Here is a 53548-nt window from a genome sequence, read left to right on the forward strand (position 1 = left end):
TAAAAATGGTTTCTTTTTTTTTCTAAAAAATAAGAATGAAACAGGTTCCTGAACATGCCAAGACTTTAACTCCTTATTTAGCTATGAATCTAAAAATTTTTGTTGTCTTCTGAGGAACATGGAAAGCAATAAGTCATTCTTTATGCCTATTTTCAAAAATAGGGCTTCTTTAAACTAGTTGCTTACTTATTATAACAAATGGAAAGGTAGGCTTTGCTTTTAACACCCAAGAAATGAAAAACAAAAGATGTTGATTAGTTCTTCTTTTTTCTATCAATAGGCTATTTATAGAAATGAGGATTTCCCTTTAGTTAAGTTTCTTGTTTAGGGTATTTAAGGAAATGATAGGAAGTTTTCTATTCTAAGGAACAAGCAAAGGTAAAAAGGATTTCAAGTTGGCTTTCTTTGTTCTTTCATGCGGCATGATTTCATTTTTTTTAGCTGCTACAATGTTTTCATTTATATAGCTCATTTTTTATATAAATGTTTCAGTGTTAATTGAATTGGCTTCCCTTTTCTTTATATGCCATGTGCATTTTCAACTTGACATCATGGAAGTTATGGTCAATACATTTCCAAGTTGATTTATTTTATGCTATGTTGTATTGGGTTATTGATCTTTAAGTATTCATTGGGTTTATTGTTCCTGATGGCTATGATGGACACTTATGAGAAAGCTAGAGTTTTTTCTATTTTGGTTTTTTATTTGTTAATAGTACTATCCCACATAGTTCAAAGTCATGTTTTATTCTTTTTTTTTTTTGGGTTGTTCACAACTTTACAAAGGTTTGAAAAGATGCCGAAATTTTTTACAATAAGGCTTATTTACATGCATGTTTTATATCATCATTTATATTTCTCTAATGTTGTTTCAAATATGATTATAATTCAAATCGCATGCATTTTTTTTATTACTAGTTTGGTTAAATTTCCATGTTCACTTTAATTTTTACGCAACTCAGTTTTCACACTTTAATTTATTTTAAATGCAAATTAGTTCCCATGCACTTTAGATTTATGCAAAACAAATAATAATAGTAATGATAATAATGATGATGATGATGAAAATTTTTGATGATGAGATTTTAAAGAAATCTAAGTAATGATTCTTTAAAATATCTAGATGAAAATATTTTTCTAAAAATATTACCAAAGTAATAAAGTATTTAGAAAAATATTTGATATAATAAATTTTTTCATTTATTTTCCTAAAAACATATTGGTGATAATAAAATAACTTATAATTACTCTTTTAATAATGAGATTAATATAATAATATGTGAGTATAATGATTTATTAAAAATTTAATTCATTAAACAATCAGAATTGAAGCTAGAATAAAATTAATTAAGTAAGAAAGGAAAAAGTGAATGAAATTTCTATAGATATGATTCTAAGGAAGTCCGAGTAGAGATTCCTAAGAAATTTCTAGGTAAAATTTTTTTTCTAAAATATTGCTAAAGTATCGGGATATCTAGAAAAATTTTTAATAAAAATTATTATTTAGTTTGTTCCTTTCAAAATTTTTAGTGATAATTGAAAAATAATTAAAAATGATTAAAACATAATCAATATATGTTTTTCATATGCTTATTCTACTTGATTGTTTGCATTACTATTTTTAAATAAAAATAAAATTTTTGATGATGTGACCTCAGAAAGTTCGAGTAGTGATTCTTAAGAATTCTTTAAGTGATAAAAGATTTCTAAAAATTACCAAAGTATTAGAATATTTAGAAACTTTTTTCAATATAAAATTTTTAATTAATTTGAACAATTCTCTTTAAAAGATAAAAAAGTATATAAATATTTATAAAAGCATGTATTTTTTAATAAGTAATGAGAATTTCTAATGATGAGACTCCGGGATGTCCAAATAGTAGTTCTAAAAAATTCTCTAGATGAGATAAGTCTTCTAAAAATTACTAAAGTATTAGAATATTTAGAAGTTTCTTTTCGATACACAAATTTTTATTTTTTAATATTTTTTTTAATTTGAATAGTTTTTCTTAATAAATAACATTGTATTTTTTTTAAATAAATATATTTGTAGATGATTATATTATTACATGACTTTTAATAATTTAAGAAAAAAAGATGAAAAATCTTCGAGAATGAAATCCTAAAGAAATCTGAGAAGTGATTCTTTAGGAATCTTTAGATAAAAAAATTTATTTAAAATATCGTCAATATAATGAAGGATTTAGATTAATTTTTTATAAAGATTTCTCATTTTTTTAATGGCATAGAAATGAGTTTTGGAAAGTATTATTTGTTTTAAAATTATAGATATCATATTTTATGAAAACAAATATGAACCACCGAGAATAGGATTTTTGAGAATTTCGAGTAGCGATTTTTAAAAATTCCTTAAGTGAGACAATTCCTTTTAATATTATCATAGTATTGTAATATTTTTAGAAAATTTTCAATATAAGGTTCTTATTTTTAAAGCATACTAAAAAATAAAAAATATGTTTTTAAAGAAAATTAAGAAAAATTAAATTTTAAATACCAAAATTAAGACTATTTTTATCAATATTAAAAGATAACATATAATTAATTAGTATAGTTTTAAACGAGCGTCTTAGGAGTGCTAATCTTTTCTCACATGTAGTCGATTTCAGAATCTAAACTTTTTTTGCAAACCTAAAAATTATCTTTTTAATAAATTTTAATTACTTTTAAAATTTTATTAAGAAAATAAATTTTAATAGGTGGCTAATCATACCTAGCTAAAAAAGATTGGTGGTGACTCTATCTTTTATTTTTCAAATTTGTCTGCTGGTCCCCAAAACCATTACGACATTCATATTTAAAAAACCAAAGCCCTAGTGGTTTTTTTTTTTACATGTGTTATATTTTAACAAACTGAAACAAAAAAAAATGTAAAATCACATATTGCATATGTATTCTTTAAAGGTTTATCATTTTGATTTATTGGATTTTATGGTTGGTTGTTTTGTATAGTTTGGAGACATATGCTTGGGCCTACTGTTGTTATTAACGGAATTGATATTGCTATTGGAAAATGTAAGTCTGTCCATATCATTGTTTAATTTAAAAGAAAATTCTTAGATGGCTTTAGTTTTAAATTATTATTTCCATTTTGTCAAACAATTGTGGGTTAACTCAGTTGCAAATTTATTTTGCACCCATTTTTTACCTTGAAGAGCTTTGAGGATTTGTACCCTAGCAAAATGGTTAAAATAAAGTGATATGTCTAATCAATCTTAATTTTAATTTTCGATTTACTTTATATGTTTGTTAACCTAATGATTTTTTTTATTCTTTTTTGTCTTTTTTTTTAATTAGAAAACTTGACCTTTTAGGATATTTGAAGTGTGGCTAATCAAAGTTTCTAGCTTCTAAAATGCATAAATTTGATCAAGAAAAGTAAGATAAAAAGTAAATGTAGTCTTGGTATTTCTCTCTTTTTAGATTTTTTGATCCTGTCAATTTCTTTTGTATTGTTAAAGTAGTTTTAACTCATGGGTTCTTTTTCTTTTTCCTTATTTTTGGTAAGGTATGAACTCTTTCTTTGTTTTTTAGATTACTTTTAAGCTTTTGGATTAACATTTTGTTGCTTGCTTTTTTGTTTTGTGTTTTAAGAGAAGTGAGCTTTAATTAAAAAACTAAAATATGAGACTTTTAGAATATGTTTGTCTTGAATGGCACAATGTGAAACCTAGTTTTAGCTATTGCATAAACATATATTTCTAGATAAATTGGAGAATTTTCTGTTTGAATTGGATTGATCAAGATTTTGAAAGGAGAGTTATTGAGAAATCATTATTTGAAAGATTATTATTCCCATTTTATCAAACAACTATGAAAGTTTGTGCTGACATCATAATAGAGAAAAAGGAGATCGCATGTTTTCAAAATGTTTCAAGTGAATAGTATTGTTATTTTTTTATCAATGCTTCTAATAGAATGGTTACTATAGACACTCTAATTTGTTTGGACTCGGGCCCATTGGGCCTAGTTCAATAGGGGTTGGGCCTAAGCCCATTAGGCTTAGCTTAAATCTGGTCTAAAGGGGTCAGACTGGCCCAGTTTCCTTATTTTTATTTTTTATTAGTTTATTATTCTGAATTCTATTATTTATTTATTTATTTTATTTTTAGGAGATAATATTTTTTTTAAAAAAAAGAAAAAAATTGAAAATTTTACCGTGCATAGGCACTGGTAGAATTGCAATTGGTTTATATTTCTTTAGGATCCTAGGTTTTTTGATAATGTGGGAACCCAATCAAAGGACAATTCGAAACTGATCAGAAACTCTTTTGATCTGATCCTATAAATATAGATCCTAGCTAAGTTTGAGAACACAGAAGAATCAGAGAGAAAAAAAGAAAACAAAGAGGTGAAACAGAAGCAAAATGTGTTTAAAGGTAGTGTAGGATTTTTAGAAGCTTTTTTTTGAATTTTTGGAGTTCTTTTTAAGGAAATTTTTCAGAATTCGACGAAATTTTTTGACGAATTTTAAATTTTTCGACGAGTTTTCGACCAGATTTGACGGTCTTTTTTAGATTTCGGTAGGAATTCAACCGAAATCTGAAATCGTTTAGAGAGAAAGAGGAGAGAAGAAGAGAAAGAAATTCTAAAAAAAATTGATCTTCAGCCTTATATACCATTTCCAAAACGACATTGTTTTTGGGTTAGTAAACCCACAGGATCAGTGCGTTTTGCCAAGATCTGACTCGACCCGTAACGCACCCGAACCAGCGACCCATTTCTTCATCTGGGTTCCAACCGAGCCGAGCCGAGTCAAGATCCCGAGCCACGCATATGAGCAATGATTTTTGGTTTTGAGCTGAGCCGTTTTCAGATTTTTAGTATTTTCTTATTTATTTTATTTAATTTGTTTATTTTACTTGTTTTTTTTTTAATTTTAACAAAATAAAATAAAATAATAAAAATAAAAATTTTAGGAATAAATATTAATTATCTAATGATGGAATTTATAAAAATTTCAAATGAAAATTTTTATAAAATTCCTATGTGAGAAATTTTGCCTAGATTTGTCCCAAATTGTAGAATAATATAGATAAAATTTTAATAACAATAATTAATATTTATTTTCAAACAAAAAAAATAAAAAACATAAAAAGCATAAAGTTATAAAATTTTTTTGGAATTCAATACAAATTACCAAAAGATGAGATTTGTAGAAATTTCGAATCATAAATTCCTAAGAAATCTCTAGGTTAGAAATTTTCTCTAAATTTGACCTAAATGGTGAAATGATTTAGATGAAATTTCAATACAAGTAATTTTATTCTTTTTCACATAAAAATTTGGATTGAAAATATTTGATAATTATCTAAGGATGAGATTCTTAGAAATTTTAAATGATAAATTTTTAAGAAATCTCTAGGTGAGAAATTTTCTCTAAATTTGACCCAAATGGTGGAATAATTTAGATGAAATTTTAATAAAAATAATTGTCATATTATTTTCTTTTCAAGGAAAAAAGAGAAAAAGGAAATTTCTAAATAGACCCAAATAGTAAAAATTTTAAAAATTTAAAAGAAAAATATTTTAAATTTGGCTCAAATGGTGGAAAAATTAGATTTATTTCCAATAAAAAAATAAAAAAATTTATTTTTTCGACAACGGAGCCTCTTCAAAAAATCAAATAGGATTCTTGAATACTCTTGAGATGAGAAAATATTTTTTTAAGAATTCTACCAGATTGATGGAAGAATCTCATAAATATTTCAACTTAAAATTTGAAACCATTATACTCAATACTTTAGGATAAATTCGAAATAATATGGTACTATCTTTTGGATGGGCATGTGGGGGTGCTATAACCTTCCTCATATGTAACCGACTCCTGAACCCTGTTTTGGTTAGTAGACCCAAACCTATTATTTTAGGGACCCTTAATCAAGCTTAGGAGTTTCTTAAAATGATAGATTCCTTAGGTGACCAATCACACCTAGTTAAAAAAGATTGGTGGTGACTCCATTCATTTGATAAGTCTAGCTATAGATTTACAGATCTATACATTATGACAGTTTGATGACTTCACTGGGGATATTAGAGTGTCAAGCCATAATTTTTGAATTTATCCTATCCTTTGAACTAATGGCTTAAGTTATTTGTTTACTAACGTTTTTCCTTTTTTGGTTTCTTATTTGATTTATAGGATTGATAATTTTGTGTTCCTTCACACACATTATCACATGCATTTGTATTACATGAGCTCTATACCTAGACTCAATCCCTCTTAGGAGGAAGTAAAGAACCTACACTCTCGTGAGATGATAATCTCTACAATGACTAGCGAAATACTCCCACTCAAATTGAATCCTTTCCGTTGGTAACCTATGATGAATGAGGATTGGACTGCCTTACTAGTTTGTGATGGACAATGATGTAAGGAACAATTTGGAAACCTTTTAGTGGTCAAAATTTTCTAACCCTGCATATAGTTCACCTCTAAGAAACCAACTTAAGCCTTTCCTATCCATCAATAGATACAACCCAAAATTAGGACACAAGAAAGAACAATTTGTTATCTAACCATTTTGTCTGCTTGATTTTGTGCATCTATATGTCATTTCATTCTCATGTTCTAGCATTTCATTCTATGCATCATCTCTATTCTTATGTTCTAGCATTATCATATCATGATCATATTTAACATTATCGTTTGCATCATTTTTCATATAAGAAATATTTATCGCATATCAGTTATTGATAAATCAGATCTCACACTCACATCCATGGAAAGTCAGATGCAACCAAAGTTTACATCAGTCCACTATGAGTCTGCTCATCAATTGAAAATTAAGTCAGAAGAGGGTCAAAGACAACAATGAGATTGCTTGCCTAAGGATTTTATTTCATCATTACCCGAAAGAGTTCATCTAGAGCTACAACAAAATGATCTATCCGACTTAAATAGTATATGGGGATGCATGAATAAAATAAGACAAGAGGAATTTGAGAATAGATATGGAGACATAGCTTCACTGCTACAGGTGCAAGTGGATAATAATTTGATTAGGGCTATCATTTAATTTTGAGATCCTTTATGTAGATGTTTTATTTTCAATGAAATAGATATAGTGCCCACAATTGAAGAGTATATGGTCTTACTTCGCTTCGATCTAGCAAACTTAGACAAGATTTACTGGGCCAACAAGGTGGGCTATCATAAAAAATTAGTGCAAATGCTTGGACTTAGTTTACCTCAAGTCGATTCATGTGTTAAGATAAAAGGTGAAAGTAAGGTTATTTCATGAAGTTTTTTGTGAGATTTCATCCAGGGGCACATAGATGATGATCAGGGATTAGTAGTTATGGCTATAGCTTCATATGGATTGGTGATCTTCTCGAAAGTCATCGAATATGTTGATGTTGCAGTGGTGGATTTTGTTGATCAGTTAGCATATCAAGTCAATACAGCACCAACCATTTTGGCAGAAACCATTCGATCTCTAAATTTTTATCGTAAAAATGGTAAAGGTCGATTTAATGGATGTTTACAGTTGTTTTATGTATAGATCAATAGTCACATAGAATATAAAGAAAGTCAATTTCGTAAGTCATACCTTTATTCCAATATCCTATCAAAGAATTCTATTACAGCACATGGCCTCAAGCAAAGTCAAAAGAGGAATGGGTTTTTTATTTTCAAGCCCTTGATAGTCAAGAGATAGTTTGGAGAGCACTTTGGATGCGTTATGATACGATGTTATACAGTTGTAGAAATCAGTTATGGGTGTTTTTATTAGGCCTATGGGGTGCTGTTACTTATGCTCCAGCTTTAATGAGAAGATAATCCGGGTATGAGTAATTTATTTCAGAAACCTATGGACTTAACCAAGGGGAGTTCTCATTCACTGATAAAGGGGCATATAGAATGGTTGAAAAGATAAAAAAACATGGAAGCAAACCATCAGGGTTAACCAATGAAGGTTTACTTATGACGTCACTCCAGAATATAATGTATAGCATACGAGGAGGGGAAAAGACATTGTGATTCCAAGTGAATATCTAGGGCATTCTCCAAAACCTATTCTTTAAGATCCTTTGCTTAAAATGGAAACAGCTAAGAGAAAACTCTAGTCTGAGAAAGATGAGTTAGAACAAGAAAACAAGTGATTAAAGATAGAAATGAAAGAGTGTTCACGACTTCAAAAACTGAAAATTCAAAGCTTTACAGAGCAAAAAGATCAATAGAGTGCTTTATTTAATGATTTAGATATGACACATTCGTCAGTCACACCCGAGCTTACTCGACTTTAAAAAAAAAATAAATTGTTAAAGGCGAAGATGGTGAGAGAACAAAAGGCTACTGCTAGGGCATATAGACATAGCCAAATGCTATAAGAGATAGTGGATTGGCGCATAGCATAAGTAGAAGCTTTGTCTGATGAATGCAAGAAACAAGCTCAATAGAGTGAGTTATGGAAAGACATGTGTACAGAAAAACAAAGGCATCTAAGGCATTTATTTGATCAGATATGCATTGTTGCAGATAAAGCATCAAAAATGAAAGAAAAAATGGAAAGTTTGATGGCTATGGTGCAACCAGTGGAAGTGCATGGGCAACATTTACTTGATTTCTTATATGAGGCACAAAATCATTACCAACAAGCTAGGAAGTTTATAAGGAGGCATTAGAAATAAAGAATGATGTTAAGGACTTAGAATATTGCTTTGACTTTATTAGGATGTAATTTTGAAATTTTATTTAATAACATTTCAAATGGAGTTTTCTTTTATCAATATCGATGATGTGGCAAACATTAGTACATTTCATGCATACATTTGCATATCATACATAGTTTTTAACTGTAATTGTGATGCTAAAGGTTCAACGATAACTTCATCCAACAGAAACCCCATCCACCGATATAATATAAGAGCCAGAGCCAGACAAATAGAGCAAAAAAATTCTCACCAATTTGAAAAATTGAAAAAAGCTCAGGAAAAGATTGAGAATGAGTTAAGTAAAATTTTAAATGCTCTCAACAAATTAAATAAGGAGAAAAGAGTAGAACAGAACGCAAGCCAATAAGGTCCTGCATCACAAGAAGTGACTGATCCCTTATATCCACCTGGTTTTGGTTCACTTCAAGCTCAGTCTACACAAGAGGTTTCACCACAACACTTTACATATCTTACATATCCTGAAATGTCATCAGCCTCTAATCCAGGGCATTACCATAGCTATGTGAATCTTGTCTTTACTGAAAAGGCAATTGAACCAATTCAAATCCCTGATCTAGATGAACTGAAAGGAAAAAATAAGGAAGAGATAAAAGTGAAAGCTCAGAAAAACTTTAAAATTAGTATGCTAGAACAAAGGCTACAGCCTGTAGAAGGAATTAGTTTTTATGGTTCAGTTGATGCTGTTAAACTTTGCTTAGTCCTTGATATGATAATTCTTCATAAGTTCCAAGTATCAAAATTTGAAAAATATGATGACACAAAGTACCCAAAAACTCATATTATCATGTATTATCGAAAGATGGCAGCCAATGCTTATAATGAAAAGCTACTAATGCATGTTTTTCAAGACAGTTTTACTGGTTTTACTGTTAGGTAGTATATCCAGTTAGACAGAACTCGCATCCATTCTTAGAGTGACATGACCCATGATTTTATCAGTCAATATCGATATATCATGGATTTAGCCCCCGATCGTTTGTCTTTACAAAACCTAAAGAAAAAAGCCATTGAGACTTTTAAGGAGTATGCTCAGAAGTGAAAGGATATTGCTTCTCAAGTACAACCTCCTCTGATTAAGAAAAAAATTACAGTGCTATTTGCCAGCATTTTAAAATCTTTCTATTATGAAAAGATGATAAGAAATGCAACAAAGAATGTCATCGACATGATGATCTTTGGAGAAATTATTAAAAGTACCATTAAGAATGGCAAGTTGAAAGGAGAAAAAACCAAAAAGGCATCAGAAAAGAAAGAAATTAAAGCTCAAGCTGTGAGCTTTGATAGGTAACAATTCAGGGGTTATCAATCCTATCGACCCTAAGGTTACTCTCTATACTATCCTGCTATGAATAATGCCTCATCCTACCCATACCAGCTAGCTCCACAACCACCTTATTCATTCACATATCGATCAATTTTTAGCCCTCAAGATCTTACATATAGCCTTAACATTCAAACTCTTGTAAGACCTTAAATTCACCTTACTAACCCAGCAAGTGGTTCACGAGAGCAACGGATTACTTAAGAAAAATCTATATTTGATCCAATCCTCATGACTTATATGAAGTTATATCGAGAACTCTATAATAGCCACTTGATTGCCCCCCAGCCATGTGGAGCCGTTCAAGCCATCCTATCCTAAGTGGTATGATCCTACAGTCCACTGCGACTACTATAATGGAATTACTGGTCATTTTACTAAAAATTACACTGCTTTAAAACATAAGGTGCAATGGTTAATCAATGATGGAATGGTAAGTTTTGATCAAGGAAGAATAATAACACCTAATGTTAGTGGTAACCCATTACCAAATCATAATGCTCTAAGTGAAAATCAAAAACACATTGGTCAGAAAGGGTCCGGAGAGTCACAATGAATTGAGGGGCAAGATGTCAATAAAGATTCTTCACCTGATCGTATAGGGGGACAATTTTAAAGAATGGAGATAAGGCTGATTGAAAGTTTCTTGTCATTTTAAGATTTTTTTTTTAGAGTAATGTTAGGTTTCTTTTAGGCAGTAGAATTTCATTTGTTATCATTTCAAGAAAAGGCAATTTAATGTATTTCATTACATTTTCTTCTTCATTCAACTATTGTTCCATGCTTTATCACCTTTCATAACTTTTGTTCCCATTTTTGAATTTCGAGCGATGAATGTTTAAACAATGACAGCAATAATTTTAAAATTTAATTTTGAGAACTCATTTATATTGATTTAAGAAGATTATTAGAGCAAAAAAAAAAGTCAGCTACCAACAGATGTGAGATTAATATATCTTAAAGATAGGGTATTTTTTTTTTATAAATCCATGAGCTTGTTTTTGCTCAATAGATAAGGTTCAAGAGAAGTATCCACATTGAGATGAAAAATGGCCATCTTTTTTTTACTATTTGAAAAACCATTCATTGCTACCTCTTTCAGCCTATTGTGTTTTTCTTTTATAAAAAATATTGAACAAGGATCACCCTCCATACTAGGGGGTAATTAATTTTTTTGAGAAAGAAAATAGTCTAAAAGATCTAAAAAAAAAACAAAGAAAAATGCCACAAATGATTTGGGGCAAAAAAATGAGAATCTTTTTATGAAGAATGAGAGAAAAAGAGAAAAGTAGTAAAATGATATAGAGTGGGGCAAAATGTCAAGCTGCATCAAGTGATGATCCTTTGATTTTGAACCCTTTAAACATATATATTGAGCCTATTTTATCCATTTCTTTCATTACCCCATACCATGACCTACATTACAACCCTGAAAAGTCCATTTGAATTAAGTGTGAATACTCGAATTGAATAATCATATGTTAGGCAAAGGTGTGCTCATGATGGAATCATGTTATTGCCTTAAAGATTAATGTGTAAGAGATATCAACAATAGACGAAAGATGAGAAAAAAAAAAGAAAAAAAAATGGTGAAAGGTGAAAAAAAAAAGAAAAAAATGGGGAAAATGAAAAAAAAATATGAAAAGAGGAAAAAGGAAGACTCAAATTAAAAATCCGAAAGGGTAATTTAGGTAGACTAAATCTCTGAGTTGAAAGTTAGATGAAAGTTCAAATATATAGAAGATTAATGCATCTAAAGATCCTTCAAAGCTAAGGTAAAGTTTGATGAGCTCAAAATAATTTTGACAATCAATGGAATGAGTTTTTGAAACAAAATCTTGAATTAATGTTCAAAATTGTTTGAATATTCATTTGTCCCAATGTCATACATCCAACTTGTTTCTTTTCCCATTTGCTTTGGTATCAAGACTCACTTCTCATTCTCTCAATGCACCTTTCGCTCTTTTGTTCTCACATCTCTAAAATGAATTGAGAAAATGCTTGATTGATTGTATTTGTCAAGAATTAAAATGATAATGAATGAATGAATATGTGCTTAAAAGAGTCTTGCATTTATTTGAAAAGAAATCCAAGATGATAAAAAAAAATGAAGAGATCATAGAAGCTTGAGAAGGATGATTTGAGATAACACGTGGTGTGGTTAAATGATGAAAATGGTAATGGGTTGGCTAATAAATGAAGAGAATGTAAAAACTTGAAGAGGTGATATGACCAAGTGATGAATTGGTCGACATGACTTGCAAATTATGATTGAATGATGAAAGTAATATGGATCAGTGGATAAAGTGGTTAGGGTTGAGAAATCTATGAGTGTAACCTAGTGACGGACGATGAAGTTTGTTCGGAATGGTTAATGTTAAAACACCTATGAGTAGTGACCTAGTGATGGTGGATGAAACTTGTTCTAAAATTTATTAGTGCTAAAAAACCCATGAATGATGGTTAAGTGATGATCGATTGATGAAACTTATCCCAAAGTATTAAGAAATTGAACAATAAAGAAATACGAAATGGTGAAGTTTTGAGAGCTATATTACCGTAATTATTTAGGATTTCATGACATTATTAATATCCGTATTATATGTATCATGTTGGCATCATTGCTTGAATAGTACATGCACATAATTTGATGAATTAAACTTTGTTTGGACATGCATGGCACTATGAGAATTTAGGTTGTTGCATTTGCATCATTAAGAAGGCATTTGCATTTTTTGTCATAACATTCATTCATGTAAATTTTTGAGTCACTTGAAAAACAAATTATGAATATTTTGATGAGAATTTTTGAGAACTCAAATGAGAATCTTTGAGTTTCAAAATAAGAATCTTTAAAGAGTGAAACCCTAAAGTTCATCGAATGTGAATATTTGAACAAATGAAAAGTTTTGAACTTTTGGATGTGAATCTCCAAAATACAAAGCTTCAACTTTTTGGATATGAATTTTTAATGTTTTAAATGAAAACCTTTGAACTTAGATGAGAAATTCTAAGTTTTATTGCATGTGAGCCTTTGAACTCAAATAAGAAACTTTGAATTTTTGGATGTGAATCTCCAAAATTCAAATGAAAAGCTTTAGATTTTTGGATATGAATTCCAAGTTTGCCAAATGAGAACCTTTGAAAAGCCTTGAACTTTTGGATTTAAATCTCCAAAATTCAAATAAGGATCTTTAAATGTTGGATGCGAGTCTTGCAAGTTGCAAATGTAAATCTTGAGATATTACAAATTTGAATGAAACTGAAATTTTGAGAATCAAATTTTAGTAAATTCTTACGAAGTTGAAAGATTCTTGCAAATCTGAACCTCTAAATGTTGAACTCAAATTGTGAATCCTTTAGTTCTCATCACAAAATTCCTTCAGTCACAATCTATAACTCCTTTGGACATGATTGTTAATGAGCAATTTTTTTTTCAAAGTTCTGTTGCCTTTGTTTAGAGGAGCAATTTACTTTTCAAAGTTATGGTGCCTCTGTTTAGAGAAGCATTTATTTTTGAAGTCATGGTGCTTCTGCTTAGAGAATTTATTTATTTTCCAAAGTCGTTGAGTCTCTGATTAGAGGAGCCATTTATTTTTCAAAGTTGTTGAACTTCTGATTAGACGAGCCATTTAATTTTTAAAAGTTCGTTGCCTCTATTCAGAGGAACAATTTATTTTCCCAAAGTTTGTTGCCTCTATTCAGAGGAGTCATTTATTTCCCTAAAGTTCTATTACCTCTATTCCGGGGAGCCATTTTATTTTTCAAAGTTTTGTTACCTTTGTTTAGAGGAGTTTTGTTTACTTTCTTTTCAAAAAAAAGGGGCATGAATTTGTTAGGATGATCATAAGCAGGGTGTCTAAGTCTTTGCACAACTTTTGTTTCACAAAAAATATGCAAAGAGAGGCAACTGTAGACACCCTAATTTATCCTGACCCAGGCCCATTAGGCCTAGTTCAATAGGGGTTGGGCCTAAGCCTATTAGGCTTAGCTTAGATCTGGTCTAAATGGGTCAGACTGGCCTAGTTTCCTTATTTTTATTTTTTATTGGTTTATTATTTTGAATTCTCTTATTTATTTATTTATTTTATTTTTAGGAGATAATATTTTTTTAAAAAAATAATAAATAAAAATTCTACCTTGTATAGGTACCGGTAAAATTGCAATTGGTTCCAATTTCTCTAGGATCCTAGGTTTTCTGATAATGTGGAAACCCAATCAAAAGAGGATTCAAAACTGATCAGAAACTCTTTTGATCTGATCCTATAAATATAGACCCTAGCTAAGCTTGAGAACATAGAGGAATCAGAGAGAAAAAAATAAAACAAAGAGGTGAAACAGAATCAAAAAGTGTTTAGAGGCAGTATAAGATTTTTAGAAGCTTTTTTTCAAATTTTTGGAGTTCTTTTTCTGGAAAATTTTTGAAAATTTTCCAGAATCCGATGAAATTTTTCAGCAAATTTTGAATTTTTCGACGAGTTTTTTGACCAAATTTGAAGTTTCTAGGGCTTTTTCCAGATTTTGGTAGAAATTCAACTGAAATCTGGAATCGTTTAGAGAGAATGAGGAGAGAAAAAGGGAAGAGAGAGAAGAGGAAAAAAGAATTCTGAAAAAAAAAATCGATCTTCAGCCTTATATACTCTCCCCAAAATGACGTCATTTTTGCGTTAGTAAACCCATAGGATCCGTACGTTTTGTCAAGATCCGACTCGACCCATAGCGCACCCGAGCCAACGATCCATTTTTTCGCCTAGATTCCTACCGAGTCGAGCCGAGCCGAGATCTCGAGCCAGGCATCTAAGCCGTGATTTTTGGTCTTGAGCCGAGCCGTATCCCAAGCCTGAGCCGAGCCGTTTTTGAATTTTTGGTATTTTCTTATTTATTTTATTTTGTTTATTTGTTTTACTTGTTTTTTTTATTTTGATTTTATCAAAATAAAATAAAATAATAAAAATAAAATTTTTGGGAATAAATATTAATTATCTAATGATGAAATTTATAAAAATTTCAAATGAAAATTTTTATAAAATTCATAGGTGAGAAATTTTATCTAGATTTATCCCAAATTGTGGAATAATATAGATAAAATTTCAATATAATAATTAATATTTATTTTCAAACAAAAAAAATAAAAACATAAAAAGCATAAAAATATAAAAAAATTTTGGAATTCAATACAAATTACCCAAAGATGAGATTTTTAGAAATTTCAAATGGTATATTCCTAAAAAATCTCTATGTTAGAAATTTCTTCTAAATTTGGCACAAATTATGGAATAATTTAAATGAAATTTCAATACAAGTAAATGAATTCTTTTCCACATAAAAATTTGGATTGAAAATATTTTTGATAATTATCTAAGGATGAGATTTTTAGAAATTTTAAATGGTAAATTTTTAAGAAATCTCTATGTGAGAAATTTTCTCTAAATTTGACACAAATGGTGGAATAATTTAGATGAAATTTTAATAAAAATAATTGTCATATTATTTTCTTTCCAAGGAAAAAAGAGAAAAAGAAAATTTCTAAATAGACCCAAATGGTGAAAATTTTAGAAATTCATAAGAAAAATATTTCTAATTTGGCTCAAAATGTGGAATAATTAGATTTATTTCCAATAAAAAAATAAAAAAATATATTTTTCCTATGACGGAGCCTTTTCAAAAAATCAAATAGGATTCTTGAATACTTTTGAGGTGAAAAATATTTTTTTAAGAATTCTACTAGATTGATGAAAAAATCTCATAAATATTTCAACTTAAAATTTGAAACCATTAGACTCAATACTTTAGGATAAATTCGAAATAATATGGTACCATCTTTCGGATGGGCATGTGGGGGTGCTATAACCTTCCCTATATGTAAATGACTCTGAATCCTATTCTGGTTAGTAGACTCGAACTTATTCCTTTAGGGACCCTTAGTCAAGCTTAGGAGTTCCTTAAAATGACAGATTCCTTAGGTGACCAATCACACTTAATTAAAAAAGATTAGTACGACTCCATTCATTTGATAAGTCTAACTATAGATTTACAGATCTATACGTTATGACAGTTACACTAAAATTCATAACTTTTACCTTTTTGTTTCAGCTTGAATTTAGTGCAATCATTATTACTACTATCTTTGTGCAAGCTAAAAGCATCGTAGGACAATTGAAGATGGAATAGTCTGCCTAGGTGCCTTCTTTTTTGTGCTTAACTTAATTACTTTTATTGGCTTTTTTTAGCTTTCATTGATCATTGATAAGCTTCCAATTCAATGGAATACAAAAAATTATTGTAGTAAACCATGCGAAACTGGACTTTATCACTAGTAATGATAATAATAATAATAATAATAATAATAATAATAATAATAATAATAATAATAATAATGATAACAACAACAAGAACAAAAGCTGTTATAAATTCAATAGAGGAATAAGTGAAACTACTATTCATTTTAGTTAAAAATGCAGGTAGGATAATTATTTTGATTTTTCTTCCATAATTATATTTCATCAAATTATACCAAAAGTCTTTATATTTTACAAAAATTTAAAAATTAATTTATGTACCGCAACTTATATATGAATTAGTATCCATACAATTTTAATTTAATAATTTTAATCCAATCACTAATGTTATCGATTTTTTACTATTAAAAATATTGATGTGATTGTTAACTTTATTGACATGACATTTACTTATTGTCATAATAATATAGATGAATGAAATAAATTATTAAATTATGCAAATAATTCTTATACTCACATAAAATTTGAAAATTAGTCCTTGTAATATAATTTCATAAAAATCTCATCTTTATACAAGTTGAAATTAATAATAGTGGTACAATTACTAATAAAAGTTATATTTTTTACCCTTTTAAAAATCAAATTTTATTTTTTAAAAAAATTAAATCTCAAATTTTTATACAAAATTTCCATATTTTTTAAATCTTTATGTAATATAATTTTAAATATTTTAATTTTAAAAATCATATTTTTAATTTTTTTAAATTAGATTTTAATTTTTTAAACATTCAATATTTTGAATTTTTTAGAAACTTTTTAGTGTTTCAAAAATATTAAATGCACTATTTTTTAATATTTTAATTTTTCAAAAAAATCATCTTTTATTTTTTTTTCAAATTTTATTATTTTATTTAATCATAATATTTAATTTTTTGTTTTTAACTTTTTAGAATTTTTATAAAATTTTCTATATAGTTTTAAGTTTTTATGTTTTAAAAAAAAATTACATTTTTAAAAGTTTAAATGAAAAGTAAATAAATAAATAAATAAATAAATAAATAAATGATAAAGAAGACACAGGTTTTTAGAATTTATTCTGTTTTTGTATATTTGAGGTGAAAGAACATAAAAATCTATAATAAAACAGAGAAATAGCGACACACAAAAAACTTTTAATTTCGATTTATTCTTTACTTGAATAAGATAAAAAAATGTAAAAATTATTTAAATTTTATAGACTCATTTTAAATCCGTAAAATATTATAAAAATTTTCTAAACAACATAAAAATTAAAATAAATATATGGAAAATTTTATAAAATTCTAAAAATTTTGAAATAATAAAATTAAATATTTTGTTTAAATAAAAATACTAAATTTTTAAAAAATGCAAAACTTTCAAAAAAAAAAGAAATTAAAACAATTAAAATATTAAAAATAAATTTAATATTTTAAAAAATCTAAAAATTTTATAAAAAATTTGAAATATTGAATTTTTATACTAGATGAGTAAATTTTAAGTTTCGTATAAGTGTTGGGATTAAATTTTAAATTTCATGTAAATATGATACCATTTGTATAATTTAACAACTGATTTTATCCAGCTAAATTGTCATATCAATAAAGTTAACGCTAGACTTAGTAACAGGTCGGGTCGAGACGAGTTTTTACTCTCTTCGAATCCGACTCAACCCGAAGTTTTTTTTTTTTTTTTACTTTTTTATACTCGAACCTGAACCCGATTGATCCGATCAAATATTGTATAAATCGTACCTGATCGATCCAAAATAAATAATATATATTTTTAAATATAAAATTTTTTAAAAATATAAATATTTAAATATATAATTATATAAATATATATAATTAATTAAAAATAATTTTTTATATAATATCGGGTCAGGTCAGGTTTGCCTAAAACCCAAAACCGACTCGACCCCAAATTTTTTTAGCTTTAACCGACCTGAAACCCGATTTAAAAAAAAAAAAAATCGACTCTATGAGGTCAGGTCGAAACCCACTAGGGGCGGGTTGGATTATCAACCCTAATTAACGCTACGTCAATAAAATCAATACTCATATCATCAAATTAATAGTTACGATAATATTTTTAACAACAAAAATTTAATGGAATTAGTAATTGGATTAAAATATCCAATCAAAATAATACGAAGATTAAATTTGTATGAATTATAATATAAAGATTAAATTTCAAATTTTAATATAATATAGATGACTTTTTGTATAATTTGACATTTTATTTCCAAATTTTAACCCGCCCTTATGTACATTGCTGCTAAGGATATATAAAAGAGAGCTTCCCAAGGCAGAATAAATACACTGAAAGTTGGAGTAGGAAAGCAAGCTTCAAACCAAGTAGAAAATTAAGCAAGTTCTCAGCATGAAAGGAGAGACCGGAGAAGAAAGCGATGCCAGTAACTCAAAATTACAGGTCAGTTTCTTCACCTCTTCTCTTCTGTGACGTAAGGGTACTAGTGCATGTCTGCCCTGACAAAGCAGAGTTGCTGCCAGTTGGAGGCTGACACACGGTTGACAGACTATAGATCATTCCAAATCTGTCAATGATTATACGAACAATAAATCCAACTTTCCATATGGTAGAGAAAACTTTGTTCCATTGCTTGACATGTTAAAATAGATGCATATTCAGTTCTTAGTTTTTGTAAAGCAACATTTCGTGTTACTTGCCCTCCGGTGGGGAGGGGAGGGAGGCATACTTGTTTGAGAAGTTTTTAAGTGGAATTTTGCAGCTCAATTTTGGCGTGTTAAAGGGAACACTTCTCCAAGATAAGCAGGGTTCTTGTTCTTGGTTTTAAAGCGAAAATTCTATTGTTGGGCCCCGATGGGGCACAATCACCAAAAGTACCAAGGCAGGAGCTGAATTCTAATAGGCTTGCAGTTAGATTCAAAATAATTCTACCATCCGTCGAGGAAATAATTTCTAGATATGGCGTGACTCACCCGATACATAGCTCATATCATTTTGTCTTTAGAACTTTGTATTCATATTAGACCTTGGATGTTCGTCAGGACCAAACACTTTCTATTTAGTTTCCCAGATCCCGAGCATCATCTATAAAAGGTGCTGTCAACTTGGTTTATCAGCACCAGAATTCCGTGTTTTTGGGAATGACCTTCCTGGAAATGATTTTAACACTATTTTCCAGTCTTTGCCAGCATTTCAAGAGAAATTACAGGAAAAGAATATACCTCGTCAGTTTGGACCTGTACATTGCGGGTGTCGCTGGCTCTTTCTAGGGGAGGCTTTTCCTATCAAAAACCTTGCATTTCGTGCACTCTTCTTTTAGCCTTAATTGGCTTTCTTAGGTCGGTTTACTAATTCCTTTGGGAAATGTATCATACGAACGATGTTCATGTAGTCATTTTTAGACCAGAGATTCCTAACAATGTTTTTTCTCACTTGCAAAAAATTCATAGGTGCCTCCGGAATTGATTGAAAAAGCAAACCCACTAATAAACAAATGGAAGATTTTCATCTCAAAGACAAGTCCAATTACCGTAATAAATTCCTACTTGACTCAGTTTCGGAAAGATTTCTTTTTGTTTCTGAAGTTACGCTCAGAAGAAATAGCTCCAGAAGGGCGCATGGTTTTGACATTCAGGGGCAGAAGAACAGCAGATCCAACCTCGGACGAAAGCTGTTTCCTCTAGGACTACCTAGGTCACGCATTTCAGGATTTGGTTGCAGAGTTATGTTTATTATGTTTTCATGTGTCCATTTTCAGGGATTATTTCCAATGACAAGACTGTTATATGGCAGGATGGGATCAGTAATCAGCCCTAGACGTTAGTATTTACATGATATTCTGTTAGTTCTTCTATTCTGTTCGCAAAGTTAGTTCTTCTGGGTTTTGAAAGGATGCAACAGAGCAATTTTGTTAATATCAAGCATTTCTGATTAACAAACTTCTGGGTTTTGAAAGGATGCAAAGTTAGTTCTTCTATTCTGCTTGCAAAGTTTCTTACAGATTTGATTTCTTCTGTTAGTAAAGAGAGGGGCTACATGCACGGATGCACCCCACCTTTTCTCTTCACGCTTCTAATTTAAAAAAAAAAAATTCTGTAAGTAAAATTATATAATTATCGTTTATCCTTGACACAATTTTTTGAAAATAAATTTTAAAAAAATTATAAATCTTTTTGAAAATAAAATTTTGAAAAGTCATAATTTTTCAAAAATAAAATTTTTGAATATTAAAAACTTTTTTGAAAAAATTTTTTTGAGAGGTGAGATGGTAAAAATTTTAAAAATATTTTAAGTAAAATTTTCACTATCTTAACTTCCAAAAATGGATTTTCAAAAAATCATATAACTTTTTAAAAATTCATTTTTGAAAAAGTTAATGACTTTTTAAAATGAATTTTCATAACTTTTTCAGTAATGAATTTTCAAAAAATTATAACTTATAACTTTTTTAAAATTTATTTTTGAAAAGTTATAATATTTCAAAAAGTTGTAAGGAGAATAATTAAATAATTTTACTTTAAAAAATTTAAAAAAAAATTGAAATACAAAGAGAAAAAATGGGAATGCATTTTGTACCTCTTGTTAATAAATTAGTACTCGAGGTGCTTTCTGCTGAACATGTAATGTGAATCCCGTTCTTCCACTGAATTAAATCTAGTTCTAATGAGCATTTATAACAAGAAATATAGTCAAATCCAAATGGTCGATACCATCACGAAGTAAGAATCCTAGAGTTATTAATAGCTAATGGAAATCATGATAAATGAAGCCTATACCAAAATTGACCAATTCATTTACACATCAAATGTATATATTTTATATAACAGCATATATAAATAAATTTGCACATAAATACTTATGAAGATAACTCTTTTAAATAACACATAAGATAATTTTTTTAAAAAATAAAATAATTTTTTAAAATTATAAATTAGATAATTTTAAATTTATTTAAATATCAAAATTATTCAAATTATGATTGAAAATCAAATCAATTTAGATATATATATATATATTCTAAAATTAAAAATATGAAATTTGGATTTTATTTTAATAAATAATTTTATTTTTTTACCAAATAACTTTATTTAAAAAATTATTTAATTATCAAAATCTTTCAAATATGTTTAAAAATTAAAAAAACTAAGTTTATCCAAATCTTTCAACAATCTTTTTAGCATGATTTAAAATTTTTTATTTAAAAAATTATCTTTTTAAAAAATTTACATAAGAGATTAAAAATTCAAACAATTTTATGTAAGATTTTAAAAATTTTAAAAATTTTCATCTTAAATCTTTAAATAATAAGATTATCAAAATGATTATATCCATTTGGACTCTAATTATCAAATTTATATTTCAAATAAATGCAAAAAATTTAATATTATCTTTATCACTTATTATATCCATTTTAAATTTTAAAAAATTAATTTAAAAATTATCTATTTATTCCTAATTGCCACTAAAAAATTCTTTTACAAATTTAAAACAACAAATATAATGTATTATACATCAATTTTTTTTATTTTTTCAGTAACTTTTTTAAGGTATATTTTATTATTATTGTAATTTTTTTTGTTTATAAATTTTTTTTAATATATATTTTATTGTTATTACAGATTCATTCTTATGAAAAATATTTTTTTCATTTATTTTTTTCACATATTTTTCATCTTTTGTATGATAATTTAGTCAAGATTACTAAAGTGAAAATGTGTTAATACTTTTTTATTATTTAATTTATCATTCAATAATATATATTTTATTTTTTAAAAAAAGACAATTTATTTTTATTTGATATAATTTTATAGGTGTATAAATATTATTGTAAACAAAAAATATCCAAAGGAAAGACATAATTTTTTTTTATGTTTTTATAAAGTTTATTTTTTAATGCTAAATCAATATATATAAATTTTGTATATGTTATACATTTTAAAGATTTGAATATAATTTTAAAAAGAAATTAATTTATATATTTATATATATTCATATTAAATAAATAAAATTATTTCGTATATCACACGGATTATAATTTAGTTCTATAAATAAGCTTATTAGATTAGGGAGAAGATAATCCAAGGAAAATAATATATGTTAAAATTTTTAGTCTTAAAATAGTCAAGGGGATAAACAAAGAACCAAGTAAACAATGGAAGAAATATTAGCTAGACTTAACAACTCAGAACCTCTGTACAATCCTCTTGCTCTTGGTTTAATTAGCTTATAAAACTAAAATAATTTGGTGACATGCTAATACTTAACAAAAATGCTAAAATGTTATGTAATCACAGGTGATATTCAACAAGTATGAGATTTAAATTTTAATATATATATATATGTCATTTTTATATTTTTAATTGCGGTCCTATAAAAAAAATCCTTTTTGCATTTAATAAAATAATTTTTTGGTAAGATAAGGGCATTTAATCCCTTCACTTATCATATATTTTTCAATAAATTTCTAATGATATTTACAATCATGTAATATCAAAATACATGCATGTTATGCTCAAAATGTCCAAAATTTCACCACCTAATGGTGTGTTAAGTCTATTCACATAAAAACTCACTTCCTAATGTATAATTGTACATGACATATAGATGGATGCTTGCCAAATTTGATGATATATAGTTTTCAAATAGTCTTAAAAAAATAAGTTATATCATTAGTCACACAATTATAATTGTGTTTTTAAAATGATTATTAGTTGACAAAAAAATTATTAAACTATTAAATTTTTTATTTTAATCAATTAAATTTCAATAAATAATTTTTTTTTATTATCCAACCGTTAGTCTTTAATAATGTGTTGATGTAGCAATGTCGTCGTAGTTATTATGTACCGCATAACATTATGACATCAACAAAATATATATTTTTTAAAATTTATAATATCACATCGATAACATTAATATATTGAATAATATGATAATGTTACGTGACATTTGACAGTTAAAATTGTAATGTTACATGAACACGTTAATAAAAACTAACTATTAAATGATAAAAAAAATATTTAATTAAATTTCAATGACTAAATTAAAAAATTTAATAGTTAGGTGGCCTTTTATCCTAAAACATAAATACATGTTAAATGCTTGAATTAAAATATTCTTTAAATAAGGAGTAATATTATACATAAATTTTTTTTTTTTGAAAAAAGTGACAGTAACAGAGTTTTGTTTTTTTTTTTTTTTTTTTTTTTGGATAAACTTCATAAATGTATTAATCATATGATTAAGAGCGGATTGAAAATGCCCTGAAATTTAAAAAATAAAATTTAATTATCTTATAATTTATTTTATTGTATTTTTATCCAAAGTTATTACTTTTTTCTTTTTTTTTTTTTACTTCTTTTTCATCGTTACTTCATTCTCTCTCAAAAATCGAATAAATTATTTCTCTAAAATCAGATAAATAAAATTCTCCATCCATCCATCTTGATATGAAATCCAACTGAACTTTTTTTTCATCAAAACTGCAAGGCTAAGTTGAAGTCGAGGAGTTTTATGAGACTCAATGTTGCCAATACCATATATCACCACCCGCAATTTTAACTCAGATCCCAAAACCCCGTGAAAATGATCCAAAACTTTTAGGCTTTCAATTTGATCCAAGAAAGTCAGAAAAAAACTAGAGTTTTCAATTCTTTTCATACAGATTTGTATCTTGTGCATAAGCTTTGATTGCCTCTTCGGATCGATCTCAAGATTGGTTGGAACCCACGGTTGTTGTTCTTGTTGTTGTCCATTTGCTATTGTTATTGTTTGGGAATTCTTTCTATGTCTACCCCTATGGGTAAAACAATTGACCACTTTTCATTTTGAGTATGATTCTCAAGGGTGACAACTTTTACATAAGCAACCATTTGCAAAATAAGGATTCTCTCTATCTTCTACAATCCAAAATTGCTTTTTTCTCAAAAACAATTTAGTACAACCACAATTAAATCTTGGAGAGTAACGGGTGGTGCAAGATACTGCATCAACTGTTGGTAAAAACTTTTCTCCCCAATTGTGAGAGATATTGTAACCATTATCATTATAGTAAAAATAGAATCTTAAATCAGATGTATATGTAGAAGTTTAGTGGGAGGAAAACAACACAAATACACAGGTAAGACGTGCTTGCATTTAGCCATTCCAAAAGTTGAATTACATTCTATCATTTTCTTTTTTTCTTCTCCAAATTGATTTACAGAGTCCAAAAGCTACTCATCTTGCATGCAAGCATGCAAGATAAGTAGCTAGATAAACAATGATTTGGAAATTTTCATTTGTTTTGTTTTAAAGAGAGAAAATAAATTGATGATGAAAAAAAATAAAAATATAATATTTTTAATAAAAATATAATAAAATAAATTATAAAATAATTAAATATCACATTTTAAATTTTACGAACACTTTCAATCCGTTTTTAATCACATAGTGTATATATATATTTTTAATCACATAGTATATACATACATATATATATATATATATGAAATTTACCCTTTTTTTTTCTAAAAAAAAGCAAATAGTAGTGTTAAACTCACGAGAAATTAAACGTAAATATGAAAATCAGCACACGCACCACCAACCCTCAATATCTCACGAAACGGGACCCACCCGTTTCCAGCATCGTCCTTCACCAACAACTTCCCGTCTCACCTACCCACAAATCTCTCCTCCTTTTTCTTCTTCAGACAATGTTTCTTCCTTCCCCAAAAAACAAATCAGAACCTCCCTCTTCCCTTCTCGCCTAACCCCCATCCAAAACCCGAACCCGAAACCCGCCCCATGGCATGCACGACAAACGCTTTCTTTCTTTCTCTCTCATCCAAGCCCAATGCCAAGTTGTCGTCTGACTTCAGCCCCAACTCCTCAGACTTTTTTGTACGGCTTAATAAACCCGCCAAGGTTTCTCTCCGCAGTTCGAGTTACGGTGAGTTGAATCCAGGACGAGTTGCTTTGTCCAGACAGAGTGGACTCAGGGGGAGGATTTGCTCGAAGGCGACCAAGATGATGGATCAGTCAGTTGGTGAAAAGAGCTCCAAATCTCCCACTATTGTTGAGGTGGATTTGGGCAACCGGAGCTACCCAATCTACATCGGATCCGGGTTGCTTGATCAACATGAACTTCTTCAAAAGTTAGTTAATTCATTCATTTGGTTTAGTTTTTAGCTAATTTTTTGCAAAGATTATGCTAAGTTGTTCGCCGTATTTAGTATTAATGGATTGTCGTTTTGATAGGCATGTTAATGGAAAGAAAGTTCTTGTGGTAACTAACACTACAATTGCTCCTTTATATTTGGATAAAGTCGTTGATGCTTTAACAAAAGGAAACCCGAATGTTTCTGTCGAAAATGTGATATTACCTGATGGAGAGATGTATAAAAACATGGTGGGTTTTCCTTTCTGTCTTTTTTGTTAATTAACATTTTGATTTTGCGACATTGTTGCTGTTAAACTCAATGGAAGTAATAGTAATGATTGTGCTTATAGGACACTCTCATGAAAGTTTTTGACAAGGCCATCGAGTCGCGATTGGACCGGAGATGTACATTTGTTGCTCTTGGAGGCGGTGTGATTGGTGACATGTGTGGTTTTGCTGCTGCCTCTTTTCTTCGTGGTGTTAATTTTATCCAGATTCCTACTACTGTTATGGCACAGGTCTTTTGGTACACATGGCTTATTTATGTATAATCATCACATTGTGTGCAAACATATCATGTTTTTGACTTTGTTATTATACACAGGTGGATTCTTCGGTTGGGGGTAAAACTGGCATAAACCATCCCCTCGGGAAGAACTTGATCGGTGCTTTCTACCAACCACAATGTGTGCTCATAGACACAGACACATTGGAGACATTGCCAGATAGGGAACTGGCATCAGGTTTGGCTGAGGTTATAAAATATGGGCTCATCAGGGATGCTGAGTTTTTTGAGTGGCAGGAAAAGAATATGGAGAAATTGATGGCAAGGTATGCAAAACTTATTGAAAGAACTGTAGTTAAACATATGAATAAATTGGAGCTTCTTTTGAAATGCGAAACTGAGAGAACTTTTGGTGAGAATTGAAATTCAAAATGGTGGTTGTCAATTTGTCATTTCAAATCTTCTTACTGGTGTGCATTGTAATATTTTGGATGTGTATACCTCTTCTTGTCTACTCCAAGCATGGATATTATACTCTGGTGCTTTCCTTATTATTGCAAGCTATATTTCTTCAAGCTGTATGTAATCTGGTGTTGATCATTACAGGGATCCTAATGCACTGGCTTATGCTATAAAGCGATCATGTGAAAACAAGGCTGAGGTTGTGTCATTAGATGAGAAGGAAGGTGGATTGAGGGCTACACTGAACTTGGGTCACACATTTGGTCATGTAAGTTTTATATGTGTGCTACTGGTTATATTACATTTTAGCATGCAAAGGGAATGTATTTTTTTCATTGTTGGTGCATTCATATGCATTTTTTTCTCTTTGCTTCTGAGTATAACTTACTGAACTGAAGTTTTATAAAGTATCCTTGATCTTATTTGGAGTTTAGGTTATGTGACTGCATGGTATGAAATCCCAAAAATGAAATTGTGAAATGGTTGTAAAATTGTATAATAATGAAGTTACTCACAACTTGATGTTTCATGTTGTACCAATTATACTCTTTCCTTTTGGTTTGAGGATGGGGGGTTATTTTGTGTTTAGTTTTGTTGGAAATTGTACTTAGTCTTAAAGGGATCTGTATTTTCACCAGATTGTAAGAACTTTTTTTTCGCTGATGTCTTCATATTTCTTTCCAGGCAATCGAAACTGGGTTTGGATATGGACAGTGGCTTCATGGAGAAGCTATTGCAGCTGGCATGGTATTTCGTTTGTTATTGCATTTTGTTATCCTCTTTCCTGTCTGTACTAAACTTGATTGTGTGCAAAACTCAGGTCATGGCTGTTGACATGTCATATCGCCTTGGTTGGATTGACAGTTCAATTGTCAAACGAGTTAGTGACATCTTACTGCGGGCTAAGTTACCCACTGCTCCTCCTGAAACCATGACTGTGGAAATGTTTAAGTCTGTCATGTCGGTAAGAGAGCCAAGTTTTATTTGTTCTGTACATCTCAAATTGCTTTCTCTAACACTTGACGAATAAGTTTTATTTGGTTATGGCAGGTTGATAAGAAGGTAGCTGATGGGCTGCTAAGGCTTATCCTTCTGAAAGGTCCTCTTGGCAATTGTGTTTTCACAGGCGAGTATGATAGAAAGGTCCTGGATGATACACTATCTGCATTTTGCAAGTTGTAATTCCAGATTTACACAATTATTCTTCCAGATCCTTGGGTCGCGTATCTTAATGCTCATGCTAGTAATTTTTATTGTACTCTAGGATTCTTTCTTTTCTTGAGCTTCGTTTGCAAAAGGCTTATACCCAGTTGTAATGTTAGTATTTATGGTGGTCAATAAAAAAAACAAATATGCTAAAGTATTTTTGTATCATTTGATTTAATTATTTGCTTCTCTCTTGGATCGCCATTTTCATTCAACTATTTAAATGTGGTTTAAAGGTGCTTGGAAGGAAAAGACACTTGAATTTTACCATTTGAGGAATTTACACAACAGTTTTGCATTCGGGGAGGATTCGGATGGAAAGTAATGAAATGGAGAGAGGAATTATTGATTTCCCCTGGATGTTACAGTTTCTGGTACTTTAGTGCTGTTACTCATCAAGAAAGCTGAACATTTTAGATCAGATCTAGGATTTCAGACAGTTAGACACAAGCCTGCAAGGAACACCCTCAGTTTATTACGTCACACTCGTTTCCAGCCCCAAGCAACCATCATCATTAACACTAGTAAAGAAACGAGTGCTGCTAGAAGCACTAGGTTTGGTATTTCTATCGTAGCATCCGTCTGAGAATAACCACTCAAATTTGGGTTCAATCCAATATTTCTAACCATGATTTTGTCTGTTCCTAGAATTGCTGTTCAAATGCCAAATTCAGTCCATTCTCTAATATTGTACAGAAATGGAGGCTCATCCTTAGCCAAAGAGACCAGAAGAGTCTGAAGCATTCACTGTCATTCTACTTACTGCCAAGTCTAAGGGATAAGGAAAAAAAAAAAAAAAAACACCAAGCAAAATCAAATACTAGTAACATTTGGTTTGGGAGCCAATCTTGGATGATTTTGTTGTGTGCATTTAATTTACTAGGCTATTCTTTGAATTTTTCTGGTTCTTTTTTTCTTTCTTAAATTTCCTACTCTCTATCTCTTTTTTCCTTTTTTTCTTAAAATCATGCTTTCTCACTTTTTCAATTTATGTTTTAAGATGATCTGTACGTCCGTTATAGGCATGAAAGTTTCCTTTTTCCTGTCTAGAAAAAGTGACCTTTTCATATTCCTTTGAAGAAGATGATTTTTTTTTTTCTTTTAAAACTAATATATCGTTACCAAGGTATAAAGAGCTATAATTGGGTTACTTGACTACTATTGCCTATAATAGTTTCTAGCCTTTGTTTGTCAAAGTTTTCTAGTCTCTAATTAAGTTCTATAAAAATAGATAAGTAAGCTTGTAGAATTATTTGAATTAGGATCTTTTGAATCAATAATCAAATCTGTCGGGTTTGGGAGTCATTAGATGAATTTGAAAAAAATAAAGAGTTACCAATAATATTTTTTTATTAAGTGTGAATGATCACTTATTAACACTTATTTCTTTAATAAAATTTTAAAATGAATTAAAATTTATTAAAAAAATAATTTTAGGGCCTACAAAATATTTTAGATTTGAGAATTAGTTATGTATGAAAAGAGATTAATACCATCACAGTACTTATTTAAACCGTATCAATTAATTATATGTTATCCTTTAATTTTATCAAAATTATCTTAATTTGTTGTTTAAAAATAATTTTTTTAACTTCTTTTTATTTATCACAATTTTTTGGTTTTTTATTATTTTTGTTAATTTTTTATTATTCTATTTTATTTGAGAAAAATAAATTAGAATTTTGGCATTAAAAAAACTCTTAAAATATTTCAATATGTTAGTAATATTAAAAGAATTCTTTCACACCTAAAGATTTCTTATATATCGTTACTTGGATTACCTTAGAATTTTGTTCTTGAAAACTTGTGTTTATTTTTTAAAAATTTGGTGATATGCATGCAATGCAAATAATGAGATGTTGGTCCAAATATTTTATTTACTCATTTTTTGGATAAAAAGACTTCCACTATGTTCTTCCACCTATCTTTAGCTAGCTCTCTTTTAAAAATTTGGCTTTGAATCTCTTTCAAAGTCTCCAACATTGAAACCCTATCTTTTTCTAGGCTTTTTTCTTTTTTGTGGGCTCTTTTGTTGTTACTCCTCGAAAGGGGATGAGAATTGTTGTTTGGCTTATGGCGTGTTAAGGCATTTGGTCCTCTGGCAGAATGGGTTTGGTTATTGTTTGATGATGATGGGTTGCGTTTGAGAATGCAATGGGGGTGAAAAAGATTGGATGATAGTGTTAATGGGGATTGATTTTTGGTTTATAAGGATATGGGCTTGTGATTTTTAAGTAGAGTTTTTTTTTATTTATCAAAATTGGCCTCATTTTTTAGTTTTGTGTTTAGGGTTTAATATGATCGATATTGAACTATTCTTTTAATTTCAGCTGCCATGGTGGTTGTCTGAGGTGGTAATATAGGTTAGGGTGGTAGGGAGGCTGGTGATGGATGGCTGGTAGGGTGGTTGGCCAGCATTTAGGTGGTGTCTTACATGACACTTACTACCAATTTTGCAAAACCCTTATTTTTTTTTTTAATTTGTTTCAATTTTTTAACTTTTCCAAAAAAAATTTTATTTCTTTAATTATTAAATTTTAATTAATAACTTTGGGTCTTAAATTACAAATTAGGCTTTGGGCTTTCAAACACAACCAACTTGGACCGAATCATAAACCTAGAAAATCCAAAACAAAGTTCAATTAAGCTTAATAAATTAAGAAGTTTGAATCTTTAATCAACCTATCTCAACAATTCATAATTAAATTGACTTTGTGAAAATTTGGGTGTAAGCTAGAATATTGAATTAATTTAGAACATGAAATCACTAATCCAGACAAAATTAGGTGTTTACAGTTATCTCTCTTTATATATTATTAAGAATCAGAAATAGGATAAAGAAATAGGCAATAAGTTTGTCCAAAGTCAACAATTCAATGATTTTTTAAAAGTTTTTTTTATTTTGTTTTGTTTTTTTCGAACTTTATATATTTTTTATTTTTTGCATTTTTTATTTGATTTTTTTTAATTCTTAAAAAACTCCTCTCATTAGAGATTCTATAACTTTTAAAAATAAATGTAAAATCTCATTTCATAAGAGATTCCATAACTTTTCAAAATAAATCTAAATGAAACTTAGATATCACCATTAAAAAAATGAGATAACTTCGAATATTACTATCGAAGAGAAATTCGAATATCACTATCTAAGAGAAAATCCAAATGTCTTCAGCTATCACCACTGAAAAAGACTTGGATATTACCACCGAGTAAATACAGATGACTTTAGATATCATCACTCAAGAGAAAATGCAAAAGTCTTCGAATATTATCATCGAAGAAGACTCTGATATCACCATCAAGAGATTTTAACGAAATTCAAACTTGAATACTTGGATATTACCATTGAGTAATGTTAAAAAAGGCTCAGATATCACCACTAAGAGATTTTAATGATATTCAGATTTAGATATTCAGATATCACCATCGAGTGATTTGTAAAAGGTTGGATATCATCATTGAGAAAATTTTAATGATATTTGTAGATACCCCATTTTGTCCGGGGTCCTTTGTCAATTAAAATCGGTCCAAGTTCGATTGTAAATTTTTTATTTCATATTTATTATTTTTTAATTTTTATCTTATGGTCTACTTATTGTTTTTTTTTTTTCTATCTTCATTATCTGATTTTTTTTTTTTAAAAAGATTGAAATTAAGTTTGATGATGATCAAAAAGGATAATTAGATGCGAATCTTTAGCATTTGATGATTAAGTGGAATTGAACTGAAACTCTATAAAAAACAGCATGGTTTTATAAATGAGGGGGATTCACAGTTTGAGAGAGAGAGGAGAAAAGATAGAAAAAGAATCCGAATAGGAGAGGGGAGGTAGCAAAAGAAAAGGCCAAACAGAAACCAGGAAAAAGGGGATGAGCGAAAGAAAATAGGGAAGAACGGGACGTGAGTTTCTTGGAGAAACTTATACAAGTTAAAGAAACTGCTTTTCTTTGTTCTCATGTTAACCAAAACAGCCCTCATTTTTCCTCCTATTTACCACCTTTGCCACGGCCACCACCATCAACATCGTCACATCATCAATCTCCGTATTAAGATAGCAAGGCTTCCTCCCTTTGAAAGCCCCTGAAAATCGTTCGCCCTTTCAGAACCCACCCGTGAAATATTTTGTGAAGTTTACGTGGCAATGTTCTAGTGCCTCGATTGTTCTTGAACCCTGGTTGGTACTCCAGAACTTAGCGATATCGTCAACAACGACTATATCAAAGTCTAAATAAATGTACTACTCCTTTGACTCCTGTGTGGCTAGTTCACAGTTCTGAAAACGTTAAGAATCTCAAGGTTGAGTGCTTAAAGAAGGAGTTGGGACACATTTCAAAGTAGCTAGCAGATCTGAAACGAGAGTGTTCATAGTTTAAGAAGGAAAGAAATAAGAAGGATCAGCTTGCATTTGTGGATTCAAAGAATGAAGTGAACGTTGCTAATTTTCATAGGTCGAGGGACGATCATCCGATGTAAGTATAGCAAAAACCTCTTTTCATTTAGTTCTCTTCCTTGTCTTCATGGAACCATCACCAGATTTTGAGTCAGGGAACTCTCAGGCAAGGGAACGTGAAGTTGCTGGCACCAAGAAAAAATTTTGAAGAGAAATGACTCTCTCTTTAATACAAGTATCCTTTTTTATTTTAATAATCTGGGGTCTGGAAATTACAGTGCTCAACAAAGGAACAGAAGCAATAGAAAACGACGGGGAAGAAAAATGGGGAAGGTGTATAGTATTTTACAAGAATTAAAGCCAGCAATGGTGATGGCAGTGGTTCAAACAACGTTTGTTGGAATGAATGTGCTGTACAAATTGGCAGCAAATGATGGAATGAGCTTGAGGATTATCACTGCCTATAGATTCTTATTTACGGTTCCTGTCATGGTTCCTCTTGCTCTCCTTATTGAAAGCGAGAAGGACAGCAATAGAACACGAGAGCAACTGAAGAAACGTAGAAAAATAGCAATACCTCTAGATCTGAAAGAATGTTTTCCTTTCCTAACCATGCGGAGGTCGGGGCTGCATAGGTAGCATGAGAGGCAAGGAGGACTAAAGGGAATTTACACCAAGCTCGCGGTTGTTGTCGTGGTACTTTTGATATGCACACTCTCGCTTTTATTTTCGGTTACAATTAGTAGAAATCGCGGATTTCTCCAGCCTTCTGAGATTAATGTAGAAGAACTTTAGGAAAGTGCCAAGGCTAGCGGCTGGAGGCCATCATCTGCTCCAACCACAAATGGTGGGCTTTCCATGCTTATATATTGGCAAGGTTACTACGGGTCAACAAATGGTCTTCCTCCACAGCAGCAACCTTTACTCCGACTTCCACCTGGCTTGCCAATGCCACCTTTCATGCAGCAATCTATGCAATATCTAGCCATGAATGTGTCATTACCTGTTGCAGCTTCTAACTTGCTAGCTTCTCAGTTTTTTGAAAACAGTCAGTTGCTGCCACCCTTTGCTCAGAAAAACGTGGAGACTGTTCGTGTGTCATCTCCAGAATTGACGTTAGCACCAGATATCTCTGCATTTATTCGAAGAAAGGTAGCTGCCTATCCTATGTTTGTGATGATAGAGAGGAATACAGTTAGCAAAACCAACTTCAAGACAGGCTCACCCAAGACCTTAAACCCGAGCCATTCACTAATCAAAACCAAGTTGGAACCCATTCAAGAAACAATTTAGGTCTGATTCAGAAAGTTGACTTAAATTGGTTTTGATCCGGGATTAAGCTCAATTTTTGGTAAGATATTTTCTTTCCTGTTTTGATTTTTTTGGTTGTAGCATGTCATATATTCACTCATATTATTTTATGTTTCATGATTTAAAAACATTGGTTAATAATAAAAATAATAATTTCAAGAAAAAAATATTTTTAAGGAAAAGTTGAAAGTATCAATTTTCCTTAAAAATAAGCTTTCCAAAAAATATTTTTAGGGAAAAGTTGAAAGTATCAATTTTCCTCGAAATTAAAATTTTCAAAAAATATTTTTGAGGAAAAGTTGAAAGTATCAATTTTCCTTAAAGATAAAATTTCAAAAAAAAGTTTATCTAATCATTTTGGTCGTTTAACTTTGTGCATCATTTTCATTATTATATGTAACATTATGCATCAGCATCACTTTCATTTCATCCATGAAACTAACTATGTTATTTGTCTAATTTTATACATCTACATTACTTTTATGATCATGTTTTAACACAATCATTTACATCCATTTCATATTAGATTTCATTCAGAAAAATATACATTTCATTCGTGCATCAAAGCATCATACATAAAGCATAGCATAACATTACTAATTCTAAGATATGGTACTCAAGGTTCAAAAATAGCTCTATCTAGCGAGAACCCTACCCATCGATACAACACAAGATCCAGAGCAAAACAAATGGAGTAGAAAAATTCTCATAAATTTGAAAAGATAGAAAAAGCACAGGAGAAGATTGAAAGTGAGTTGAGCAAGATTCTGGATGCTCTTAATAACCTGAATAAAGGAAAAGGAGTCGAAGAAAACGCAAGCCAACAAGTTCCTCCATTGCAAGAAGTGGTTGACCCTTTATATCCTCCAAGTTTTAGCCCACCTCAAGCCCAATCTGCTTAAGAGGTTCCACCGTAACACTTCACATATCCAACATATCCTGGAATACCGTCAGCTTCCAACCCAGGGCATTATAATAGCTATGTAAATCCTATCTTTACTAAAAAGGCAGTAGAACCAATTCCTGATCTAAATGATTTAAAAGAGAAGGAGAAAGAAAAGATAAGAGTGGAAACTTAAGAAAGCTCTAAGATTAGTATGCTAGAGCAAAGGCTACAGGTTATGGAAGGATTTAGTTTTTATGGGTCAGTTGATGCTACTGGGCTCTGCCTAGTCCTTGATGTGGTCATTCCTCATAAGTTCAAAGTACCAAAATTTAAAAAATATGATGGTACAAAGTGCCCCAGAACTTACATCACCATGTATTACCGAAAGATGGCAGCTCATGCTCATGATGAAAAACTCTTAATGCATGTCTTTCAAGATAGCCTTACTGGCTTTACGGTAAGATGGTATGTTCAGCTGGACAGAACCCACATTCGCTCTTGGAGCGATATGGCACATGACTTCATCAGTCAATATCGACATATTATCGATTTGGCTCCTGATCGTTTGTCTTTACAGAATCTGAAGAAAAAGGTAAACGAGTCTTTTAAAGAGTATGCTCAGAGGTGAAAGGATATTGCTTCTCAAGTATAACCTCCTCTGACTGAGAAGAAAACTACAGTGCTGTTTGTTAGCACTTTAAAACCTCCATATTATGAAAAGATGATAGGAAATGCAACGAAAAACTTTACTGATGTGGTAATTTTGGGAAAAATTATTGAGAGTGCTATAAAAAATGACAAGCTAGAAGGAAATGAAGCATCTAGCAAGAGAGTCTCGAAGAAGAAAAAAATTGAAGCTCAGGCTGTGAGCTTTGATAGACAGCAATTTGGAGGCTATCAACCCTACTCACCACCAGAATATCTGCCATATTACCTTACTGTAAATAACACTTTTCTTCACCCATACCAACCATTTGCACAATCACCATACCCCCAAACATATCAAATCCCTCATAGACCTCAAAATACCATGTGCAGTCCTAACGATCAACCTACCTCAAAACCTCAAAATCGCCAAACTAACCCCATTGATAGTTCACGAGAGCAACGAACTACCCGTGAGAAACCTGTGTTTGACCCAATTCCAATGACTTATACAAAATTATGTAAGAAGCTTTACAACAGTCATTTGATTGCTCCAAGTAAATTGGAACCCTTCAAGCTACCTTACCTCAAGTGGTATGATCCCACAGCCCACTGTGACTACCATTATGGGATTATCGATCACTCCACCGAAAATTACACCATTTTGAAATACAAAGTGCAACGGTTGATCAAGTATGGAATGATTTGCTTTGATACGGGAGGGGTGACTGCATCAAATGTTAATGAAAATCCTTTACCGAATCATAATGTGAATGCTATAAGTGAAGATGAAGTGGGGCTTAATCAAGAGGAGTGGGTTCGCTTTTGTCCGTCAGATTATAAGCTGAATAATTAGAGTGCTATCAAGATGCCTGTGACTTTTAAGACTAAAACAATGTAATTGTAACATCTCAATAGCTATTGCCCAAGGCATTGGGATGATCTTTCTTGTTTGGGCCATTCATCATTTATTATTAATAAAAATTAGGAAGGATGCATTTTCATTCATTTCTTTTTGTGTCTTCATTGTTTCTATCTTTCCAAGCACATCTTGCCAACATATCCCATTTCATTCAATTTCAGGTCTTTAAATGAACATGAAGATAATCATGATAACAATAAAGAGGTTAGCTTTGAGAATTCAATTAACACTGATGAACTTGACAATGAAGAGAATTTTAAAGAATATGTTATGCCTCTGAACTTAATGAGATTGATTGAACAAGAAAATAAGCCAATTGAGCCTCATCATGAGGTAGTGGACTTAGTGAATCTGAGAGATGAAGAGAATAAGAAAGAGGTCAGAATGGGCACTTCACTTTCATCAGGAGATAGGCAACGATTGGCAGATCTACTTCGAGAATTTGTAGATGTATTTGCTTAGTCTTACCAGAAAATGTCAGGGCTGAGTACAGAGATAGTGGAGCACAGATTACCTCTAAAGCCAGAATGTAAGCCAGTTTAGCAGAAACTGAGACGGATGAAGCCTGAAATGCTACTAAAGGTTAAAGAAGAGGTGAAGAAACAATTTGATGTAGGTTTTCTACAAGTGGTTAAGTATCCAGAGTGGGTAGCCAATATAGTCCCAATTTCTAAGAATGATAAGAAAGTATGAATGTGTGTAGACTATCGAGACTTGAATAAGGCTAGCCCAAAGGATAACTTTTCTTTGCCTCATATCGACACACTGGTAGATAACACGGCTAAGCATTGGATTTTTTCCTTTATGGATGGTTTCTCAGGGTATAATCAAATAAAAATAGCTGCAGGTGATATGGAAAAGACTATTTTTATGACTATGTGAGGAGTTTTTTGCTATAAAGTCATATCTTTTGGGTTAAAAAATACTGGGGTAACATATCAAAGGGCCATGGTAACACTCTTCTATGACATGATGCACAAAGAGATCGAGATGTATGTAGACGATATGATTGTAAAGTCATATGAGGATGAAGATCATGTCACCAGCCTCAGAAAGTTATTTGAGAGGTTGAGAAGATTTCAGCTCAAATTAAACCCAACCAAGTGCACCTTTAGGGTAAAGTCAGAGAAGTTGCTAGGCTTTGTGGTCAGTGAAAGAGGAATTGAAGTCAATCCAGATAAGATATGGGTCATTCAAAATCTGTCACCTCCCAGCACACCAAAAAAAGTTCGAGGTTTTTTGGGGAGATTGAACTACATTTCTCGGTTTATCTCTCAGCTTACTTACAAATGTGATCCCATATTTAAGCTTCTCCGTAAGAATAATCCTGAGAAATGGAATGAAGAATGTCAAGAGATGTTTGATAAAATTAAGCAATACTTATCGAACCCTCCAGTATTGGTGCCACTTGTTCCAGGAAAACTATTAATTTTATACTTAACTGTATGTAAAAATTCAATGGGATGTGTGCTAGGACAGCAAGATGAGGCTAGCTAAAAAGAGAGAGCTATTTACTATCTGAGTAAAAAGTTCACGGAATATGAATCCAAGTATTCTTTATTGGAGAAAATATATTGTGCATTAGCATGAACTGCCAAAAGACTCAGATAGTTTATGGTCTATCATACTACGTGGCTCATAACGAAACTGGATCCAATTAAGTATATCTTCGAGAAGTCTTCTTTATCTGAAAGAATCGCTAGATGGCAAGTAATGCTCTTAGAATATGATATTATATACGTGAGCCAAAAAGTAATAAAATGAAGTGCTATAGTAGAATTTCTTGCAGATCGTGCTACTGAAGAGTATGAGCCAATGAAGCTGGATTCCCTGATGAAGACCTAATGACTATTTTCCAACTGGAAGAAGGGGAGCATGGTGAAAAATATTGGAGAATGTACTTTGATGGAGCTGCCAATGCCTTGAGGCATGGAATAAGGGTAATTCTGATCTCTCTAGAAGAACAATATTACCCTGTAACAGCAAGGTTAAATTTTAATTGTACAAATAACATCGTTGAATATGAGGCATGTGTCATGGGCTTACAAGCTGCTATAGATAGAAGAGTGAAAGTACTGAAAGTGTTTAGAGACTCAGCTCTAGTTATATATCAGTTAAAAAGAGAATGAGAGACGAGAGATTCAAAACTTGTTTCATATCATAAGTATATTCTAGAGTTGACAAAATAATTTAAAGATATCCAGTTTGACCACTTACCTCGAGAAAAGAATTTGATTGCTGATGCATTGGCTACTCTGGCTGCAATGATTCAAATTAATGATAATACCGACATTCAGCCCATCAAGTTAGATGTTAAGGATATACCAGCTTATTGCTCTAATATATAAGAAAAAGAGGATGGAAAGCCCTGGTATTATGACATCCTACAGTATATTAAGGATCAACAGTACCTAGTTCAAGCAATAAAAAATGATAAAAGGGTCATCCGAAGATTAGCTATGAGCTTTTTCCTAGATGGGGATGTTCTGTACAAAAAAAATAGGGATCAAGTATTATTGAGGTGCATAAGTAAGATTAAAGCGAGGAAAATCATTGAAGAGGTGCATGATGGAATATATGGGACACATACCAGTGGACATATGATGGTGAGACAGACTATGAGAGTAAGATATTACTAGTTAACGATGGAGAATGATTGCATTGATTATGCTCGTAAATGTCATAAATACCAGATATATGCTGATAAGATCCATGCTCTGCCATCTATTTTACATGTTATGGCACCACCATGGCCATTCTCAATGTGAGACATGGATGTCATTGGTCCAATCACCCCAAAAGCTTCTAACGAGCACATATTCATTTTTGTGATGATAGATTACTTCATAAAATAGGTAAAGGCAATATCATATGCAAGTGTGACACACTTTTTAGTTTGTAAGTTCATAAAGAGAGAGAATATTTGTAGATATAGACTTTCGAAGAAAATTATTTCAGATAATGCCAAGAATCTAAATAGTAAGATGATGCAAGAAATATGTGCTCAATACAAGATCAAGCATCATAACTCGACATCATACCGTCTGAAAATGAATGGGGCAGTTAAGGCAGCCAATAAGAACATAAAAAAGATTTTAGAGAAAATGATCGAGACTTACAAAGATTGGCATGAGAAGTTGCCATTTGCATTGCATGCATATCGAACGTCAATTCGTACCTCTACTAGGGTAACCTTATTTTTTTTTATTTATGGGATAGAAGCTGTACTACCAGTGAAAGTAGAGATCCCCTCTTTAAGAGTTTTAAAAGAAGTTGAGTTGGAAGAAGCTAAACGGATTCGAGAACGTTATGAGCAGTTAAATTTCATAGAAAAAAAGAGATTGATTGCACTGTGCCATGATCAGCTATATCAAAAAAGAATGATGAGGGCTTATGATAATAAGATTCAGCCCCGTTGCTTTCGAGAAAGAGAGTTGATCTTGAAAATAATTCTCTCAATCCAGCACGATAGTAGAGAAAAATGGACTCCGATTTGGGAAGGATCGTGGTGAAATGCATTTTTTCAGGTGAAACGTTGATACTGACTGAGATGGATGGAAATGATTTATCCCATCCTATAAATTCTGATACTGTGAAGAAATACTATGCTTAAAAAAATGAAAAAATAAAAAAATGAAAAAAAGAAAAAAAAAGTGAATGAAAAAGGAGGACTCAAGGCGAAAATCCTAAAAGGATGGTTTGAGTCATAGGGGGTTGTCTAAGTTGAAAACCTGAAAAGGCAGCTTAGATAAGGAGAATACAGCATCGAATTTAAAAGTTCGCTAACATGGAGGCTAGCAAATTCAGAAGAGTTCCAAGTTGTTAAATACATCAAAGGGTTGGGTTTTCAAAAAAAAATTTTGAGATGTGTTATCATGATTATCTGATTGTTCATTTTGGGCTTTATCCCCATACTTATCATTGTAATTCTCCCTTGGCTGAAATTAGCCAACATTTTACTAATAAAAGATATTCTATTTCATTTTTTGTGTCTTTTTCTTATGACTGTTTCTCAACCATTCGTATTCTTTTTTTCCTAATACCCCACCATGGAAGAAATGTGCAAATGCATTCTTACTTTTTGAGTTTGAAATAATAATTGATGAATGAATAACAACATGAAAGATTTTTACATTACATTGAATAAGTCAAGAGTGATAAAGGTAAAATCGAGATGTTCAGTTCTTGATTAGGACATTGAATCTGAGAAGAGATTTCTTACAGGAAGAAAATGAGTGGAAGAGACAATTAAGAGCTACACTAGCTCGATCTTAGAAGAGCAGTGTAATTGGATCTTTGAAGAATCAAAGGGCTTGATGCCTAAGAAAAGAGCTTGAAAAACTTGAGTACCATACATTGAATAGGAATTAATTGGCCAATATTTGCATAGCATGCATTGAAATTCATATGCATTGCATAGCATATACTACTTTTAGGAAAGTATAGTATATAAATTCAAGAAGCAAGGATGTTCCAACATCCCACATAGAGAAGACAGACGTGAAGATATTTTCAAATTTGAAAAGAAACTTGTCAGGTAAGTTCCTAATCCTTGAAATATGATGTCTTTTGGTATCATGATTGATTTATAAGACCTTTGGGCATAATCTCCTGAAATTCCTTCAAACAAAATTTTCAACTCCTTTGGACATGATTGTCAAGGAGCAATTTACTTTTCAAAGTCGTGGTGCCTCTGTTTAGAAGAGCAATTTATTTTTCAAAGTCGTGGTGTCTCTGTTTATATGAGCAATTTATTTTTCAAAGTCGTAGTTGCCTCTATTTAGAGGAGCAATTTACTTTTCAAAGTCGTGGTGCCTCTACAAAGAGGAGCAATCTATTTTCCAAAGTTGTGGTGCCTCTGTTTAGAGGAGCAATTTATTTTCCAAAGTCGTGGTGCCTCTGTTTAGAGAAGCAATTTATTTTTTAAAGTTGTGGTACCTCTATTTAGAGGAACCATTTACTTGCCAAAGTCGTTGAGCCTCTAATTAGAGGAGCCATTTATTTTTCAAAAGCCATTGAGCCTCTACTTAGAGGAGCTTTGATCAAAATTTAAAAAAAAAAATTACCTCTGTTTAGAGGAGCTTTATTTATTTTTCAAAAGCCATTGAGCTTCTGCTTAGAGGAGCTTTGATCAAAATTTTTAAAAAAAATTACCTCTGTTTAGAGGAGCTTTATTTATTTTTCAAAAGCCATTGAGCCTCTACTTAGAGAAGCTTTGATCAAAATTTTAAAAAAAAAATTTACCTCTGTTTAGAGGAGCTTTGTTTATGTTTCTCAAAGTTGTTGAGCCTCTGCTTAGAGGAGCTTTGATCAAAATTAAAAAAAAATCTAGTTGAGTCTTGAATGGGTGTCTACGTCTTTGTACAATTTTTGTTTCACAGAAAATGTGCAAAGAGGGGCAGCTGTAGACACCCCATTTTATCCGGGGTCCTTTGTCAATTAAAATCGGTCCAAGTTCGATTGTAAATTTTTTATTTCAGATTTTTATTTCATATTTATCATTTTTTAATTTTTATCTTATGGTCTACTTATTGTTTATTTTCTTTTTCTATCTTCATTATATGATTTTTTTTTAAAAAAAGATTGAGATTAAGTTTGATGATGATCAGAAAGGATAATTAGATGCTAATCTTTACCATTTGATGATTAAGTGGAATTGAATTGAAACTCTATAAAAAACAGCATGGTTTTATAAATGAGGGGGATTCACAGTTTGAGAAGGAGGAGAAAAGATAGAAGAAGAATCCGAATAGGAGAAGGGAGGTAGCAAAAGAAAAGGCCAAACAGAAACCAAGAAAAAGGGGATGAGCGAAAGAAAATGGGGAAGAATGGGACATGAGTTTCCTGGAGGAACTTATACAAGTTAAAGAAACTGCTCTTTTTTGTTCTCTTACTAACCAAAACAGCCTTCTTTTTTCCTCCTGTTTACCACTTTTGCCACGGCCACCACCACCAATATCGTCACATCATCAATCCCCGTGTTAAGATAGCAAGGCTTCCTCCCTTTGAAAGGCCCTGAAAATCGTTCGCCCTTTCAGAACCCACCCGTGAAATATTTTATGGAGTTTGCGTGGCAATGTTCTGGTGCCTCGATTGTTCTTGAACCCAGGTTGGTACTCCAGAACTTAGCGATATCATCAACAATGACTAGATCAGAGTCTAAATAAATGTACTACTCTTTTGACTCCTGTGTGGCTAGTTCACGGTTCTGAAAACGCTAAGAATCTCGAGGTTGAGTGCTTAAAGAAGGAGTTAGGACACATTTCAAAGCAGCTAACAGATCTGGAACGAGAGTGTTAATAGTTTAAGAAAGAAAGAAATAAGAAGGATCGGCTTGCATTTGTGGATTCAAAGAATGAGGTGAACGTTGCTAATTTTCATAGGTCGAGGGACGATCATCCGATGTAAGTATAGCAAAAACCTCTTTTCATTTAGTTCTCTTCATTGTTTTCATGGAACCATCACCAGATTTCGAGTCAGGGAACTCTCAGGCAAGGAAACGTGAAGCTACTGGCACCAAGAAAAAATTCTGAAGAGAAATGTCTTTCTCTTTTATACAAGTACCCTTTTTTATTTTAATAATCTGGGGTCTGGAAATTACAGTGCTCAACAAAGGAACAGAAGCAATAGAAAATGACGGGGAAGAAAAATGGGGAATGTGTATACTATTTTACAAGGATTAAAGCCAGCAATGGTGATGATGGTGGTTCAAACAACGTTTGTCAGAATGAATGTGCTGTACAAATTGACAGCAAATGATGGAATGAGCTTGAGGATTATCACTGCCTATAGATTCTTATTTGTGGTTCCTGTCATGGTTCCTCTTGCTCTCTTTATTGAAAGCGAGAAGGACAGCAACAAAACACGGGAGCAACTGGAGAAACGTAGAAAAACAGCAATACCTCTAGATCTGAAAAAACGTTTTCCTTTCCTAACCATGCGGAGGTCAAGGCTGCATAGGCAGCATGAGAGGCAAGGAGGACTAAAGGGAATTTACGCCAAGCTCGTGGTTGTTGTCGTGGAACTTTTGATCTACACACTCTCGCTTTTGTTTTCGGTTACAATTAGCCGGCCTTCTGAGATCAATGCAGAAGAACTTTGGGAAAGTGCCAAGGCTGGCGGTTGGAGGCCATCATCTGCTCCAATCACAAATGGTGGGCTTTCCATGCTTATATATTGGCAAGGTTACTACGGGTCAACAAATGGTCTTCCTCCACAGCAGCAACCTCTACTCCGACTCCCACCTGGCTTGCCAATGCCACGTTTCATGCAGCAATCTATGCAATATCTAGCCATGAATGTGTCATTACCTGTTGCAGCTTCTAACTTGCCAGCTTTTCAGTTTTCTGAAAACAGTCAGTTGCTGCCACCCTTTGCTTAGAAGGATGTGGAAACTGTTCGTGTGTCATCTCCAGAATTGATGTTAGCACCAGACATCTTTGCATTTATTCGAAGAAAGGCAGCTGCCTATCCTATGTTTGTGATGATAGAGAGGAATACAGTTAGCAAAACCAGCTTCAAGACAGGCTCACCCAAGACCTTAAACCCGAGCCATTCACTAATCAAAACCAAAGCCTTGAGTTGGAACCCATTCAAGAAACAATCTAGGCCTGATTCAGAAAGTTGACTTAAATTGGTTTTGATTCAGGATTAAGCTCAATTTTTGGTAAGATATTTTCTTTCCTGTTTTGATTTTTTTGGTTGTAACATGTCATTTATTCACTCATTTTATTTTATGTTTTCATGATTTAAAAACATTGGTTAATAATAAAAATAATAATTTCAAGAAAAAAATATTTTTGAGAAAAAGTTGAAAGTATCAATTTTCCTTGAAAATAAGCTTTGCAAAAAATATTTTTAGGGAAAAGTTGAAAATATCAATTTTCCTTAAAAATAAATTTTCAAAAAAAGGGTTTTGAGGAAAAGTTGAAAGTATCAATTTTCCTTAAGAATAAATTTTCAAAAAAAAAAATTTTTGAGGAAAAGTTGAAAGTATCAATTTTCAAAAAATTAAAGTTTTCAAAAAAATATTTTTGAAAAAAGTTGAAAGTGTCAATTTTTTCTTGTACAAAAGCGATCATTTTTTTCCTCTTTTATTTCTTTTGAATTTTCTTTAATGTTAAATAATCCGACGATGGAGCCTCTGCAAATGAAACAGTAATTTTCTTGCATACTCCTAAGGTGAGGGAATTTTCTGCTAAAAGTATTAGAGTCAATTGAGAATAATTTCCAATAACTAATTACTTGGTAAAATTTTAAGGCTCATTGGATAACACAAATTTAAGCTGGTACCATCTTTTGATGGGCGTTGTGAGGGTGCTATAACCTTTCTTACACATAATCGAACTCCCGAACCCTGTTCTGGTTAGTAGACCCGAACCTATTCTTTTAGGGACCCTTAAACTTAAGTGTTCCCTAAAAAGACAGATTCTTTAGGTGGCCAATCACACCTAGATAAAAAAGATTGATGGCGACTTCTTAAGTCAATGTCTAGCGATAGATCTCCGGATCTAGACGTTATGACAATATTCAAACATGAATACTTGGATATCATCATCAAGTGATTTTGAAAAAACTCAAATATCACCACTGAGAAAATTTTAATGATATTCAAATATGAATATTCGGATATCACCATTAAATAATTTTAAAAGAGGTTCGGATATCTTCGTCAAAGATTTTTTAATGATATTCAAATATAATTACTTGGATATCACACAAAGTAAGTTTTAATGAAAAGCTCGAATATCATCACCAAGAATTATTTAATAAAAATTCTCATCGAAAAAATAAAATTCAAACTTTAATACTCAGATATCACTATCGAGTGGTTTTGAAAAAGGCTTAGATATCACTATTGAGAATGTTTAATGAAATTGCGATATAAAACCTTATTTTTCATTCTACTCGTCTTCATTTTTCTCAATTCCTTTCTTATTCTTTCTTTTTCACAACTTCGAAATACTTGAATTTTCTCTTTCGTTTTTCTTAAGGTTTTCATGATTGACAAATTTAATTACACCTGAAGGTGCAAATGCCAATGTTCCTATACAAATGCAAATGCCACAAACATGTATTAATCATTTCTTATGCAAATACCCCTCATAAAAATACAAACATAAATATCCTACTAATAATGAAAATGTTTTTTCTTTAATAATGCAAATGCTCTTTGTGAATGTAAATGCAAAATTCATTACCAAGGATGCAAATGCTAAAAAAAAAAAATCCTTTTGTTTGCAAAATTCTTTTCTTTTCAATTTCTAGTCATTCGATTATTCCTCTTTTCTCATCAAATCATTTTTTTTATTTTCCAAAAAGATTTTCCTTTTCATTCATTTACATCTTTCCATCTTTCTTCCTATTCCTTCATTTATTTTCCTTTTTGTTTCCCTTATGATTTTTTTTCTTCTCAACCAAGGTGTATTGACTCCTTTTCACTTAAACTTTCTATTCACTGAAACTTAATCATGCAACGTACATATGATTAGTGCTAACTTTATTCCCATAACAAATTGAAGGAAACAAAACAACTATGGTCTTGTTACTTAATCAACCATAAACATTTTTCATACCAAAACAAGCATGCCCTTTTTTTATGTTTTCTTGCCCTATATCATATACACTTGTTCACTTTTTCCACAAGAAAATGATCTCATTTAATCTCACCAAGATTGATTTTTCCTTTTCTTTATGAATGAAAAGAATAAAAAAGAATCGATATATATTTTTCAAAGATTGATTTTTTAATAAAAATAAAAAATATTTAATTTTGTAAATAAGAGCTCTCTTTGCATTGATGAAGTCTTTATTAGAAATGACTTTTCTTTTAAACCAAAATTGATCTCTTTATTATTTACAGAAATGCCTAACAAATAACTCAAAATTGATCAATAAAATTACCCTACATGATTAATAAAAATGAAATATTCCAAAAACATGACTTTCAAGTCTCTCAAGAATTGGTGTTTACAATTAGAAATGAAAAAGGTGACAATTTTCATTTCAAATGGATTGAATGGTTCAACATGCCAAAGTTTCTATTCATTGAAGAAGGCTTCACAACTTGAGGGGAATGAAAGGGATGTATACTTTTCCTTCTAACCTCACAAATGAAATATAAATTTTTCTAAAAAGTATGGATCCCTTAAAAAACCAAATATGTTTGACACTTTCTTTAGTCTCTAAGCATGGCATTTTGATTGATGGTAAAACCAACTATAATAGGTTCAAAATTGTAAAAAGTCATTTAGAAATGGAAAAAAAATGCTCAAATTTATAAAAACAATCATTTTAATGGATTTCAGGGCATCAACCTTCTTAAAATTTTTAAAAGTATCAGTTTCTTCATACTAGCTTTTTTTACTTATGTTGGCATTCAGATTGGCTTCAAAGTTGTCAAATTTATTATAGACTGCCTTTTTAGAGTTTTCACCTTAAAGCCCTATTTTTTTTTATAATTATTCCACCATGCACTTTAAAATTCTTATTTTATCCAAAATGAGTCGACAAATCTACTAGGTATCTTAACAATATAAGAGAGCAAATGATTCACAAATTTTATGATGGTTCCTTAAAGAAAGGCACTTAAATTTAAGCATTTATGCTTGATCCAATATGAAATTTTTTAAAGACGTAACATAGGCCAAAGTTCAGGGTTTTCAAAGAAAAAGATAAATAGGTACAAAATAAGTGTCTAAAGGTAATCAAACTAAGAATCATTTCCTATAAAGGTTTTTTTCAGGGGAAATTTGTCATTTCTTTTCTCAAATATTGCCATTCCATCGTATTATTCATCTTTTTTTTTTGCATGTTATTTTTTTATTTTCTTCTTTTTACTTTTCTTCGCACACTTTCACTTTTGATTTAATGTGTTCAAAACATTTTAAGAACTCATTTATTAGACATTTACCCCTCAACACATAGGGTTTTTTTTTTATATATATATATTTGGAATATGACCTCACCATGCATGATTCATGAATATATTTCTTTTTTCCCCTAATGTGGAGGGTAATTCTTGGTCAAGGTTCATTAAGAAAGAAATCATTAGATTCAAAAGGGTAGCAAGTGGATAATTTTCTTGTTTGTGAAAGGATGGTGGAAGATGGTTATTTGTTTTCTCAAACACAACTGCTTACATTAAAGAGTAATTCCATTTAAGAAAATGAGTTTAAAAGAAAGGCTTTTCAAAGTTTATTTTTTTATTTTCTTGTTTTTTCTTTTTATTTTGAGTTCTCTATTTTTTCCCTAGTTTCTTTCAAAAAATTTTGTTTTTTGTTTTTTTAGGTTTTTTAAGTCTTTGCATGGATTTATTCAAATTTTCAAGTGTATGATGTCACAATCATTTTTTTTCTTCTCTTTTTCTCTTTTGTTTTCATATGCCCACATAACTTACACATAATTCACTTCGCCAAACACATAATTCATGAAAAATGTCCCATTATAGTGTGCCTTTTCAAATGACAATCATGTTGATGAGCTCACAATGAGTCTCAAATGGTTTGTGTCATTCAACAAAAAAGAGGGTTGTGGTACAAATCTAGTGGTTTTAAGGGTAATGGGTGATTTTACTTTTTTGGTCGATTTACCCCAAAACATGAGATATTGTAGGGTGATAATTAAGCCTTTGTATGGTCAAGGCCATTTGATGATATTTCAATGATTTTGGTTTTGGTAGATTTGACACTATAATCTTGACATATCAAATTAACCACATTTATATTCTTAAAAAAAGTTCAATTTTCTTGATTTTCTAGAAATAAAAAAATCTTTTTATCTTTTTTTTTTTCAAATTGATTATTTCATTGTTCATTATGTAGGAAAAAATTATCATTTCTTTATGATCAAGTGAAAATAAGGTTCATCGAATTCAAATATGCGTTTCTTGAAAATTTAAGGCTCTTGCCTCATTTAATGGTCTTGAAAAGAAAAATTGTGAGGCTATTTATGAGGGTTGGTTTATTTCTGATAGTAATGACTAATTTTTTCAAGACTCATTTTCACCTTTCATTAAAAATTTTTTTATTATCTTTTAACACAATTCATTTCATTTTTTAGGATCTTGGTATCAAATTAAGTGGGATTTCATTTTCAATTGAACATTTTATTTTTCTCAAAAAAATTCTAAAAATTCAAAATTCATAAATAAAAAAATTTTAGATCACAAATCCGTAAGGTAATTTAGCATGCCAAAGTTCATTCATTCAAATATCCAAATTAAACAATAACTCACATCTTTAAACAAAGAACATAAATTGCCCTTGAATTACACGTTACCCTTTACCATAAAAGTCAAACATTTCTTTAAATTTCCCAAATAGCTTTGAGTGTTAGATTTTTTGAGATTTCACCATTTAGATTGTATTTCTGGCTTATTCCCACTGACAATTCAGTTAGATTCTTCATCCAACTTTTTTTTCATCCTTAAAGTCTAATGCTGTAGCTTTGATAAAATCTCTAACCTTGTATTTCAATTCAAAGCAGTCTTTGTTGAGTGTCCATAATTACTGTTATGGTAATCACATCGTGTATGAGTATCATACCATCATGGGTAAAGAAGTTTAATAGTTTCCATATGCATAGGCATCGAAAGGTTTTTTCTAGATTAGCTGGGATAGTAATTCAGAGTAAGTCATAAGAATTGATTTGATCTGACTTTTCACTTGCTTTCTTCGTAATCCATTTGGCTTTTTGTCAAGCCTTATATTGGTTTGACGGAGGGTGCAGTGTTAAGGCTAAGCATATAAACAAGTGTTTGGGGAACAGACATTGGTTGAAAAAATGGTGTTGGTTTGGTTGATAAGGATAGTGAGTAGATACTACATGGGCTTGAAACATTGGGTTATGATAATCTAGGGTGAAACTTCTAGATTACTATCCTCCACAACTCATAACTTGAGCTATACTTTTTTCTTTCTTAGGTACACTATTCTTTTTCCTTGGGTGGTCTTTATTTTATCAAGCTTATTATTCTTAATAGCATTTTCAATAATCTTACTAGAGATCACCATGTCAAAAAAGTTTTTGGTGACATTCTGAATCATTTTTTCATAATAAGTAGTGTTCAAAGTGCTAATAAATAGAAACGTGATTTTTTTTTCATTAAAGAGTGGCAAGTACTTGAATGGTCATATCTCTCCATCTTAAAACGTACTTCTTAAAGCTTTCACTAACTCTATTCCCCATGTTTTATAAAGACAAACTATCAAAGCTAAGTCAACCATATGTTTTATATTGAAAATTAAAAGCCTGTGCAAGATCTTTCCACGAACGTATTCAGCTTCTATCCAATTAGGCGTACAATCTAGTTGTTGACCTTTTTAGGCTATCTTCAAAACAGTGAATTAGGAGTTTATCATCATGTGTATGACCCATCATCTTTCGATAAAATATCATGAGAAAAGTGGATGGGCATTTAGTTTTATCATACTTTTCAAATTTTGAAACTTTAAATTTTACAGGAAGAATCAGATTAAGGACCAGACTAAGCTCATTGGCATCAATATTGTCAATTGTGTCATTTCCTTTCACAAGTCAAAGCCTTTTCTCTAATAAGTCATACTTTTGTCATATTCCTATATTCTCAACTTGCTTCCATATTCCCCTCAACTTTTCTTTCTTTTTAACGTCATTTACATTTGGGATAAAGATTAGAATTACAAGGCTACATCCTTAATCTAGCCCAAATTGTCTTTGATTTTACTTTTAACTTACAAGCATATTTGTATCTATAAAAGCATAAAATTATCCTTCTATTGGTTGTGGGTATGCTTCTCAAGAGGTTTGGGCATAGTATGGGGTAAAACCTGGTGGGTAAAGTGGCACATCCCTACCATTGTCTATTTGAGGTCGGGACTCTTCCCTTATAACATATATCATAACAATGCCTTTACCTTTAGACATGCCCTAATCAATTCCCTCATTTTAACCATTTGTTTCCTTGTCCCTTCCTAAATTTTAGTCATTCGTTCTTGTATTAGCTTTTAAGCCTTCTTCATATTCTCCATCTTAGCTAACAGTTCGTTTTTTATAGTTTTAACTCTTGATGTAATGATTTGTTCAAAATTCTATTGTCTTGCTATTCTGGTGCCCCCAAAAAATCCAAATTTATTCAATATGAAATAGGATTCCATAGTATCATGCCATAAATGAAAATACTAGGTGTGAAAGAATGATTAAATGAATGCATGAGGGATGCCTTGATGAGTGATTGATGTATAGTATAAAATGCAAGAATATTTACATGAACAATGATGCATATCATTTGTGAATGCAACAACTTGTTATGTTAGTGATTAAACATGCCCAAATGATAATGCAGAATGCAAATCTAATTAAAAATCATACTATTCTTGAGTATATGTATATTTATCAATGACAGAACATACTTACATGGAATATACTAATATATTACATCATAATAAGATATCTTTATGTGAAATGTTGTGCATGCAAATATTGTGTTATTTATGAATGTAAAATATGATGACATGAAAAAAAGAATCAAATATTGCGAAACGCAAGAATTTTTTCTTTATGTTTCTTTTTCATATGAAATGGAAAGAATTTAATTTTTCCATTAAAAGAAAGAAAACTTTAATTTTTTGAAGAAATAAAAAGATTAAAGGATAAAAGTTCATATATAATTTTCTCTTACAAAACTAAAGCAATTAGCTATAATAATTTCTTAATAGTAAATAAAATATTTTATATTATTGAAAAAGCAAATTTTTTTGGAAAGGGTTTCCTTTTTTCTTCTTGTTCCAAAAAAATTGAAAATACAAATCTTGCACGTGCACAAGATGAATTAGCACAAATTAAATAACATCTCAAAAAGCCTTTTATCGGAAAAATGTATTTGTCTTCTAGTTTTTCGTATTATTATCCCAACAAAAATGGTGTATCAAATTGTCCCCTCATGTGTCTTGATTTGAGTAATTTCTACAAAAAGAATTAGTATGGTTTTACTTAGAATTGGTTTCTTAGATTTACTATATGCTGGGTTAAGATTTATTCGCATCTAAGAGGTTCTCAAATTATTTCTTGCTGGCTTTTACGCGGGACATAGGCTACAAACGAAAAATGATTCAATTTGAGTGAATTTGAGTGAGAGTATTTCACTTACCATTACAGAGATTATCATCTTACGAGAGTATATGTGCTTTAGTCCCTCATAAAAGAGTTTAAACATTGATATAGTTCATACATGATATGAATGAACTGATGTAAACGAGGGAATTGAGTATCATAATCCTTATTCTAAGTGTGTCATAATAACAATAATAGTAATAATATATACAAAGTATAAAATAAATGAACAAATAATAAATAAATCACATTATTAAAATGAAAGGCAAGTTTTTTTTTTATTTTTCTTTTATTATTATTGTTGTTGTTGTTATTTATTATTATTATTATTATTATTATTATTATTATTATTATTATTATTATAAAAAATCAAGATTAGGGAAATTAAAGTTAACTATAAATTAAAACCATTAAATCAAAATTAATGATAACATATAATTAATTTTGACTGGACTCTCTAAAAAAACACGATATCCCCAACCAAATTGTCAAACTGTCTAATGTTATTAGCGTTGCTAGATGAATTTTAAAGAAATAAGAGAGTCGCCAGCAGTCTTTTTGGTTAGGTGCGATTGGTCACCTATTAAAATTTATTTCTATAATAAAATTTTAAAATTAATTAAAAATATAATTTTAGGGTCTGTAAAACAGTTTAAATTTAAAGTCGATTACACAAAGAGGATGATTAACACTCTTATAACACCTATTTAAATGAGATCAGCTAATTATGTGTGATCCCTTAATCTTGACACAAATTATCTTAATTTGATGTTTAAAAATAATTTTCTTAACTCCTTTTTATTTATCACAATTTTTTGGATTTTTATTTTTTTGTTATTTTTTTTGTTTAATTTTATTAAGAATAATAAATTAAAACTTTATTATTAAAGAACCTTTAAAATGTTTAAGTACGTTAATAACTTTAAAATAATTTTTTTATTTAAAAATTTTTTAAATATCGTTATTCAAATTATCTTAGAATTACGTCCTTGAATGCTTATTTTTATTTTTCAAAAATTTGATGATAGACATGCAATGCAAATAATGAAATATTGGTGCTTATATTTTATTTACTTATTTTTTTGAAAAAAAAAACTTATTTATTAAGTTTTATTTTATTTATTTATATTTTTATAAGAAAGAGAAAATTATTATTATATTAAAAAAAATTTTATAAATATTTTAATATAATATTTTAAAAAAATTTTTCATTTTAAAATTTCTTAATCATCATTATTCATATTACTTTAGAATTTAATTATCGAATTTTTTTCACTATTTTTATTTTTTATTTATTTATTTTTATTATATTTTGTTTCATTAAAAAAAAAGATATAAAATTACCAAAAAATTAAAATTAAAATTTTTATTATTAAAAAAAGTGATAAATATTTATTTTGAAAATTTGTAATTTTAAACATAAATAAATGAATAAAAATAAAATAAATAACTAAAAAAATAATAAAAAAAGCATAAAATGATTAAAAAACCCTCAATCGGTCGATTAATAACCTGGTCAACAGTTTGAGCGGTTCGATTTGTCTGGATAGATTTTCTGATGATCTGGAATGATTTTCTAGCGATCTAGAACGGTTCTTTGCAATTCAGTCAGTTTTTCAACGATTTGATTGAACCAAGTTCCTTTCAAGCTACTCTTTCACACTATCTAATAAGATTTCCCCAAAAATCATTAGACCCCCCTAGATCTAAGCCAGAACCTGCGGATTTCGAAGCCAAAACCAACTTTCTCTGCCGCGCCAAACACCGCAAGCTTCCGCTATGATCTTCCCCCTATCCTAAGCTAGCTCTCCTCTAAAAATCTGGCCTTGAATCTCCTTCAAAGTCTCCAAAACCGAAACCCCTTCTTTTTTAGGAGGGGCTTTTTTCTTTTTGGCTCTTTTATTGTTGCTCCCTGAAAGGGGATGAGGATTCTGTGATTTTGTTGTTTGGCTAGTGGTGTGTTGGGGCATTTGGTCGTCTGGCAAAATGCGTTTGGCTATCGTTCGGTGATGATGGGTTGCCATTGGCAATGCGATAGGGGTGAAGAAGGCTAGATGGTAGTGTTAATGGGGATCGGTTTTTTGTTTACAGGGATCTGGGTTTGTGATTTTTAGGCAGAGTTTTTATTTTTTCCCAGATTTAGCCTACCTTTTGAGTTTTGTGTTTGGGGTTTAATAGGATCGATCTTGAACCAGTCCCAGGATTTGGGGCTTAATTTCAGCTATCATGGCGGCTATCTAAGGGGGTAGTGCAGGTTAGGGTGGTAGGGAGGCTGGTGATGGATGGCTGATAGTACGGATAGCCAGCATCTAGGTGGTGTCTTCCACGACATCTACTACCAATTTTGCAGAACCCATTTTTTTATTTTAAATTTTTTTGGCTTTTCAAATTTTTTTATTTCTTTAATTATTAAAATTTACTTAACGACTTTGGACCTTAAATTGCAAATTGGGCTTAGGGCTTTCAAACCCAACCGACTTGGACGGAATCATAAATCCAGAAAACCAAAAACAAAGTTCAATTGAGTTCAATTAAGAGGTTCGAATCTTCAATCAGCCTATCAAAAAAATTCATAATTAAATCGACTTGAAAATTTGAGTGTAGGCTTGAAAATCGAATTAATTTAGAATACGAAATTAATAATTTAGATAAAATTAAATGTTTATAAAATTCAAATTGATGAATCTTAGAAATTTATTTTTTCGAACAGGATGGCTAATAGAAGG

At 30.5% G+C, this 53548-nt stretch overlaps 1 protein-coding gene and 1 pseudogene across 1 annotated transcript; both read left to right on the forward strand.

The window, feature by feature from the left end:
* The first annotated feature begins 18685 nt into the window (after positions 1–18685).
* Positions 18686–20089, forward strand: LOC149516411 (putative methyltransferase TCM_000168; annotated as a pseudogene).
* Positions 20090–24854: 4765 nt separating this feature from the next.
* On the forward strand, positions 24855–27743 carry LOC111292245 (3-dehydroquinate synthase, chloroplastic-like). Its single transcript, XM_022884518.2, has 8 exons — positions 24855–25400; positions 25504–25654; positions 25756–25923; positions 26010–26236; positions 26517–26640; positions 27057–27119; positions 27193–27336; positions 27423–27743. Exons 1-8 carry the CDS (start codon positions 25051–25053, stop codon positions 27552–27554), a joined length of 1359 nt encoding a protein of 452 aa, XP_022740253.2. The 5' UTR covers positions 24855–25050; the 3' UTR covers positions 27555–27743.
* The last annotated feature ends 25805 nt before the right edge of the window (positions 27744–53548 follow it).

The sequence above is a fragment of the Durio zibethinus genome, chromosome 10, assembly GCF_047325235.1.
Source record: "Durio zibethinus cultivar Kanyao isolate XHJ-2024 chromosome 10, ASM4732523v1, whole genome shotgun sequence".
Lineage (NCBI taxonomy): Eukaryota > Viridiplantae > Streptophyta > Magnoliopsida > Malvales > Malvaceae > Durio > Durio zibethinus.

Excerpts from the sequence above, each read along its gene's own strand:
- LOC111292245 (XM_022884518.2), top strand. The coding sequence starts at position 25,051 with ATGGCATGCACGACAAACGCTTTCTTTCTTTCTCTCTCATCCAAGCCC. Across the intron at positions 25,401-25,503 it reads CAACATGAACTTCTTCAAAA|GCATGTTAATGGAAAGAAAG; the intron begins GTTAGTTAATTC and ends TCGTTTTGATAG. Across the intron at positions 26,237-26,516 it reads ATGGAGAAATTGATGGCAAG|GGATCCTAATGCACTGGCTT; the intron begins GTATGCAAAACT and ends TGATCATTACAG.